Raw genomic sequence first — 72,089 nt, 5'->3', positions numbered from 1 at the left:
CTTCCATCCCCACACAGCCACTGATCAGCTTTATGTCACTCTATACTAGTTTGTACTTCTAGCATTTTATATAAATACAGCTATACATTATATATACTCATTTCTGTCTGAATTATTTCACTCTGTATAGTAATTTGGAGAATAATCCATGTCAAAGCATGAATCGGGGGTGGGGGGATGATTTGGGAGAATGGCATTAAAACATGTATAATATCATATAAGAAACGAATCGCCAGTCCAGGTTCGATGCAGGATACAGGAAGCTTGGGGCTGGTGCACTGGGGTGACCCAGAGGGATGCTATAGGGAGGGAGGTGGGAGTGGGGTTCAAGATAGGGAACAGGTGTGCACCCGTGGCAGATGCATGTTGATGTGTGGCAAAACCAGTACAATACTGTAAAGTAAAAAAAATAATAATAATAAAAATTTAAAAATATATATTTTAGTCTTTTTTCTTTGTGATAGAGTAGCATTTCACTGTGGAGAAGGCAATGGCACCCCACTCCAGTACTCTTGCCTGGAAAATCCCATGGACGGAGGAGCCTGGTAGGCTGCAGCCCATGAGGTCGCTAAGAGTCGGACACGACTGAGGGACTTCACTTTCACTTTTCACATTCATGCATTGGAGAAGGAAATGACAACCCACTCCATTATTCTTGCCTGGAGAAGCCCAGGGACAGGGAGCCTGGTGGGCTGCCGTCTATGGGGTCGCACAGAGTCGGACATGACTGAAGTGACCGCAGCAGCAGCAGCAGCAGCAGCAGCAGCATTTCACTATGTGAATTGAGCACAATTTGTTTATTCACCTCACCTGTTGACTGAAGTTTGGTTTGAACCATCCCTTTCTAGATGCAGGTCACAACTTAAGTACTTGAGCAAGATAGCCAGTCTCATGAATTCACAGAAGGGGGCTTGGCCACCCTCCAGGAGGTGGATTGGGCCTTGCTGAGAAGTGTAGAAATCTACTTTCATCCCCTCCTCCCCCTAGTCTTGGCTCAAGGTCTCCTTTCTAAGAATTGCCTCACCTCTACTCCCTTAGATGTGGCTTGCCTGGTTCTAATGATCCATGACCATCTGATTCTTGCTCTATTTTGTATTAATGAAAATTTTATCTATAAATGTATGTTATACAATCATGTTTATTAGTTATAATTTAATATAATAAAACATTTGTTATATTGTGAAAAGTGAAAATGTTAGTCAGTCAGTTGTGTCTGACTCTACACCACCCCAAGGACTATAACCTACCAGGCTCCTCTGTCCATGCAATTCTCCAGGCAAGAATACAGGAGTGGGTAGCCATTTCCATCTCCAGGGGATATTCCTGACCCAGGGATTGAACCTGGGTCTCCTGCATTGATAGTAGATTCTTTACCATCTGAGCCACCATATTGTATATTATAGTATATAGAAATGTATACTATATATAGTTATCCATTATATATTACTTCTTATTTGAGGCAGAAGCAGAAGAGGGTGACAGAAGATGAGATGGTTGGATGGCATCACCAATTCATTGGACATGAACTTGGGTAAACTCTGGGAAACAATGAGGGACAGAGAATCCTGGCATGCCTCAGTCCCTGGGGTCATGAAGAGTCGGGCATGATTTGGCAATTGAACAGCAACAATTCCAAAAAGTTTTTTAAAATTTTATAGGATTTCAATTATAGTTTTAATTTTCACAAGAGTTATATTTCCAAAAATAAATTATCTTGCAACTGCAAAAACATAACCCCATTGTCTTCTTGGACCTAGTGTACTGATGAGAAGCTTGGTCCCAGTATGGTGTTCATTACATTTTCATAGACTAGTTCTCCCTGGCCTTTGTTCCTAGGAACTTTTAAGAACTTCTCTTTATATTTGTTTATATTTAGCGCCTCTATTTTTTGTTTTGTTTTGTCTCTTTGTAGTTGGTAGGTATTTACATTTGGAGTTTAGATTCTTTAGCCCAGAGAAAACTTTCTCTAGGATCATTTTTATTATTTTCTTGTGCTCATTCTTCAACTGCTTTTTTCTGGGATTAAGAATTTCTCCCAGGTCCTATGGAAAGAATTTCTCTTACCCATCTGAGAAACTTTCACTGTGTTTAATGTGGGTTGTATTTTCTGTACCTAGGGTTTTCCATCTGTTTGACCCTATCTCATTTTGATCTTTCAGAGATACACTTTAGGGCATCTAACTGGGATTTCAGAAGTAAGTAAATTATCGGCTCACTTATCTTGACAGGGCTAATCTTCAGATGGTATGTACCAATTCAACCATTCCATTGTGAAAATGATGAAATGCTTAACTACTGTTGGTAAATATCTGTTGACCTGAGCCTCCTACACTTCTCAAGCCTTGACATGATCCAACAATGAAAGATCAATGGAAAGCAAAGGTGGGCACCTCCACAGATTAACTATCTCTCAAAAGAGCATCCTTTCTGACCAGTCATTGCTCATGTCTTAGCAGATGGATTTTTTCACGTTTCAAATTGTCAGCCCTAAATACTGACCCAGAAATCAAATGGTCACTTTTTGAAGAGCACTTCATCAACAGTAAATTTACTTCTGATGATGAAAACTTAAATAGGGGAAAATTAAGAATGTACTCAGAACTACTGAGTGATTGTTTAAATAATTATTATTTACTTTCTAAGAAATAAATGAGATTTCTGAAAACGTATAATGAGATGATGGGAAGAAGTTTTCAAATTATTCAGGAAAAGCATGAAAGAACAGAACTCTAGTCATTAACTTCATCCTTCCTTCTAGTCTGATTAGGAAGTCTGGCCCATCGAATATGTCACTAGATTTGGGACAGTCTGAACTTGCTGAATCTCAAACATAAAACAGCTTTACCATTTATCTCCTAGAGCAGGCAAATCTACTCTATTGATTCTCCCTTCCCCACATGTTAAGAACATTCTGGGAAGGTATTACAATTTTCCATTCAATTTCCAAAATTTATAAAGTCATGATAAGGTCTTTATAATTCACAGTAAAGCTTTAAAATCACATCCAGTTAAGTAATCTTATCTTTCCTACCCCAGTCAGTGCCATCCAGGCTTAGGCCTCTTCCTTTCACTCCCAGTTTCTGCTTGGAGCCCCAACCACCCTCCAGGATGGAACAAGAATAAAAAGAGTATTAATAAAGAGATGAAAGCTGTGTTCTCATGCCTTGTAGTGTCATGGTATTAATGACCTATGTCTTGATTGTGGCAGAAGCCCAACTGTAGGCTCAGTGATGAGGTATACATGTAACTTCTTTTGGGGGAATCCACCCACGGTTCAGTTCCCTAATGTGGGGTGAACCACTCCCCCCCACCCCCCAGCTGACCTCTCTTGACTTCTCCTTAGAATCTCTCCAGGCAGACTTTTCTTCTGGGGTCCTTTGTTCAGGAAACTACTCCAGTGAAGAAGGTACTGGCAAGATGATTCAATCTTAATTGCCTCTTTAAATCTGCTTCTTCAATTGCTTGCTGACCTGCTCTGTGTTTGTGTTAAGCAGTGCGTGCATGCTAAGTCACCTCAGTCATGTCATACTCTTTGCGACCCTGTAGACTGTAGCCCACTAGTCTCATCTGTCCGTGGGATTCTCCAGGCAAGAATATTGGAGTGGGTTGCCATGCCCTCCTCCAAGGGTTTTTTTCCCACCCAGGGATTGAACCTGAGTCTTTTAAATCTCCTGCATTGGCAGGTGGGTTCTTTACCACTAGCACCATCTGGAAAGCCATGTTAAGCAGAGGAAAGTAGAAATGGAGAGAGATGGCTGGGAGGAGAAAAGGGCCAGTGGGGAGAGAAGGCCATACTGTTAATGATTCAAGTGCCAGAGATGCATCAGTTTCATGAGGTCTGGAGGCCAGTGGAAGCCAGTCTGGTTTGGCCCTTCCTCAGCCCTCCCACTTCAGGGTGTGTCAGGCAACTGTGACACATCCCGCAGGACTTGAGGAGGATGCTGAAAAAGGCCAAACCAGCACTGATCACAAGGACGAGGGACCTGGGGTGGGAATGCCTCCTGTGGGGATGCCTGCAGCCCCCAGATATGCGATGCAGGAGTGAGATGCTGTTAGAAGGCTCATACGCAGAGGTTGTGACCACTAAATGAAGGTTGCTGCTGCTGCTGCTACTAAGTCGCCTCAGTCGTGTCCAACTCTGTGCAACCCCATAGACGGAAGCCCACCAGGCTCCGCCGTCCTTGGGATTCTCCAGGCAAGAACACTGGAGTGGGTTGCCATTTCCTTCTCCAATGCATGAAAGCGAAAAGTGAAAGGAAAGTTGCTCAGTCGTGCCCGACTCTTAGCGACCCCATGGACTACAGCCCACCAGGCTCCTCCATCCATGGGATTTTCCAGGCAAGAGTACTGGAGTGGGGTGCCATTGCCTTCTCTGAAATGAAGGTTACAAGGAACCTAATTGGGCACAGAATGATTGTGCTCTTTTTCTTCTACTCTCTTCTTCTCTCTATGGGATAGAGCGGAAAAGGAGGGCGGGATAAGGAATAAATGATCAGACATGCTGTTTCCCTAAAATCCAGAGTTTTAAACTTAGGCTTGGCTAGTTTGGGTTCTGTGAGAATGCAGATACTCGATTTGATAGAGATTATGGTTTTAAATTAGTGTAGATCAAAATGGAAATTTAACACTCAGAGTGACTGGACAGCTCTGGGGTCTGCCTGAAATCTCATGAAGGGATAAAAAGGAAGATATGTTAGAGCACACTGGACTGTGACGGGAGAGAATGTAATTTTGTACTGTTTCTCACCCCCAAAATTTCTATAAGCAGTTATACACATTCCTAAGAAATACTTGTTAAATACAAATGGACTGTATGGTGAATCTAGGTAAGAACTGATTTAGTTAGGCACCAACTTGAAGAATTGCTTAGACTGTAAATTAGACATATTGATCAAAGTGGCCAATGCCAAGGGCTATTTATTTATAGTTTAACACTCTGACCCTGCTTTATGTTTGGTTACCTCGTGACTAATCCAAAGAGACAAGAGTACAAAATATGTCTCTCCCCTTCTCATTAGCAAGCTTCTGAGTTTGGGCACTGGAAAGACCACAGAGCATCATCAACGCATCTTTCTCCCACTTTCATCATAACTGAGGAATACCTCACATTCTTAGCCATTGGGGAATTTATTAAACAGACTTTAATTTGAGGAATGTCTTAGAGAAGTTCAAAGCCTGTAAACAAATGTCCAATGTAGATATGAGACTGAAAACTGTAGATGATGCAAGACAACCAAAGTTTGACTCCAAATGCTGCCTAGTGTTCTCTAACCCCTTGAGAAACGTGACTGCTGCCTAATCTTGATCTTTATCTGATGCAAATGCATTTACTTAAGATGGTCTTATGAAGGCCTTAGGAAGAGCCTTCAATTTATTTATTTTTCTAATATAAATTTATTTATTTTAATTGGAGGTTAATTAATTTACACCATTGTATTGGTTTTGCCATATATCAACATGAATCTGCCATGGGTATACACGTGTTCCCCATCCTGAACCCCCCTCCCACCTCCCTCCCCATACCATCCCTCTAGGTCATCCCAGTGCACCAGCCCCAAGCATCCTGTATCATGCATGGAACCTGGACTGGCAATTCGTTTCATATATGATATTATACATGTTTCAATGCCATTCTCCCAAATCATCCCACTCTCTCCCTCTCCCACAGAGTCCAAAAGACTGTTCTGTACATCTGTGTCTCTTTTGCTGTCTCACATACAGGGTTATCATTACCATCTTTCTAAATTCCATATATATGCATTAGTATACTATATTGGTGTTTTTCTTTCTGGATTACTTCACTCTGTATAATAGGCTCCAGTTTCATCCACCTCATTAGAACTGATTCAAATGCATTCTTTTTAATGGCTGAGTAATACTCAATTGTGTATATGTACCACAGTCTCTTATCCATTCGTCTGCTGATAGACATCTAGGTTGCTTAGAGCCTCCAATTTACATCTCATCTCAACATGACATGAGTTCTCTTCAGGGACTAAGCTAAAAGAACCTAGATTCCTGTAATATACTTCAGTTCAGTCGCTTAGTCATGTCCAACTCTTTGCGACCCCTTCAACCGCAGCATGCCAGGCCTCCCTGTCCATCACCAACTCCCAGAGTCCACCCAAACCCATGTCCATTGTATCGGTGATGCCATCCAACCATCTCATCCTCTGTCGTCCCCTTCTCCTCCTGCCCCCAATCCCTCCCAGCATCAGGGTCTTTTCAAATGAGTCAACTCTTTGCATGAGGTGGCCAAAGTATTGGAGTTTCAGCTTCAACATCAGTCCTTCCAATGAACACCCAGGACTGATCTCCTTTAGGATGGACTGGTTGGATCTCCTTGCAGTCCAAGGGACTCTCAAAAGTCTTCTCCAACACCACAGTTCAAAAGCATCAATTCTTCTGCACTCAGCTTTCTTTATAGTCCAACTCTCACATCCATATATGACTACTGGAAAAACCATAGCCTTAACTAGACAGACCTTTGTGGCAAAGTAAAGTCTGCTTTTTAATATGCTGTCTAGGTTGGTCATAACTTTCCTTCTAAGGAGCATGCGTCTTTTAATTCCATGGCTGCAATCACCATCCGCAGTGATTTTGGAGTCCAGAAAAATAAAGTCAGCCACTGTTTCCCCATCTATTTGCCATGAAGTGATGGGACCGGATGCCATGATCTTAGTTTTCTGAATGTTGAGCTTTAAGCCAGCTTTTTCACTCTCTTCTTTCACTTTCATCAAGAGGCTTCAGAGTTGTAGCAAAAAAAAAAAAAAAATGCAGAAAAATGCAGGACAATTCTTCCTTTTTATAGTAGATATTTCACATTGCTTCTTCTATGCAGCTGGTTTCTTGGACTTCTCCTTCCCTTGGAGCATGTCAAGTTTATTACCACTCATTGTTACTTCACTGAGTGTAATGTTTGGAATTGACCAGTGTTTCCCTGGTTTATCTGAGGGGCATAATAAAAGACTTACCTGCTGAAAACACCACCTTTTCTATTAAAAATACTAACGTTAGGAAACTGGTTCCTGGAAACTTGGGCTTCAGAAATTAAAAAATTGACAAAAATTAGGGGAACCAATAGATAATCAACCAATTTTAACTTACCAAATAAAGACAAATAGCAATAATAACTGTGGGAACAATGTTCATGCCCTTTCCCATAATTTTATATAAGTGTTTTAATACCAAAATTTAGGAACAACATAATCTAAGAAGAAACAACAGTCTTGTAAATTGAATAAATTTTCCATTATGAAACACATGCCTCATTGTTCTCTTTTTTTTTTTCATTTTTTCCTTCTGACCAATGAAAAGTTTGCCGTAGTTCAGCACTGATTCCCAGACTGGCCTTTCAACATAACTGAATTAAGATTAAAAGACAGTATTACAAAGAGTAAATACCGAGATATAACTTTACAAACATATTTCCTTCTGTGCAGGTTCTCTGTAACTTTTAGGAACCTGGTCTTCACCTGAGGACTCTGCTGTCTGGTGTCAGAGCAAATGAAGTGGCATCCTCTGTATTCCTCATGGTGGTGGAGCATTCGCCCTCCATCACCCCAGTCCCCCCAAGGTCATTACACCGTACCAGTCTTGCCTCTCTCCAATACTGTCAACACATCCTTCTTTCTATTTTTGCTCCTTAATTTTAATACTCAGCACTCTGTCATTCTCTCTAGTTCTACTCTCAGTATTTATTATATTTTAAACATAAACACTTGCTATATTAAGTACTAAACCATGTGCTTTAGAAGTGTTTACCTCAATAGTCATCACAGTAAGCCTCCAATGAAGCTAGTATTATTATCCCCATTTCACAGCTGAGAATACTAAGGCCTAGGAGGTTACAAAGTTGGGGAGAGTCTGGAGACAGTCTTAGGCAGACTGAGTGGACTCTGTGTTCTGTCCATATGCTAAAGCTGCCTCCATACAATCCTTTCCTTTCAGGATATCACCAGCACCCTACCTCAGTTGTGACCTAGGACTTGTAATCTACAAGCTACAATCTTATCTGAAACCCTTGGGACTTCTGGAAATTGGAATTTCTTTTTAATTGAAAAAGGCACATCTGTTAAAAATTTTGAATGTGGAAATGGCAGCCTACTCCAGTGTTCTTGCCTGGAGAATCCCAGGGATGGGGGAGCCTGGTGGGCTGCCGTCTATGGGTTCGCACAGAATATGACTGAAGCAACTTAGCAGCAGCAGCAGCAGCAGTGAAGTATGTGAAGCATTTGTCATCAACACTATTATCTCTGCACCAAAGCATGAACCTTCAGAAGGGCTGGTCAGAAGTAAACATTAGAAATAACTTCATGTCAGTGTTTGTCACCAAATTAATCAGACACTAACTTCCAATATTTTTGCTTTTGGAATTTCAGGATGTGGACTTGTGCCAAAACCTGAAATCTCTCCAATTTGGGTATATGATCCGTGACACCTGCCTTTCAGTCTCACTAGCTCTAGAAAGCCAGCTACTAGTCACTTTACCTCTCACTTCCTCTCACTTTACTTTCATCATTTGCTTCCTCACCCACCTTAAATATCAGCAACCATCATTCTAATCATTCCTTAAAAGTTGAAGTTGGAAGAAAAGATTCTGCACTTGTTTTATTTTGTTAATGATTATCTATCAAGTATTTTACCATACTATGTTATTGGTTATTATATAGTAACTCAGCTCCAACTATAAGTTGAGTCCTTTTCCCACCTTATCTAACTCATACAGCTCTATATGGAGGTAATATTATTCCCATATTAAGGGTGAAAAATCTGCAGCTGGAAGAGGTTATGGAAGTTGTCCAACGTCACAAAGCCAGGATTTGTCCTCAGCACTTTCTGATTCAAACTCCTGTGCAATGATTCTCTAGAGACTCTGCCTTCCTGTATTAGAAGATGAGATCTCTCCCATCTTATACCCAACACATCTACTATTACTGTTTATCACTTTTCAAGAATTGACATATAGCGTAGAAGCGAAACACAAATAGAAGTTAGAAGAATGACTCTTGGTAGAGTCCACAGCTTTTGAATACAGCTTCTGATTAATGTTAAATAGGAAGAGTTGTAGGATCTTAAAGTACTGCTACAAAAAAAAAATGTTTTAAGCACTTTAACAACATGGAGATATAACTGCTAAAATATTTACATCACTTTAAAATATGATCTCTTAACTTTTCCCATGCAGCTACTATTTAATTTCATTCAGTAAGAAGATAGTATATCAGAGATTCATACTGAAAAGACAGTCACCTAAAATGAAAGAAATAAACACATAAACCCAAACCCAAATGCATTGATAAGAATAGAGAAGTGTACGGTAATATCAATTTTTATATATTTATTTCATCACAAATATTGAAACTATAGAGATAAATTATAAATTAGATCCCCTGTACACACACACTGTCCATTATATATAAAGTTAAACCTTGTACAAGCATATAGAGGTATATATAAAATATATATGGGGGGCATATTGCATATGCTGTTTTATAATCTGGGTTACACTTTTCTGGTTTTGTTTTGAGTCAAAAAATAAATTGTAGTTGCCTTTTTATGTGAACTGATACAGAACTTATTGGTGCTTTTTATTGGCTTTGTAACATTCTATTGCATAGATGGACCATATTTACTTAATTTATCCCACACTGATCTACATTTTTCTCCAGTTAGTAATTGAGAGGTATACAATAAATATCCTTATCATGTTTGGTTACTTGCCTGACTCTTTTCTTAGGATTACTTGCCAGGAACAGAATTATAGAGTCAAGTGACATACAAAATTTGAAATTTTACATAAATATCTTAATCCTTCTCACAAAGAAAATACTAAATTATATTTCCCTTAAATGTATATAAGCATGCTCAGTTCTCATGAGAGTGCTCATTTCCCACACTCTAATTATTAATAGATATTACTGAGTCATATAAAGTTTGCCATTTTCCAATCTGAAACTCTGTTACATTTTTTAGCATTATTTGATTATTTGCACACTTGACCTTTTAGTGTATTCCTTAGACACATCTCTGTAAAATTGCATATTTATTTGTTTAGTGGGATGTTTGTCTCTCTCTCTCTGTCTGTTTTGTAAAAGGCTTTTACATTTTTTTTTTAACTTCCCAGGCCAGAAATTGATCCCCTACATTGGAAGCATGGAGTCTTAACCACCGGACCACCAGAGAAATCCAAGCTTCTACATTTTCAAGTTACTAACACTTTCTTCATCATGTGTGCACCAATGGCTTCTAAGTTTGTCTTTTTTTCTTTGTCATGGCTCTATTTTTTTTTTTTTTTTTGAAGTTTAAAAATGTAGGGCACATTTTCTGTTCTGAGTCCACCAATCCAAACTATAAAAACTATGCTATCTTCTAGCCTTCTAACATCTGGAAGAAAACAGTTTTGGTTTTGTGAAATACATGAGGCAAAATATTTAAGACTTTTCCAATAAATTTTATACCATATCAACATTCTAAATTATCCATTTTTCCTAATAACATAAGTGACAGTGTCATTTTTATCACGGACAATGTACAAACTTGAAAGAGTTTATAGGAAAGAAATGACCGGAAATTGCCCTCTGTCAACACTGGAAGTTAAAACAAAAAACCTCACGGAATAAGAAAACTATTACATAAAATGATAACTACTATTACGGTAATTTCACCATTTGTTCATAGTTTTTCCCACAGTTACAAAATATGCTACTAAATGTAAAATATGAGCGTCGCATTGAGTTTGAGATGGCTGATGTGCGGGGCTAGAGGCCTTTAGGACGTCCAGAAATACCAGAGTTCAAGGAAAAAGCTGCTCACAGTGAAAGTAAACTGAGTCCAGAGAAAGACAAGGAATACATGGCGTTAACAGGGAACATGGAACAAGGAAACGTTTGAAAGCGAAGAAAAGGTAAGCTTGTTAGAAAAGGCAGGACAGGTAATCAAGGCCTGAAGAGAGAAATAATCAACTGACAGAACAGGGTGGTACTCAGATTTTAGGAAACTAGAAAATATGACCACTGTGTCAACCATTAGTTAAGAAATATATTTCTCTCAGATGCTCAAGGATGTTCACATCAGCAAGAAGGTAAAGTATAAAGGTGATGCTACTGAAACTGTGGTACCGTTTCTCTTCCCCAGTTTAATAAGCCACTTTCAAGCACTGCATTTCATGTCACAGTTATTGGCAAACTCCCAATATATCACCAAATTAATTTCAAATTTTTCAAATTATCAATATGAAATTTATGATTATTTTGATATTAATTTTTATGTTTGATGAACTCTTCTTTAATATTGGCCAATTTGATAAGTTACATTGCAAAAAAAAAAAACCCACAATAGCCCAGTGAAAGTCATCATAGAGAAGTTTTTGACAAGTTGGAGGTGAGTGAAAGTCTTTGTAAGGAAAAGAGGAAAAGAAATCAAGAAAAAGACATTTTCAGGTTACAAAGGGAAGAGTCAATGGAATAAAAAGAAAACAGAAAGAGGAATGTGTAAACTACATTCCACCTTTCACCTCTTGCTTGCAGGCATTCATTACTCACTCACCTTCAGTGTCAGCACCATCCTACTCAGGCCTTAGAAGTGAAGTTATAAACTGGAAGGAAAGATCCTGTACTTGTTTTATTGTTTTTGCTAGTGGTTATTATATCTATAACTGTAATATGCTATACTAACCTATACTATTCTACATTATTGGGGTACAGAGTGAGCTCCACTTTAGACAACAAATAGGGATTTAACATTTATGAGTCAAATAAATATTTTGGAGAAGCAACAGGAAGTGAATATCCTAGAAAGACTGAAACATATTGACTTATCCAATTAAATTGGGAAAGCAATTTGTTTTCTCTTCAGTAACAGTCTTATTTGAGTTTTAAAAATTCATTTCATTTGAAAAATGTAAAGATATCTTATACTTCCTCAATCCAATGGCTTACATTTATTCAGAGGACAAATTCATGCTTGCTGAACTATTCTTAAAAACCCGACCACTCACAATGACTTTTATGGCTTTCCTAAACCAAGGGTAAAATAAAGCATAGATCAAGGGGTTCATGGCTGAGTTGTAATAAGCACACCAACAGAAAATCTCATAAATATAGGCCGGGGTTATGAAGCCCATAAAGGCATCAATTAATGAGTCAATACTGTATGGTAACCACGAGATCATGAATGCTATGACAGTGATACCCAGGGTTTTAGCTGCTTTTCTCTCTCTCTTGGATACTCTGGATTTGTAACTGTCTGAGGATGACTCTGCTTTGCTACCAGTATTTTCAATCTTTTTAGCCTGTTGTCTGGCCACAAGAAAAATATTACTATAGAGAATGATCATGACAAGGGTAGGTATAAAGAAGGACAGAAAATCTATCAGTACCCAGTTTTGATTTACAACTGTCTGACAGCCTCCTGCACAGTTGAGGGCATGAGACAATTCCTCTAGCCCATTCTCATTGGCACCCGTGTAGAACACAGCACCACTGTAAGTAAGGGGCAGGATCCAGGAGGTGCTGATGCATATGCATGATACAGACACCGTGAACTTGGTGGGATAGACCAGAGGGTCAGTAACAGCAATGTACCTGTCGATGGAGATGAAGCACAAGTGGAAGAGAGAAGAGTAACAAAATGCTGTGTCAAAGCATGTGTGAAAAGTGCAGAAAGTTCGCCCAAAGTACCAGCAGCTCTCCACGGACCTGACCATGCTGAAGGGCATCACAGTCACTCCCACTAGAAAGTCTGCACAGGCCAGAGAGGCAATGAGACAATTGGTTGGTGAGTGCAGCTGCTTGAAATGAAGGATGGCAGTCATCACCAGGAGGTTTCCAAACACAGCCAGGACAGCCCCAAAGCCATACACCATGTACAGAATCACACGGGATGCGGGTGAGTAGGGGGTCTTCACACAAGATCCATTCAGGTGCTCATAGCAGAGCTGCACAGCTGCAGTGGGGGACGAGTTGCTCATGATCTGCCCTTTACATTCAGAGAATTCTGTCCTCGATTTCCACAGACTCTCAATGCTTCTGAGGGAAAAACGTACAGTAGGATGCCTGAGGAAATTATCACATATTAGTACTATTGTTTTTCAATTTTCCTTTTTTTTTTTTTTTTTACTATAAATCTCAATTGTGTTCAATAGCAAAATAAAATACAAAAAATTACATTGGCCAAGATTGCTAGGAGTTAGTTTTGACTAATGCTTAGTTTCCTTGATTTGGTAAAGTCTTAAATATTTTTAGGTGTTTACCTCCAGAGTTCCTCTTTTCAACAGGGTGTGATATGAGAACTAATTGTAGACAGAAAGCACGATCTCCTGTTAGGTTTATCTGCATTACTGCCTAAAGCACACAGTCCTTGCAGATAAATGAATGCCATCTATAGGAAAATCCCTAGATGGAATCCCTGTAGAGCAACGTGTGAAATTGGAAGATTGTTTTCAAGAGTGATTATTAAGACAGTTATTCTACAAAATGACTCCTCGCATTAAGTTAGGTTACTCATTACATTTCTACAAAAAAAAAAAAAAAAGCCAAAGACTTTTTTTTCTTCTTAGACTTGAAAATTTCCCCTAATCTCACTTCTGTTGTGGACATTTTCTTGCATTTTTATTGTGAAGTAAGCCAGAAATAAAAACACCAATATAGTATACTAAGGCATATATGTGGAATTTAGAAAGATGGTAATAATAACCCTGTGTATGAGACGGCAAAAGAGACACTGATGTATAGAACAGTCTTATGGACTTTGCGGGAGAGGGAGAGGGTGGGGAGATTTGGGATAATGGCATTGAAACATGTATAATATCATGTATGAAACGAGTTGCCAGTCCAGGTTCGATGCACGATACTGGATGCTTGGGGCTAGTGCACTGGGATGACCCAGAGGGATGGTATGGGGAGGGAGTAGGGAGGAGGGTTCAGGATGGGGAATACATGTATACCTGTGGCAGATTCTTTTCGATATTTGGCAAAACTAATACAATATTTTAAAGTTTAAAAATAAAATAAAATTAAAAAAAAAAAAACAAAGATAAAAGAGGGTATGAGCAGTGACAGTGAATACCTGGCTTTTTTCTCCGGTTAAGAATCAGCTTTGCATCTTCACTGGACACCAACAAACAGAAAAAGGAACACACACTGTGAGCAACTTGCAATGAATGCACTGAAAGCTCCATTCGTTGTATTTAGACACACCTTGCTTTCTGAGCTTCTGTTACAGTTAGCGCTGGCAGAGAGATCATTGTCTTCTTAGGGTATTGTCACTGGAAGCAGACTGCAATGTCTCTCCATCCATGTGAGAAATGGGTGTAAACCCCCCAAGTCCTGCTTCTGTGAGATACTCACAAACAGAAGACTTCCCATTCCCCTCTGCAGTGGGTTCCATGCTATCCTGCCCCAACCTTTGCAAAAGATATGTCCTTGTTCTAACCCCCCAAATCAGATCTTCTTTGGAAAAGAGGCCTTCACGAATTTAATAAAGAAATCACCCTGTACTACAAAGAAGGGCATTAAATCTAAGAGCAGTGTCCTTCTAAGGGACAGAACTTGAGAAACAGGGAGAAGAGAGAAGATGGCTCTGTGAAAATGGAGGCAGAGAATGGAATGGTGCCACCAGAAACCAAGGAATGCTTGGAGGATCAGAAGCTGGAAGAGGTAGAGAATGACTCTCCCCAGAGCCATGGGAGGGGAGCATGGCCTGTCAATGCCTTGATTTCAGACTTTTGGTTGCAGGACTGTGAGAGAATACATTTCTGGAGAGAATAGTGCCGGCAAGATTGTGGTTGTTTGTTATGGCAGCCTGGGAAACTAAGAGACTCTCCTGGATGATTTTCATTAGATGGTTGGCAAGGAAGGAATTATAGCAAAGTATCAAAGGATGAAAATCAACACACTTCATTCAAAAAGCTGGATTTCATAGCTTTGAAGGCAAGTTGCAAACAATGAGAGTGTCTGTTGTCAGCCAATCAGCAGTCATAACCTGATACTGTAGGTATAATTATGTTCATTTTAAACAAAATATTTTTAGAGGAGTTTTAGGTTCAAAACAAAATTGTGTGGAAGGTACAGAAAATTTTAAATCCAGCTTGTACATCTGGAAGTTTTCGATTCATGTACCGTTGAAGCCTAGCTTGAAGGATTTTGAGCTTTACCTTGCTAGCATGTGAAATGAGAGAATTAGTGTATATGCACCACATCTTCCTTATCCATTCATTTATAGATAGACAGTAATGTTGCTTCCATGTCCTGGCATTGGAAGCATGGAGTATTAACCACTGGACCACCAGGGTCTCCTTTCATTCTCCTCACTGTGCTGAGTGTCAGAACCACCACCCACGAAAAAGTCAGCCAAGGTCAGAGAGGTGATGAGGAACTGAGCTGGAGAGGATAGCTGTTTGGAATGAGGCCAGTGAGTAGAGCTGCTGGTACTTTGGAGAGCTTTATTATCAACTGATTATTTCGAAGAGATCTTTTGTTATTCTGCCAACTGTCATTGAGTTTGATTTCTACTCTTTATGCCATTTCTGAAAAAGTGATGAGCTACAATACATGAGTTTGGTATAAGCTATAGGGGGAGCCTACCTTCTAAGCTGGGAAGACAATGTCCCTGGAGAATGATTGTACAGAGGTTTGAATCAGAAAGTACCAAGGGTAAATCCTGGATATGTAATTGGACAGCTTACCTGAACTCTCCTGGAATCAGATTGCTCAGCTCTGATTTGGGAGTAGTAATACCCACCATAAAGAGCTGTCTGAAAAGAAGTAAGGTAGGAAAAGACTTAACTTATGCTTAAGTCCAATTAATTACTATATTACATTACCAATAATATAGAATAATACAGGTTAGTATAGGATAGTAGAGTTATAGATATAATAACCATTAGTAAAAATAATAAAACAAGTACAGGATCTTTCCTTCCAGTTTATAACTTCACTTCTAAGGACTGAGTAGAATGACGGTGCTGACACTGAAGGTGGGTAAGTGATGAATGCAGTTGGCTTCCTAGAGCAAGTGAGCTGGAAAGACTGGTGTCAGTGATTAGATACCCAAATTGGAGGGATTTCAAGTACAGGTCCATATTCTAAAATTCTAAAATCTATAACATTGAAGTTTGTTTCTAATTAATTTGTTGACAAACACTTGCATGAGGCTATTTCTAGTGTTAATTTCTTATCAGTCTATCTGAATATTCATGCAGATACATTAATATTGTTTTGACTATCTGAGTATTGATGTGGAAATAATGCACTGATGACAAGTGCTTCACACTCTCCATGGGTATATTCCAAATATTTAAGGGATAGGCCTTTTAAATGAAAAAGTAAAAGAGTCTGATTTCTATAAGTCCTAGGGGTTTCAGATAAAAGATTGTATCTAGTAAATTACAAGTCCTAAGTAAGGACAGAGGCAGGGTGGAGGTGATATTCTAGAAGGAGAGAATTTCTAGAAACTGTGAGGCAGATTAGTGCATGGTCAAGAGCACAGACTCTGGATCCAGTTGTCCTAGGATTGAATTCAGGCTTTCCCCAACTTCATAACTGGCCCAGGCCTCAGTATTTTCAGCTGTGAAATGGGGACGATAATTTTACCTTCAACAAAGAGTTAGTACGATGATTATTAGGGTTAGTATTGCTAAAGCACATGATTCAGTATTTAACAGAGCAAGTGTTCACAACTTTAAATGTTTTATATACATATATGTTTATGTATAAATATATGTATTATACTTGTGGAGAGAATGATGAAGTGCTCAGAATTAACATTAAGAAGCAAAAAGGAAGAAGGGCCCTGTGCCCATGTTGACAATATTGGAGAGAGGCAAGACTGGTATAATCTGATGACCTTTAGGGGTTTCTGGGAGGTTGGAGGGTGACTGCTCCACCACCATGAGAAAGAATGCAAAGGATGCCCCCTCATTGCTCTGCTGTGAAAGAGTAGAGACCTCAGATGAAGAACAGGTTCCTAAAACATGCACAGAACTGACACAGAAGAAACATGTTTGTAAAGTTAAATCTCAATATTTATTCTTTGTAATGTCTTTCAATCTTAATTCAGTTATGCTGAAATGCCAGTCTGGGGATCAGTGCCAGTGTGGGGGTCAGAGAATGAGAACAATAAGATGCGTGTCTCATATTGTTTGTTCAATTTACAGAACTGCCCTTTATTCTTAAATAATCTATTTCTTATATATTGATATTAAAACATACTTTTCTTCTGTGCTGCTACTACGGCTAAGTCACCTCAGTCGTCTCTGACTCTGTGCAACCCCATAGATGGCAGCCCACTAGGCTCCGCTGTCCCTGGGATTCTCCAGGCAAGAATAATGGAGAGGGTTGCCGTTTCCTTCTCCAATGCATGAAAGTGAAAAGTGGAAGTGAAGTCGTTCAGTCGTGTCCAACTCCTAGCGACCCCATGGACTGCAGCCTACCAGGCTCCTCCATTCATGGGACTTTCCAGGCAAGAGTACTGGAGTGGGGTGCCATTGCCTTCTCCTTTCTCCTGTGAAATTCAGCCAAAACATAAAGCTGTCCCTGCTACTGTTGCTGCTGCTGTCTATGATGTCCTGAGTTGGCAAAGTTTATGTTTGGCAACTATCTGGTGGTTCCTTGAATTTTTTTTTTTTTTTTACAAACTTTCTTATTTCTGAAACCCAAGTGTCTAAGAACTACCATCCTGAGACATTAGTCTTTTTAATAACAAAGGTTGTATTTTTGCATAGAATAACCCTAAAAATAAACCAGGGCAGCTTCTAGTCAGTTCCAAACTTCTGAGACAGTGAAATCTCTTCCAATAAAAGCAGATATCGGAAAAATCAACTACATATATTAAAAATAAAATAAAATGCAAAAAAAATAAAATAAAAAGCAATATCTAACATCGACTATGAAAAGAGTTGTGCTGAGTCTTTCTATATTGTTTTTGCTACTCATCAAAACTTATTAGAGGAATCTATGCTATTTGCTACTCTAGTGTTTGACTCTCTCTTATATTACACATATAGTGGAAGTTCCATCTTAGAGGTATTCATATGAAGAGCTGGTTATCTTCCTCTGAGCAGCACACACTGCAGAAAGCAGTGTAACAGACAAATGAACAAAATGGTTCCTGAGAAGGCAGGGGCTATGTAGATATACATTTACAACCTCTATTGTTCTCGCTTTTCATTCATGAAAAAATGAAGACACACGTTACCAGGTACTGCTGGGACTTCCCTAGTTGTCCAGTGGCTAAGACTCTCCATTCCCAATTCAGGGAGCCTGCTTTCAGTTCCTAGTTGGGGAATTAGATCCCACATGCTGCAACTAAGACCCGGTACAGTCAAATAAAATAAAATAAAAAATAAAATTATAAGGTACTGTTAATATATGAGCTATTAAAGGAGCACATGATTTGCAAATATAATCATTCCTTATCATAATAATATATGATATCCATGAAAAAATTGTATGCAATTTGCAAATTCATAACACTCAGGTGCCTTGAAATGTTTTGAAAGTAGAAGTCTTGCTGTGGAGAAGCAGCTCAAAGGAACCAAATAGTTATTAATAGAAACAACAAGATTGTTTGTATTTGCTTGCCGTGCAGACCAATCCTGCTATAGAAATTAAGATGTAATTTATCTAAATGATCCTCCCTTCACCCTTAGAGGGGGAAACCTTATACAGTAAAATATATAATGAAGAGGTCTAGGTTGAAATGATATGTCACAGGAAATCAATTATTCCCACCAGTGTCCCCATATCTCCAAAGAATTTTGTTTAATCTTTCCTTTATGATGACAGAATTTTTCCTTTGACATAATTAGTACAAAGCGTCTTTTCATATTGCTCCCAGAAACTTGATGGCAGTGGCTGGGCCACAACAGGGGAGAAAATTTACTTACTGGTTATTTCACTTAATTTCTGACTTCCTGGATGTGAATACTGGCTGTGTGTGTGTGTGTGTGTGTGAACACTCAGCCACATCTCACTCTTTGTGGTCCCATGGAATGCAGGCTGGCAGGTTCCTCTGTTCATGAAATTTTCCAGAATACCTGACTGGGTGTCAGTCCTTACTCCAGGGGAGCTTCCTAACCCAGGGATCGAACCTGCATCTCTCGTGTCTCCTGCACTGGCAGGCAGATTATTACCACTAGCACCACCTGGAAAGCCAGAATACTGGCTCTATTGTTTAACGGATACGCCACCTTGGGCATGAGACTCACTTCTTTATGCCCCAGGTTCCTCGTTTATGATGTAAAGTAATAATAATATAGTAACAGTATTCCCTTGCACATGGAGTTGTTGTGAAGACTGAGTGGGGGAGGTAAGGCGGTCCCAAGTGCTGAATGAAAGATCCATAATTCAGACAGCACTCTTAGGGGTAGATGGTTTTTATCGTTGTACCCTGCCAGTTCCAAAGCTCACATGTTACACACCAGTAACACTCAATAAGTGTTCGCTGACACAAAGGCCAATAGACTAGCCCACATACAGCCAGAGTAAATTAAGAAGAGAAATGAGGGCAAGTGCTTGTTGTTTTCTTAATAAGAAAGTTCTAAAATATTTATAATTATAGACAGAATTGAATGTTGACCTAGGAAAGGAAGTGGTAAAACTAAATGTTTTGTCTAATATATGTGCAAGTCTACTAAAACAAAAGGAAGACAAGTATAAATGCATTAAACTGGATGTTAGAGTGCTTATTTGAATCCAGAAGCTTTACGACATTCAGCAGACTTTTAAACTTTGATTTTAGCTTTTTCATTTTTAAAACGAGGAAGAATGATTTCTCTATATCTTGTGGCACAGGATTAGAGAAAGTTACTGCACTGAAGAAGGCAAAGTGGTTGTCTGAGGAGGTTTCACAAATAGCTGATGAAAGAAGAGGAGTGAAGAGCAAAGGAGGAAAGGAAGGATATACCCAACTGAATGAAGAGCTCCAGGAATATCAAAGAGAGATTAGAAGGCCTTTTAAAATGAACAATGCAAAGAAATAGAGGAAAACAACAGACTGGGAAAGACTAGAGATCTCTTCAAGAAAACAGGAGATATCGAGGGAACATTTCATACAAGGATGGGCACGATAACGGACAGAAATGGTAAGGACCTAACAGAAGCAGAAGATATTAAAAAGAGGTGGCAAGAATACACAGAATAACTATATATAAAAGATCTTAATGACTCGGATTAACCATGATGGTGTGGTCACTCACCTAGAGCCAGGGATCCTGGAGTGAGAAGTCAACTGGGCCTTAGGAAGCATTACAAGGAACAAAGCTAGTGGAGGTGATGGAATTCCAGCTGAGCTATTTCAAATCCTTAAATATGATGCTGTGAATGTGCTGCACTCAATACGCCAACAAATTTGGAAAACTCAGCAGTGGCCACAGGACTGGAAAAGGTCAGTTTTCAATCCAATTCCAAAAAAGGGCAATGCCAGAGAATGTTCAAACTACCATACAATTGTGTTCATTTAACATATTAATAAGGTTATGCTCAAAACACTTTAAGCGCGGCTTCAACAGTGAACCGAGAACTTCTGGATGTACAAACTGGACTTAGAAAAGGCAGAAGAACCAGAGAGCAAATTGCCAAAATTCACTGGATCACAGAGAAAGCAAAGAAATTCAAGAAAAGTATCTACTTTTCCTTCATTGATTTCAAAAAAGCCTTTGACTGTATAGTTCAACAAACTGTGGGAAATTATTAAAGAGATGGGAATATCATACCACCTTACCTGTCTCCTGAAAAATCTGTGTGCAGGACAAGAAGCAACAGTTAGAACCGGACATGGAACAAAGGACTGGTTCAAAATTGGGAAAGCAGAAAGACAAGCCTGTATATTGTTACTCTGCTTATTTAACTTACATTCAGAGTATGTCTGAATGTACTGACATGTGTACATCTGGCATGTTAAATGCCAGAAGTGATGAACTGCAAACTGGAATCAAGATTTCTGAAAAAATGTCAATAACCTCAGACATGCAGGTGATACCATTCTAATGGCAGAAAGTAAAGAGGAACTACAGAGCCTCTGGATGAGGGTGAAAGAGAAGAGTGAAAAGCTGGCTTACAAGTCAACATTCAGAAAACTAAAATCATGGCATCTGGTTCCATCACTTCATGGCAAATAGAACAGGAAAAAAGCCGAAGCAGTGACAGATTTTATTTCTGGGGGGGCTCCCAAATCATTGCTGACAGTAACTACAGCCATGAAATTAGAAGATGCTTGCTCCTTGGAAGGAAAGCCATGATAAACCTAGACAGCATAATAAAAAGCAAAGACATCATTTTGCTGACAGAGGTTCGTAGAGTCAAAGCTATGGTTTTCCGGTAGTCATGTATGGATGTGACAGTTGGACCATAAAGAAGGTTGAGCACCAAAGAACTGATGCTTTCCAACTGTGGTGCCAGAGAAGACTCTTGAGAGTTCCTTGGACAGCAAGGAGATTAAACCAGTCAATCCTAAAGGAGATCAACCCTGAATATTCATTGGGAGGACTGATGTTAAAGCTGAAGCACCAATACTCCGGTCACTTGACGTGAAGTGAAAGTCGCTCAGTCGTGTCCAACTCTTTGCAACCCCATGGACTATAGAGTCGAGGAATTCTCTAGGCCAGAACACTGGAGTGGGTAGCCTTTCCCTTCTCCAGGGGATCTTCCCAATTCAGGGATCGAACCCAGGTCTCCTGCACTGCAGGAGGATTCTTATCCAGCTGAGCCACACCTGATGGGAAGAGCCAATTCACTGGAAAAAATCCTTATGCTAAGAGAGATTAAGGGTAGGAGGAGAGAGGGGTGACAGAGACAGAGGATGAGATGGTTAGTTAACATCATGGACTCAATGAACATGAATTTGAGCAAACTCTGGAAGATAGTGAAGGACAGGGAAGCTTGGTATGCTGCAGTCCATGGGGTTGCAACAAGTCAAACATGACTTAGTGACTGAGCAACAACAACGATTGCATTTTTGAAAGCAGTAAATCAAAATAAATTGATGATTTTCACTGTCAGAACTGAAGAGTTAAGGGTAAACTAATGCTAAGCAGTCTAGGGTGCCTTTAAATCATTTGTTTCATCTTTAACCATCAAGTAAAGATGAGAGAGTTTCTCATAAGTACATTAAATCATAGATAATACACGATCTCAGGAAAGGTTTACCAATTTAAACCATTTCTTTAATAATAGTCAGAAATGATGTCCCTAATATATGATTGATTTACATTAAATAAAAAATTAGAGAAATAAACAAGAAATATATTCATCCCTGTCCCAATGATATGATTCTCTGATTTCTCAAACTTGATATCTGATTGCTACAAAATAAAATTAGAATAGAATCAAGAAATTTATTTAAAAAATTATTAAAATTACAGAAATACAGCATTCTCTAGTCTTAGTACCCAAAACAAGTCTCCATTTCTGAAAAGTTGACTGGCTTCTATACAATGTGAATTGCTTAACTTGTTCAGTTTCAAATTTGTGGGTTATATAAAATGCATTTATCAGCCTCTGTCTGTCATCTTTTTATATCCTTCATTTCAGTTCTGTATTTTTTGGAACATATTTGTAATTTGGGCTTTCATGTATATCACTGAAAATCCTTATAAATAATCTTTGGAACAATGCAAAAGTGAACAAAACAGAAGGCTAATTTAACATAAAGTGCAATAAAAAATGACAATGTTAAAAACTCGTGCATGCTATAAACATGTTAACTGGTAAAATTTATAAAGTCAGCCAAAATTTTATGAGCAGACAATCACCAGGAAGTACCCCACTCAACAAATGAATGCTATTTATAACATCAATTACCTTTCCCATAGCAAATAATTCGACAGATATTATAGTCAATATATTTATCTCTGGGTTGATTTTATCCGACTCCGACATTATGTTTCTGGACTCACAAATCTGAACACTTGACAGGGCAGAGTCACTACTTTGCCCTCCCTGAGCCAGAATACTTTTAAGTATTGTAATAGTAATTAAATAAATATTTCACAGGAAAAAAGAGAAGCTATAACCAAGGATTAAACTATTATAAAGTAATAAAGGGAGGATTTAGAATAACAAAACATTGCAGTTTCTATCTTTTACATTTTCTCAAGAATGCTACAAGGAAGGGATTAATAACTAGAGATGTACAGTGAAGATCAGAGACAAGTAGCAACCCAAGATCAATGTTAAAATGCCACATTTCTGGCTCCAAGGTCATGCTGTTTCCATAACAACCAGGTTTTTATGTTATATTGACCAAAGAATGATGAAACTGAATTTAAGTCTTCAGGTCATATTGGAAGCCTAATTTATTCTTTTACTTTACAAGATCTTGCATGTATATGATTACATTTTCTACCCAATGGAGTGTTCACGGTGAATCTATATTCAATTCCTCCATCTAAAATATGGACTTAGCCAGAAAATAAATTTACTGTAGAGGAATTCGCTCTCAAGACTTTGCCAGTGACAATGAGTTTGATGGCTTTTCGAAACCAAGGATAAAAGAAAGCATAAATCAAGGGGTTCATAGCTGAGTTATAATAAGCAATCCAAACCAGTATTTCATAAACATATGTGGGAGTGATGAAACCTAGGAAGGCATCAGTGATGGCATCCAGGAAGTAAGGCAGCCAGGAGACCAGAAATGCTAGCACTGCCACGCCCAGTGTTCTTGCTGCCTTTTTCTCCTTCTTGGCCACTCTGTCTTGGAAGCTGTCTGAGCATCTCCCAGTCTTGTTGTTCAGACTCTCAATTTTTCTAGCCTGCTGTTTAGCAATGAGGAAAATCTTGGAGTAAAGAACTATCATCACAAGGTTGCAGATGAAAAATAATAGAAAATTCACCAATACCCAACTCTGATTCACTGCAATTTGACAGCCTCCCACACAGGTGAGCGCACTTACTAGACCCTCCAGTCTAGTTGCATTTGCTCCTGTGCCAAGAAGGGAAAAAGAATAAATAATCGAAAAGAGCCAGGAGAAGGCAATACACATACCAGAAACAGACTCAGTGAACCTGGTTGGATAGACCAGGGGGTCAGTGATCGCAATGTACCTGTCCAGAGAGATAAAGCACAAGTGGTAGATGGAAGCATAACAGAATGACCCATCAAAACAAGTGTGAAATTTACAGTAACTTTCCCCAAAGTACCAGCAGCTCTCCACGGACCTCACTGTGCTGAAGGGCATCACAGTCACTCCCACCAAGAAGTCAGCACAGGCCAGAGAAGCAATCAAGAAGTTGGTAGGAGAATGCAGCTGCTTGAAGTGGAGAATGGAAATCATCACCAGGAGATTTCCAAATACAGCCAGCACAGCTCCAAAGATGAACACTGTGTACAGGATGAGGCGGGGGCCTGGTGAGTTGTGGGTTTTCACACAGGATCCGTTCAGGTGCTCGTAGCAGAGCTGCACAGCTGCAGCAGAAGGAGATGCACTGCTCATGATTCTCTGGTTTGCTGGAAACCTGTCACCCTCTGTGGCCCAGGATGTCATTCCAGTTTTCAAAATGTCCTTAAAGAAAAGATAAATACAATGTCAGCACTTGCCAGTGTATTCTGTCTTTAATTCCTTGTAAGTGCAAATCTTCACTTGTATGTTTAGAAAGTGATTCATATCCTCATCTTGTAAAATGATCACTTCCAAATGAATAAGCAGGTAATTTTCAACATTACATAAAATGCTGTTGATTTAAATTTTTAAAAAATCTTACCTAGTTTTTCATATTAAAGGAGAGGTTATCTTCAAGAAGCTTTTACAGGATACATGTTCAAATGCCACATTTTATTAGCATTATTTTCCTAATTTATCAAAGCAAAGATAATGACCCAAAAACTCCCTCCCCTCAGGAATGTAACTAAACAATTTCAATCTCCAAAGCCCTTAAAATTGAATCCCCATAAGTTCAAGGTGCTTAGAAAGAAAATTAAATAACAGTTATGTTTATGCTAAAGTAAGTTTATGCCCTACAAATTTCCTGATGACACTTTAGCTTTTCATGGAACAGAATAGTGCCTATTCTTTAAAATCTTTGAGTGGAATTTGAAAGTCATATTATTTGCTATTATTAAATACTACCTTTTCACTTTTTTTAAAACCTTTTATCGGAGAAGGCAATGGCACTCTCCTCCATTACTCTTGCTTGGAAAATCCCATGGATGGAGGAGCCTGGTAGGCTGCAGTCCATGGGGTCGCTAAGAGTCAGACACAACTGAGCGACTTCACTTTCACTTTTTCATTTTCATGCATTGGAGAAGGAAATGGCAACCCACTCCAGTGTTCTTGCCTGGAGAATCCCAGGGGCAGGAGAGCCTGGTGGGCTGACGTCTATGGGGTCACACAGAGTCGGACACGACTGAAGTGACTTAGCAGCAGCAGTAGCAGAACCTTTTATGTATATGATTTCTGTGTTGAATGTCACTAGAACTCTTTCAAATAAACTCTTTATCCCTACCAGTGTTGATTTGTGTTAAAAAAATTAAATGTGTGGGCTCAGTTGCTCAGTCACGCAGTCGTGTCTGACTCTTTGTGACCACATGGGTTATAGCCCACCAAGCTCCTCTGTCTCGCCTTTTCCAGGCCAGAACACTGGAGTGGGTTGCCATTTCCTTCACCAGGGGATCTTTCCAATCCAGGGATCTAATATGTGTGTTTTATGTCTCCTGTATTGGCAGTTGGATTCTTTACCACACCACACACTGAAAAGCTCAAAGAAGTTAAAGAATCATATGTTAAATACTTGAATGCTTCAGGTTTGCTTTTAAAAATTCTGACCTGGGAAAGTGGGGTAGCAGAATAGAAGGTGTTTGCCTCAGGGAACAACAAAGGAAGTGTAAGTACAAATAAAACATCGTTTCTGCTCCTGTTGTTGTTGGAGTTGTAGTGGGAGCAGCGTGGAAGATACTTATAAAATAAAATGAAAGGACTTTTGGAATGTGGATATTCCTATGTTATACGCTGAATTATACCACTGACAAATTTCCTTTTTCTCTCAGCATTCTAGAACAGATCTCACCTTAGTTTTTCAAAAAGTGTTTTTTGCAGCTTCCCTGATGGTTCTGTGATAAAGAATTTGCCTACCAGTGCAGGAGACACAGGTTCGATCCCTGATCGGGGAAGATCCCATAGGCCATGGAGCTACTGAGTCCCTGCACCACAACTACTGAGCCTGTGCTCTAGAGCCCGGGAGCCGCAACCACTGAGGCCATGTGCTGCAGCTACTGCGGCTCACGCACCACGTGCTCACAGCAAGAGAAGCCGCGGTGATGAGAAGGCTGTGCCCTGCAGCTAGAGAACAGCCCCTGCTGGCTGCAACTGGAGAAAAGCCTGCGCAGCAACGAAGACCCAGCACAGCCAAAAACTGAACAAATAAAATTATTTTCTTTTTAAAGTGTTTTCTGAGGAATGACTTCTATTTTAAAAAATCAGCTTTTTCATATTGAGGCATAAAATAAATTTGAAAAGTTTACATTTTTAGCACGCACGAATTGATGATATGATAAATGTATCCACCCTTATACTCACCACCACAACCAAGGTAGAAAGCAACACCCTGGCAATTCTTCTCAGGCCCTTTTATAGTTAATCTCACCCCACATTTCCTAGGGAAAACGCTGATCTCCATTCTAGAGATTAATTTTCAAGGGCCCAAAATCTTTTATGAAGAGTCACAAAGTTTGTCCTCTTTGATGTCTGGCTTATTTCACTCAGGTCAATGTCTGTGAGTTTGATCCATGTCTGAGTACATTTTAAGCTCATTCCTTATTGTTGCTAAATGTAGTTCCATTGTCTGAATATACCACAATTATTTTATCTGTATTTTGTTGTTGTCCAGTTGTTCAGTCATGTCTGATCAGTTAATAAATATTCAGACTGTTCAGCTTGGGGTTGTCATATTGGGAAGTGTAGGTTTAACTCTGCAAGAAAGTATACACTGTCTTCTAAAGTAACTGGACCATTTTATACTCCCACCAGCAAGCTATGAGTGTTCCAGTTTGCTCCAAATCTTTCTTTCCTCCTGGTGGATTGTCTATCGACTTAAAAGATTTTGGAATAAATCAAAGCTTATCCACTATACTTTATCTTACTTCTCTAACTCCACGTGAGAGGCCAACCTGTGAACAAGTAATGACAACTCAATGTGGTGATGGCTCGGATACACAGAGTGCAGTGGAGGTCACCACAATGAAGCAAGGGAACCGTATCCACAGGCAAAGTTACCAAGCAGCTAACTATAAAGATAGGTTGAGAGGGTCAAGAAGATATTTAAGGTAAAAACAGAGACGGGTTTCCCAGGGCAAGAGGGCAGTGTGTTTTGAGGCTCCGAGATGGGGGTTGGACGCATTCGCAGGGCTCAGAGCGGCTGTAGCGCAGGCGCAGTGTGGGGAGCGGCATGAGCTCAAGGAGACCTGCGCACAACCTGACCCCACCCCCCTCATTTTGCCAAGTTGCTTGGATTTCTACAGAAGTCAGTGGGTAGGAGGGGAGAGGACATGCAATACCCGTGGTAACAGATACAAATCTTCGCTTCACCTGCTCAGGGATGCTAGATAGGATTTATTTTTCTGCAATACTCTTAAATCTACTTAGAGTCTCACACCTCACCAGGTACAAGAGAAATACCTCAGTAAATATAGGGATTGTGACCTTTATCCCCACAGTGTCATCCATCTTCGGAGAGCTAGGTCTCACATTAGTATCTGTGGGTGTTCTTTGAGGTCTGTCTTCTGAGGAATGCATTTTCCTACCCTAATAGGCAGACTTATAATCTTTCCTGGTGGCTCTGTCCATGGAATTTTCCAGGCAAGAGTACTGGAGTGGGTTGCCATTTCCTTCTCCAGGGGATCTTCCTGACCCAGGGATCGAACCCGGGTCTCCTGCATTGCAGGCAGACACTTTACCAAAGAATTCGCCTGCCAATGCAAGGGATACGGGTTGATCCCTGGGTCAGGAAGATTCCTTGAAGAAGGAAATGGTAACCCACGCCAGTATTCTTGCCTGGGAAATCCCAGGTACTCTAGCCCGCCATGCTCCTCTGTCCACGGGGTCACAAAAGAAAAGACAAGACTTAGTGACTAACAACAAGGGCAGACCGGGCAACATTCCCCTTCTAGATGGGAAATGCTCCTTCCAGCCTCGCTGGGAGGTGAAGTCTCTTCTCAGAATATGTGCGTCTACTCAACACATCTACTGTTTATCACTTTTCAAGAAATGACCTGAAGAGTAGAAATAAAGCACAAGTGGAACTTTGAACCATGACTTTTGGTAGCTTCCATCGCTCCTAAAGACAGCACGCAATTAATATAGACAAGAAGAGTTGGAGCATGTTAAAGATATGCTGAAAGAAAACCATAAAAATACTTAAAAATATTAACATATAATTCCTTAGATACTTTATCTGTATAAGGTGCAGTTTCTAAAATATATTACTGTACCTGTTGGAGAAGGCAATGGCACCCCACTCCAGTACTCTTGCCTGGAAAATCCCATGGGCGGAGGAGCCTGGTAGGCTGCAGTACATGGGGTCGCTAAGAGTCAGACACGACTGAGCGACTTCACTTTCACTTTTCACTTTCATGCATTGGAAAAGGAAATGGCAACCCACTCCAGTGTTCTTGCCTGGAGAATCCCAGGGACGGGGGAGCCTGGTGGGCTGCCATCTATGGGGTCACACAGAGTCGGACAAGACAGAAGTGACTTAGCAGCAATGTACCTGTGTCATAGTTTCATTAGATAAGACAAAAATATACCAAAGATATATTCTCAAAAGATATTCATCCCACGCCAAATAAAACAAGCAAGCACACAGATAAAGCTAATGATGCTTAGATAAAAATAAAGGTGGTATTATTAATATCAATTTTAACCTATGTATTTCAATCACAAACATTAAAATGGTAAAGCTAAATTACAAAGTAAGTCCCCCTCCCCAAACACAGACACAGTCTGTTATACATAAAATTACATTTTGTAAAAGTGTAATATGGGGACCTAGTCCATATATGGTTTTATAATCTAGGTCAGATTTTTTTGCTTCTGTTTTCTTTTGATTTTAGTGAAAAAAATATATTGTGGTTGTCTTACCTTGTTAACTGTTACAAGGCATTTGTTCTTTTAAATGGTTTTATAATGTTCCATTTCAAAAGTAGAACATAATTGATTTAATTTACACCATATCAATCCTAGTTTATTTCCATCTATAATTGAGAGATATACAATGAATGTCCTTGTCATGTTTCCTTCCTTGCCTGACTCTATCTTCTTAGGCTTGCTTGGCAGAAATGGAACTACAGAGTCAAGTGATATGTGATTTGAAATTTTATATAAATGTCTTCATTTTCCTCTAAGACAAGAGATATTAAATTGTGTTTTTCCTATATGAACATGCCCAACTCTCAGCAGTGTGCTCAACTTCTCAGAATCTAATTAATCTGATATTAATGATCCTTTATATATAGGATATATATATATAATGATCCTTATATAAAGTGTATTAGTTTTGCCAAATATCTAACTTTTAAAATTATTTGTACATTGGACATTTTAATGTATTTCTGAGCCATACCTCTGTAAAATTTCCTATTTATTTGTTTAGTGGGACATTTGTCTCTGTCTTTCTATTGTGTAAATTGCTTTTACATTTTAAAATCTACTAATTCTTCATCATACATGCTACTGATAGTTTTTCTAAGTTTGTATGTTTTTCCTTAACATGGCTTTCTCTTTCTTTGAAGTTTAAAAATTAACTGCATCGATACTGGATGCTTGGGGCTGGTGCACTGGGATGACCCAGAGGGATGGTATGGGGAGGGAGGAGGGAGGAGGGTTCAGGATGGGGAACACATGTATACCTGTGGTGGATTCATTTCGATATTTGACAAAACCAATACAATATTGTAAAGTTTAAAAATAAAATAAAATTTTTTAAAAATTAAGTGCCTGAATCCATATGGATTTTCTGTCATGATTCCACCAACAAAGTTAAAAAAATATATATGTTTTCTTCTGGTTTTTTAACATCGGGAAGAAATCAATTTTGATTTTGTGAAATACATGAAGCAAGATCCTTAAGAATTTTTCAAAAAAATTTTATACAGCAACATTTCTAAATTACACATTTTTCCAATAACATAGATAATAGTGGTATTTTTTTTTATCATAAACAGTGTATAAGTTCCAAATAGTACCTATAGAAGGAAAAATAACTGACAATTGCTCTCCATCATGAGCTGGAAGGTAAAACAACAAACTTCATGAAATGAGAAAACGGTTACATAAAGGGATGCAACTATGATAGAAACTGGGCTTCCATTTGGCTAACAGTTATTCCTACATTTACAAAATATCTCCTGAAAAAATAAAACATGAATCTCATCCTGAGTCTGAAATGGCTGATGGATACGTCTCAGAGACCTTTAGGAGCTCTAGAAGACTGGACCCCAAGAATCAATTTGCTCAAAATAAATGCAAACGGAGTCCACAGAACAACCTGACATTAACAGGGAACAGAGAAGGAAGAAACGTGAAAATGAAAAAAAGTTAGGTGGTAGGAAAGGTAAAACAGCAACAGGCTTGAAAGAAGAAAATAACACCTGACAGAGCAGGCTGGTGTAAAGATTTGAGGAAACTAGAAATTAGGGCCACTGTGTGGACCACTACTAGATAACAGGGTTCTATCAAATGCTCAAAGGATGCTCACTTTTCAAAATACGTAAACGTATAAAAGCGAAGCTGCCAAAGTCGAGGTGCCATGTCTCCTCCTCAACTGAATGATCTTTGTCAAGTCTATATTTCATGCAATAATCACTACAGAAATTTCCAATATATCACCAAATCAACTTAAAATTTTTCAAATCATCAATATGAAACTTAGGCTTTAGAAGTTAGTTTTATAATTCATAAACTGTCTTTTAATATTGCCAGTTTAATAAGTTCTATTGCTCTCCAAAACCAATGGTAAATGAAGCATAAATCGAATGATTTAGGGCAATTTGCAATAACTGAACCAACAAAGTATCTCATAAGCATATGAAGTGTGATAAAACTTAAAGAAGAATCAATCAATGAATCAGATACATCGAGTAATCATGAGACCAAAAGTGCTACATTGTGAAGCCCAGGGTTTTAACTGCTTTTCTCTGTCTCTTAGCCACTCTGATCTTGCGAGTCCCTGGTAACAAATTTATTTTCTAGTAATATTTCCCATCTTTTTAGTCTGCTTTCTAACCATAAGAACAATATTTCTGTACAGTAGCATCTTAACAAAGCCAGGTGTGAAAAATAATAGAAATCCTATCAATATCCAAAACTGATTTAAACAGGTTGAAAATCACTTATTACGCAGAGAGCACTTACTAATCCCTCCATCCCATCATCTCTGACATCTGTGTACAGCTTGGCACCACTGTAGGCCAGGGGCAGGATGGAGAAGATGCTGAAGCCAATTCCTGACACAGACACCATGCAGACTTAAACATAATACTTTTAACTGCATCCCAAAAAAATTCCCTGGGAAAATAATCAAAGCAAGAAAAGCAGAAAACTGGAGAAACTTAATCACAGAGAAATTTTTGATAAATTGGGAAAGAGTAGATCAGTTTGTAAGGAAAAAAAGAAAGGAAATAAAAGGCAACAGACATGTTTACAGGTTACAAAGGGAAGAGTCAATGGAATAAGAGAGAAAAGGTGGGGAATGACTGCAGGGAATAGGAAATGGTGCGTTGTACAGCAGTTAACAATAATGGGCTTAACATTTATTAGTCAAATAAATATTTTTGGAGAAGCAAAAGGGAAATGCACATCCTAACAGACTGAGACATTGATTTATCCAATTAAACCGGAAAAGCCATTTGTTTTCTCTGCACTAACAGTCTTACTTGATTTTTTAAAAATTCATTCATTTGTAAAATGTGAAGATACCTTCAACTTCCTCAACCCAATGGCTTACATTTATTCAGAGAATAAATTCATGCTTGCAGAACCATTCTTGAAAACCCCACCACTCACAATGACTTTGATGGCTTTCCTAAACCAAGGGTAAAATAAAGCATAGATCAAGGGGTTCATGGCTGAGTTATAATAAGTACACCAACAGCAAATCTCATAAATATAGGCCGGGGTTATGAAGCCCATAAAGGCATCAATTAATGAGTCAATACTGTATGGTAACCATGAAATCATAAATGCTATGACCGTGATACCCAGGGTTTTAGCTGCTTTCCTCTCTCTCTTGGCTACTCTGGATTTATAACTGTCTGATGATGACTCTCTTTTACTACTGGTATTTTCAATCTTTTTAGCCTGTTGTCTGGCCACTAGGAAAATATTACAATAGAGAATTAGCATAACAAAGGTAGGTATAAAGAAGGATAGAAAATGTACCAACACCCAGTTTTGATTTATAACTATCTGACAGCCTCCTGCACAGTTGAGGACACTAGACAATTCCTCTAGCCCTTTCTCATTGGCACCTGTGTAGAACACGGCACCACTGTAAGTAATGGGTAGGATCCAGGAGATGCTGATGCATATGCATGACACAGACACTGTGAACTTGGTGGGATAGACCAGAGGGTCAGTAACAGCAATGTACCTGTCGATGGAGATGAAGCACAGGTGGAAGAGAGAGGAGTAACAAAATGCCACATCACAGCATGTGTGCAAAGCACAGAAACTTTGCCCAAAGTACCAGCAGCTCTCCAGAGACCTGACCATGCTGAAGGGCATCACAGTCACTCCTAGTAGAAAGTCCGTACAGGCCAGAGAGGCGATGAGAAAATTGGTTGGTGAGTGCAGCTGCTTGAAATGAAGGATGGCAGTCATCACCAGGAGGTTTCCAAACACAGCCAGGACACCCCCAAAGCCATACACCATGTACAGAGTCACGCGGGATGCGGGTGAGTAGGGGGTTTTCACACAAGATCCCTTCAGGTGCTCATAGCAGAGCTGCACAGCTGCAGTGGGGGATGAGTTACTGCTCATGATCTGTCCTTTACATTCAGAGAATTCTGTCCTTCTTGATTTCCATGGACTTTCAATGCTTTTGGAGGAAATCATACATACAGTAGGATGCTTGAGGAAATTATCAGACATTAGTACTATTGTAAATATTAAATAAGTTCAGTAACAGAATAAAATGCAAAAAATTTACATTGGACAAAGTCACTGGGAATGAATTTCAACTAACTAAAGCTTAGATCCTTGAATTTGATGAAATTCCCTTTTGGTCCTAAATACCTTTAAAAAATTTTTACCTTCAGAGTTCCTGTTTGCAACAGGCACTGATACGGGAAGTAATTATAGCATCAACTCCTGTTAGGTTTATCTGCCTTACCGCCTAAAGCATACAGCCCTTCCAGATATACAAATGTCATCAATAGGAAAATCCCTAGCTGGAATCCCTGTAGTGCAAGGTGTGAACTTGGAAGTTCATTTTCAGTAGTGAGTGTTAAGAAAGCTACAGCACAAACAACTGTTTTAATTAGGTCATTGTGTTTCTTTTTTTTTTTTTTCATACTTTTTTTTTTAACTTTACAATATTGTATTGGTTTTGCCATATATCAACATGAATCCGCCACAGGTATACATGTGTTCCCCATCCTGAACCCTCCTCCCTCATCCCTCCCCATACCATCCCTCTGGGTCGTCCCAGTGCACCAGCCCCAAGCATCCAGCATCATGCATCAAACCTGGACTGGCGACTCGTTTCATATATGATACTATACATGTTTCAATGCCATTCTCCCAAATCATCCCACCCTCTCCCTCTCCCACAGAGTCCAAAAGACTGTTCTATACATCTGTGTCTCTTTTGCTGTCTCACATACAGGGTTATTGTTACCATCTTTCTAAATTCCATATATATGCGTTAGTATACTGTATTGGTGTTTTTCTTTCTGGCTTACTTCACTCTGTATAATAGGCTCCAGTTTCATCCACCTCATTAGAACTGATTCAAATGTATTCTTTTTAATGGCTGAGTACTACTCCATTGTGTATATGTACCACAGCTTTCTTTATCCATTCATCTGCTGATGGACATCTAGGTTGCTTCCATGTCCTGGCTATTATAAACAGTGCTGCAATGAACATTGTGGTACATGTGTCTCTTTCAATTCTGGTTTTCTCAGTGTGTATGCCCAGCAGTGGGATTGCTGGGTCATAAGGCAGTTCTATTTCCATTTTTTTAAGGAATCTCCACACTGTTCTCCATAGTGGCTGTACTAGTTTGCATTCCCACCAACAGTGTAAGAGGGTTCCCTTTTCTCCACATCCTCTCCAGCATTTTGCTTATAGACTTTTGGATCACAGCCATTCTGACTGGCGTGAAATGGTACCTCATAGTGGTTTTGATTTGCATTTCTCTGATAATGAGTGATGTTGAGCATCTTTTCATGTGTTTGTTAGCCATCTGTATGTCTTCTTTGGAGAAATGTCTATTTAGTTCTTAGGCCCATTTTTTGATTGGGTCATTTATTTTTCTGGAATTGAGCTGTAGAGGTTGCTTGTATATTTTGGGGATTAGTTGTTTGTCAATTGCTTCATTTGCTATTATTTTCTGCCATTCTGAAGGCTGTCTTTTCACCTTGCTAATAGTTTCCTTTGTTGTGCAGAAGCTTTTAACTTTAATTAGGTTCCATTTGTTTATTTTTGCTTTTATTTCCAATATTCTGGGAGGCGGGTCATAGAGGGTCCTGCTATGATGTATGTCGGAGAGTGTTTTGCCTATGTTCTCCTCTAGGAGTTTTATAGTTTCTGGTCTTATGTTTAGATCTTTAATCCATTTTTAGTTTATTTTTGTGTATGGTGTTAGAAAGTGTTCTAGTTTCATTCTTTCACAAGTGGTTGACCAGTTTTCCCAGCACCACTTGTTAAAGAGATTGTCTTTAATTCATTGTATATTCTTGCCTCCTTTGTCAAAGATAAGGTGTCCATAGGTGCATGGATTTATCTCTGGGCTTTCTATTTTGTTCCATTGATCTATATTTCTGTCTTTGTGCCAGTACCATACTGTCTTGATGACTGTGGCTTTGTAGTAGAGCCTGAAATCAGGCAGGTTGATTCCTCCAGTTCCATTCTTCTTTCTCAAGATTGCTTTGGCTATTCGAGGTTTTTTGTACTTCCATACAAATTGTGAAATTATTTGTTCTGGCTCTGTGAAGAATACCGTTGGTAGCTTGATAGGGATTGCATTGAATCTATAAATTGCTTTGGGTAGTATACTCATTTTCACTATATTGATTCTTCCAATCCATGAACATGGTATATTTCTCTGTCTATTAGTGTCCTCTTTGATTTCTTTCACCAGTGTTTTATAGTTTTCTATATATAGGTCTTTAGTTTCTTTAGGTAGATATATTCCTAAGTATTTTATTCTTTTCATTGCAATGGTGAATGGAATTGTTTCCTTAATTTCTCTTTCTATTTTCTCATAATTAGTGTATAGGAATGCAAGGGATTTCTGTGTGTTGATTTTATATCCTGCAACTTTACTATAGTCATTGATTAGCTCTAGTAATTTTCTGTGGAGTCTTTAGGGTTTTCTATGTAGAGGATCATGTCATCTGCAAACAGTGAGAGTTTTACTTCTTCTTTTCCAATTTGGATTCCTTTTATTTCTTTTTCTGCTCTGATTGCCGTGGCCAAAACTTCCAAAACTATATTGAATAGTAATGGTGAAAGTAGACACCCTTGTCTTGTTCCTGACTTTAGGGGAAATGCTTTCAATTTTTCACCATTGAGGATAATATTTGCTGTGGGTTTGTCATATATAGCTTTTATTATGTTGAGGTATGTTCCTTCTATTCCTGCTTTCTGGAGAGTTTTTATCATAAATGGATGTTGAATTTTGTCAAGGGCTTTCTCTGCATCTATTGAGATAATCATATGATTTTTATTTTTCAATTTGTTAATGTGGTGTATTACATTGATTGATTTATGGATATTGAAGAATCCTTGCATCCCTGGGATAAAGCCCACTTGGTCATGGTGTATGATCTTTTTAATGCGTTATTGGATTCTGATTGCTAGAATTTTGTTAAGGATTTTTGCATCTATGTTCATCAGTGATATTGGCCTGTAGTTTTCTTTTTTTGTGGCATCTTTGTCAGGTTTTGGTATTAGGGTGATGGTGGCCTCATAGAATGAGTTTGGAAGTTTACCTTCCTCTGCAATTTTCTGGAAGAGTTTGAGTAGGATCGGTGTTAGCTCTACTCTAAATTTTTGGTAGAATTCAGCTGTGAAGCCGTCTGGACCTGGGTTTTTGTTTGCTGGAAGATTTCTGATTACAGTTTCAATTTCCGTGCTTGTGATGGGTCTGTTAAGATTTTCTATTTCTTCCTGGTCCAGTTTTGGAAAGTTGTACTTTTCTAAGAATTTGTCCATTTCTTCCACGTTGTCCATTTTATTGGCATATAATTGCTGATAGTAGTCTCTTATGATCCTTTGTATTTCTGTGTTGTCTGTTGTGATCTCTCCATTTTCATTTCTAATTTTATTGATTTGATTTTTCTACCCTTTGTTTCTTGATGAGTCTGGCTAATGGTTTGTCAATTTTATTTATCCTTTCAAAGAACCAGCTTTTGGCTTTGTTGATTTTTGCCATGGTTTCTTTTGTTTCTTTTGCATTTACTTCTGCCCTAATTTTCACCCCCAAACAATGAATTTCACCTTTTTCTCAAGAGCACACGGAACCTTCTCCAGGATAGATCACATCCTGGGCCATTAATCTAGCCTTGGTAAATTCAAAAAAATTGAAATCATTCCAAGCATCTTTTCTGACCACAATGCAGTAAGATTAGATCTCAATTACAGGAGAAAAACTGTTAAAAATTCCAACATATGGAGGCTGAACAACACGCTGCTGAATAACCAACAAATCACAGAAGAAATCAGAAAAGAAATCAAAATTTGCATTGAAACGAATGAAAATGAAAACACAACAACCCAAAACCTGTGGGACACTGTAAAAGCAGTCCTAAGGGGAAAGTTCATAGCAATACAGGCATACCTCAAGAAACAAGAAAAAGTCAAATAAATAACCTAACTGTAAGCCTAAAGCAACTAGAAAACAAAGAAATAAAGAACCCCAGCGTTAGTAGACAGAAAGAAATCATTATGTTTCTTGAGCTCAAGAGTTTTTTTCTTCCAACATTTGGACATTTCCCCTAATTTTAGTCCTGCTGTGACCGCTTTATTGGATTTTTGTTACAGAGGTATCATAAAGTACAGGCACTGCGAGTCAATACTTAGCCTTTCTCTCCCAGTAAGAATTATTTTTTGCCTGTGCACTGGCTACTAACATACAGAAAAGGTAGCATACAGTGTGAGCAACTTGAGATGGATGAATTACATTTCAGGAAAACATTAAAAGAAAAAAAACATGGTATTTAGACATGTCCACTTTTCTGAACTACTACAACTGTCAGTGCTCTTAGAGAAAAGATGTGTTCTCTTCTCAAGACATCATCGGAAGTGGATCTGTAATGTCTCCTCATCCACATGAGAAGTCCACCCATGAACCCTCCGAATGATTCACATTCGTTTATGAATCCAAGTGATTTCTGTCCCTTGTGCTAAAAAATGTCGACCAACGAATAATGAACAGAAGATGGAAACATAGCAATACATTTCTTGGTAATTTCCCACCCTTGGAATGTCAGGACAGAGCAGAGCAAAAGAAAGTATTATCCAGCCTTATTCAAGCAGGATTCCAGACTCAATCATATGATACTTTTTTTTGCCTAGAATCATGGTTCTAAGTAAGGCAGATCCACTGATATATTGGGTTCAGACAGTAAACAATCCATCTGCAATGAGGGAGACCTGGGTTCAATCCCAGGGTTGGGAAGATCCCCTGGAGAAGGAAACAGCTACCCACTGCAGTATTCTGGCCTGGAGAATTCCATGGACAGAGGAGCCACTGATTTTGAAGATATATCTGGACTGTAGTGCCACTGTAGGGACACTAATTCTGAAGATATATCTGGACTTGTTCTTTTGAATTGTGCCATAGGAATTATTATTAATTCATCTGGCTATCTGACTCCTAATCACACACACACACAAAATATTCTTAATGATCTCTTAGATTCTTCCTAATGTATTCTGAGAGTTTGATTTTGTAAAATAATCAGTTACTTAAATCGACAAAGATTTAGGCTAGGCTTTCTCATGGAGAAGGCAATGGAAACTCAGTCTAGTACTCTCAACTGGAAAATCCCATGGATGGAGGAGCCTGGTGGGCTGCCATCTATGGGATCGCACAAAGTTAGCCACGACTGAAGCGACTTAGCAGCAGCAGCAGGCTTTCTCAGCTTCAGCACTATTGACATTTGAGTTCTGGTAAGTTTTGATGTGGGATCTGTCCTGTACATCGAAGGACATCTAGCAGCATCCCTGTTACTAGATGCCAGTAAAATCCCCTTAACTGTGAAAGCCAAAAATATCTCCAGACACTGAGAAGTGTCCTCTGAGGGGCAAATGTATCAGAGAGGGAATGAGTGAAATGAGCACAGTCGTGTCTGACTCTTGGCAACACCATGGACACCTCTGTCCATGCCAGGCTCCTCTGTCCATGGAATTCTCCAGGCCAGAATACTGCAGTGGGTAGCCATTTCCTTCTCAGGGGATCTTCCCAACCCTGGGATTGAACCCAGTTCTTCCTCATTGCAGATGGATTCTTTACTGTCTGAACCCAATATATCAGTGGATCTGCCTTACTTAGAACCATGATTCTAGGCAAAAAAGAAGTATCATATGATCACAAGTATTACAAGTAACACTTGTCATTTGGGGTCCAGAAATAACTTTATCTCTCTCAATTATTTTAAATTTATTCAATAATTAATTCTTTAATCCAAGGCATATTTACTGAGTGCCAAGAGCTGGGTACAAAGAAATCAACAAAACAAATATGACCCCTTTCTTTATGATACTTTCAGTCTTAAAAGGAGGATAAACCTTCAACAAGTAAGCAGATAAATGGATGTATGAATAAAAATTGTGAGAAGTATTACAAAGGTGAAAGACAGTATTGTGTGAGAGAGTAGTGACCACCTAGACAGGCAGGTGGAGACAGTAAAGTTCCTACCAACAGAGTAAACCAAAAATGCTGCTGCAATATTATAGACTTTTAATGTAATATATGGGCTTCCTTGGTGGCTCAGTGGAAAAGAATCTGCCTGCTAATGCAGGAGATGTGGGTTCTATCTCTGGGATAGGAAGATCCCCTGGAGAAAGAATTGGCAACCCCCTCCAGTGTTCTTACCTGAGAAATCCCTTAGACAGAGGAGCCTGGTGGGCTATAGTGCATGCGGTTGTAAAAGTATCAGACATGACTTACAACTAAAAACAACAACAGCAAGTAGAATATATACTCAGAGAAAGAAAAGAGGAAATGAGTGAAACTATAGTTGGAGATTTCAGACCCTTTTTTTAGCATAGAGAAACTTAATGAGAGATATTACACCAAAACTATAGAAAGAGGCAAAGAGGGAGAGAGAGAAGTCTGGCTGTGGTCAGAAGCAGGATGGGGTGGGAGACCTGAAGCTTCTTCTGTGTAAAACCTGGACAGACCCCTAGATCTCCATAAAGTGAGGAGCTAGATTCCTCCCAAAGTAAAGTGCACTTTTCTTTTATGAAATTATTGCAAAGTATATATGATTGTCCTTGCTGCTGTTGTGGCTTTTTGCAATGTCCTTGGTTGGCAGGGTTAACACTCAGAAATTATCTGTGGGTTCCTTGAATTTTTCACCATCTTTATTATTTCTGAACCCCATGTTTCTAAGAACCACTATCCTGATACATTAGTCTTTTTAATAGTAAAAGTGGTATTTTATAAAGTTACAGACACAGAAAACAACTTATAATACCAGGGTATAAGTGGTGGAGGGATAAACTGAGACTGACATACACACAATTTCTATATATAAAATGGACTTCCCAGATGGCTCCATGGTAAAGAATCTGCCTGCCAATGTGACTGAACAACAAAACAGGCAGAGAGTATGTTATGCTTAAATTTTCTTCTCCTGCCTCGAAGCATAAACTGCATTCCATCAGTAGCTTGCAAAACAAGATTATATAGGAAAATTACTATATTGAAACCACAGGAATCAAAATAAATTCATTACCCTGTGTTAGAACTGAAAATTATGTATAAACTGATACCATGCAGGCTAGGGTGCCTTTAATTATCTGTAAAATCAGATAGAAATAGTATGTTCAGTCACTAAGTCGTGTCTGACCCTTTGTGACCCCATGGAGCCTGCCAGGGTCCTCTGTCCATGGTATTTCCTAGGCAAGAATACTGGAGTGGGTTGCCATCTCCTTCTCCAGAAACAGTATAATTAGGAATAATACACTATTTCTAGAAATGTTTACCAGTTCAAAGTATTTGTGTAATGGTAGTCAGAAATAATGTGCTAAGAGGTATTGTTGATTTACATCAAGCTAGAAATTTTTAAAATAGAGCAAGAATACTTTGATGTATATTCTCTCCTGCCCCAAAGATATCACAATCTGATTTTAAAATCTTGATATTTAATTGACACACAGAACCCTCCAGTCTTAGTATCAAGAATAATTCTCTGAAGTAATTGGCTTGATTTATCCACTGTTAATTGCAGAACTAATTCATTTCTTTTTTTTTTTTTTTTTTGCCTTAGAACTGAGTTTGTGGGACATAAGAAAATGCCTTTCACAGCCTCTGTCTTGGCTTCATTCTATGCCCTTCACTTCAGTTTTCTTTCTTCTTTTGAGCACACTTTTAAGCTATGCTTTCAAGTGTATCCTCAAAATCCACTGTAAATTACTTTTAGAACACTGTACAACTAAATGAATATGGAATACATTAATCTGAAAATAAAGTAACATAATGAATGACAGTCTTAAAACCCTGCTTTAAACATCTGCTAACTGGCTCTAAACTCTAATATAATTTTATGAGCAGACTTACTAATAAGGAAGAAGCTCACTGAATAAATAAATGCTATGATGCAAATTATCTTTCCCATTGTGCACAACTGAGTTGATATTATAGTTAACAGAGTGATCACTTGATTTGTATTCCCTGATCTGAAACCACAATGCGGGAGTCACAAATCTCAACACCTGACAGTGCAGACACACTGCTCTGCCCTCCCCGAGCGAGGAGGCGCCCCACCACTGAGTGGTTCTATTTACATTTTAACAGAAAAAATATACAAAGGAAGAAACAGAAGATTTAGGCAGAGATTGAACTAATACAAGGTAATTGAAAGAAGGATTTATATTAACAAATATATATTAGGTCCTTCACTTGTATTCTCCTAAATTTGGTCATGACTACTACAACGGAGAGGTTATTCTCCAGAGAAATACCATGAATTTCAGAAAGAGCCAAGCTACTCAAGATCACCTAAGATCACCCAAGTGTTCAACAGCAGAATGAAAATTGCCATCCAGGCATTTCTGGCTCCAAAGCTATGCTGTCCCCATTACAAATAGGTTTTGATGTTACATTTATCAGAGAATTATGAGCTTGAATTTAAGCATCTGGGTCAGGGTTGAACTACAATTTAGTTATTTTACATTACAAAAATTGCACTTTTACAATCAACTTTTTTCTCCTCATTTTCTGTCTAATGTGAGTCTATTTTCAGTTCTCCCAAACTAAGACCAGAACCTACTCAGAAAACAAATTTATTGTTGAGGAATTCTCTCTCAAGACTTTGCCTGTAATGATGAGTTTGATGGCTTTTCGAAACCAAGGATAAAAGAAAGCATAAATCAAGGGGTTCATAGCTGAGTTATAATAAGCAATCCAAACCAGTATTTCATAAACATATGTGGGAGTGATGAAACCTAGGAAGGCATCAATGATGGAATCCAGGAAGTAAGGCAGCCAGGAGACCAGAAACGCTAGCACTGCCACGCCCAGTGTTCTCGCTGCCTTTCTCTCCCTCTTGGCCACTCTGTCTTGGTAGCTTTCTGAACATCGCCCAGGCTTATTGCTCAGATTCTCAATTTTTCTCGCCTGCTGTTTAGCAATGAGGAAAATCTTGGAGTAAAGAACTATCATCACAAGGGTGGGGATGAAAAATAATAGAAAATTCACCAATACCCAACTCTGATTCACTGCAATTTGACAGCCTCCCACACAGGTGAGAGCACTTACTAGATCCTCCAGTCCAGCTGCATTTGCTCCTGTACCAAGAAGGGAAAAAGTATAAATAATGGGAAAGAGCCAAGAGAAGACAATACACATGCCAGAAACAGACACAGTGAACCTGATTGGATAGACCAGGGGGTCAGTGACGGCAATGTACCTGTCCAGAGAGATAAAGCACAAGTGGTAGATGGAAGCGTAACAGAATGAGCCTTCAAAACAAGAGTGGAGTTGACAGTAACGCTGCCCAAAGTACCAGCAGCTCTCCACGGACCTCACTGTGCTGAAGGGCATCACAGTCACTCCCACCAAGAAGTCAGCACAGGCCAGAGAAGCAATCAAGAAGTTGGTAGGAGAATGCAGCTGCTTGCAGTGGAGAATAGAAATCATCACCAGGAGATTTCCAAATACAGCCAGCACAGCTCCAAAGATGAACACTGTGTACAGGATGAGGCGGGGGCCTGGTGAGTAGGGGGTTTTCACACAGGATCCGTTCAGGTGCTCGTAGCAGAGCTGCACAGCTGCAGCAGAAGGAGACGCACTGCTCATGATTCTCTGATTTGATACCTGGAAACCTGTCACCCTCTGTGGTCCGGGATGTCATTCCAGTTTTCAAAGTCCTTAAAAAAAGAAGATAAATACAATATGTTAGTAATTGTCAGCATATTCTGTCTCCATTTCTTTGTAAGTGCCAATCTTTTTCTTTTTTAAAAAATTATTTATTTGCTATATTGCATCTTAGTTGCATCACGTGGGATCTTCTGTTGCATGGCAGGGACTCTCTAGTTGCGGCTTGTGGACTCAGTACTTGCAGTGTGTGGGTTTAGTTGCCCTGCAGCATGTGGGATCTTAGTTCTCCCACCAGGGATCAAACCCATATTGCCTGCGTTGCAAGACAGGTGTTTAACCACTGGACCACTACGGAAGTCCCCAAATCCTTACTTTCCTGTTTAGAAAGTGATTCATGTCTTGTAAAATAATTCACTTACAAATGCATTAACAGTTAACTTAAATCATTAAATTATTTAAATTAAAAAAAAATGTATTCCTTTGCATTACCTGGTACTTCATGTCTGAGAAGTGCTGGTCTTCAAGAAGCTGTTATATGATGCTTGTTCAAATGCTACATTTTATAGGAGCCTTTTCCTAATTTATCAGAGCAAGGATAATGCCCCAACCACTCTATCCCCTCAGGAAAGGAGCCAAATGATTCCAATACCCAAAACACTTAAGACTGTATCCCCATAGTGGAAGGTGTAGAAAGAAAGGAAATTTTAAATCATGATTGTGTTTATGCTAAAAGTAATTTTATGCCCTACTAATTTTCTGATGACATTTGACCTTCTCATGAAATAGAAATGGGAATAGTCTCCTTAAACACTTGCTCAAGGTTTGAAAGCCGTATTGTTTATTCTTACTAATTATGGGTGACTCAATTTTCATTTTGTAAGGACCACTGGTTGTTGATTCCCATTTGTCACTAGAAGTCTTTCAAAGAAGTACTTAAGCTCTTACAGTTCGAGTTTGGGTAAAGAGATTAAATACAGAATGATATTAAAATCTAGACTGTTTCAGGTTTAGTTTTAATAATTCTGATTTGGAAAACTGAACGTGGAGAATCCAAAACGTTTCCTCATAGAAATACATGAAGGAAGAGTAAGTACATGGTAAAAGCAGTTCCTGCTAAGGTTTTTATTTTGGAGAGGGAGGAATTTTGTTGTTTCTAAATGGGAACTGTTGGGGATATATTAAAGAAAATAATATGAAAAATGTATTTTGGGAATGTGAATATTCCTATATTATACTATGAATTTTACCATTGACAAATTCTCCTCTTAGAGCTCTAGAACAGAACTCAACTTAGACTTGAAAAAAATTTTTTCTGATGAGTGACTTCTGGTCATTTTACAAAATCAGCTTTCTAAATCTGAGGTGTAGTTTATATTTGAAATTTTCACACTTTTAAAATGAACAGGTTGTGGAATTATGGTAACTGTCTCCATCCATGTAACCACCCCTGCAATCAAGGTATAGAATAGACTGTTTTCAACACCTCAGTTCAGTGTCTGTGCAATATTCATCCATTTATTTGGTATATAAGGAATGCATTCCCAGTTATTTGCTAAGGAGCGATCTATTGTAGGAACATACCACAATTGTTTTATTCATATATATTTTGATATTCATTTGGACTCTTGTTCACATTAGGGCTGTTATTAGGTGTTTCTAAGAATACTCATATATAATTATCTGCTTTGACATGTGTTTCATTTCTTTTGGGTAAACTTCTGGCCCTATCACAATGGTGTGATCACTGACCTAGAACCAGACATCCTGGAATATGAAGTCAAGTGGGCCTTAGGAAGCATCACTATGAACAAAGCTAGTGGAGGTGATGGAATTCCAGTTGAGCTATTGCAAATCCTGAAAGATGATGCTGTGAAAGTGCTGCACTCAATATGCTAGCAAACTTGGAAAACTCAGCAGTGACAGGACTGCAAAAGGTCAGTTTTCATTCCAATCACAAAGAAAGGCAATGCCAAAGAATGCTCAAACTACCACACAATTGCACTCATCTCACACACTAGTAAAGTAATGCTCAAAATTCTCCAAGCCAGGCTTCAGCAATGTGTGAACCGTGAATTCCTAATGTTCAAGCTGCTTTTAGAAAAGGCAGAGGAACCAGAGATCAAATTGCCAACATCCGCTGGATCATGGAAAAAGCAAGAGAGTTCCAGAAAAACATCTATTTCTACTTTATTGACTATGCCAAAGCCTTTGACTGTGTGGATCACAATAAACTGTGGAAAATTCTGAAACAGATGGGAATACCAGAACACCTGACCTGCCTCTTGAGAAACCTGTATGCAGGTCAGGAAAACAGTTAGAGCTGGACATGGAACAACAGACTGGTTCCAAATAGGAAAAGGAATTTGTCAAGGCTGCATATTGTCACCCTGCTTATTTAACCTATATGCAGAGTACATCATGAGAAACACTGGGCTGGAAGAAACACAAGCTGGAATCAAGATTGCCGGGAGAAATATCAATAACCTCAGATATTCAGATGACACCACCCTTATGGCAGAAGGTGAAGAGAAACTCAAAAGCCTCTTGATGAAAGTGAAAGTGGAGAGTGAAAAAGTTGGCTTAAAGCTCAACATTCAGAAAATGAAGATCATGGCATCCGGTCCCATCACTTCATGGGAAATAGATGGGGAAACAGTGGAAACAGTGTCAGACTTTATTTTGCGGGGCTCCAAAATCACTGCAGATGGTGACTGCAGCCATGAAATTAAAAGACGCTTACTCCTTGGAAGGAATGTTATGACCAACCTAGATAGCACATTCAAAAGCAGAGACATGACTTTGCCAACAAAGGTCCAGCTAGTCAAGACTATGGTTTTTCCTGTGGTCATGTATGGATGTGAGAGTTGGACTGTGAAGCAGGCTGAGCCCGAAGAATTGATGCTTTTGAACTGTGGTGTTGGAGAAGACTCTTGAGAGTCCCTTGGACTGAAAGGAGGTCCAACCAGTCCATTCTAAAGGAGATCAGCCCTGGGATTTCTTTGGAAGGAATGATGCTAAAGCTGAAACTCCAGTACTTTGGCCACCTCATGCGAAGAGTTGACTCAGTGGAAAAGACTCTGGTGCTGGGAGGGATTGGGGGCAGGAGGAGAAGGGGACCACAGAGGATGAGATGGCTGGATGGCATCACTGACTCGATGGATGTGAGTCTCAGTGAACTCCAGGATTTGGTGATGGACAGGGAGGCCTGGCATGCTGCGATTCATGGGGTCGCAAAGAGTCAGACACGATTTAGTGACTGAACTGAACTGAACTGAACTGAATGGAAAATATATGTTTAACTGTACAAGAAAATACAAACTATCTTCTAAAGTAATTGTAGCATTTTATGCTCCCACCAGCAATTTATGAGTGTTCTAAATGCTTCAAATCTTCTTCAACACTTGCTAGTGACATGTTTTTAAAATTAACCATTCTAGATGGTGTATAGTCACATCTCATGCTTTTAATTTAATGAATGGTGGTATTGAGAACCTGTTCATGTTATTATTGGCAATTAATGTATCCACTTTTGGTGACATGTCCATTAAAAATTTTGTCCATTTTTACTTGAGTTCTAAATTTTCTTATTATTGAGTTTACTGGGTACAAGTTCCTTTGGCATATATCTTCTGAATATTTGACTGAATATTTGATTTTAGTTTCCTGAATATTTTCTTGAGAGTGTCTTTTGAAGAATAGAAGGTTTTATTTTTAATGAAGTCCAACTTACTATTTTTTTAATGGCTAGTGTTTTGTTTTTTTTTCTTGTCTAAGAGAATTGTCCAATGCAGTCACAACTATTTTCTTCTATGCTTCTTCTAGAATTTTTATATTTTTTGCTGCTAGTGTTTTATGACTCACATCATATTAATTTTAAATATGTTATAAGGAGGAGTCTGAGGTTTATTAGGAGAATGAGTAGTAGTATAAGGATATTCAGTAATTCCAGCAGAATTTCTTGAAATGACTATCTTTCTCCAGTGAACGATATTTGTTCATGTCAAAAATCAATCAACCAAGAGGGAGGGTATGGGGAGGGAGGAGGGAGGAGGGTTCAGGATGGGGAACATAGTTATACCTGTGGTGGATTCATTTTGATATTTGGCAAAACTAATACAATTATGTAAAGTTTAAAAATAAAATAAAATTAGAAAAAAAATAAAAAAATAAAAATAAAATAAAATTTTAAAAAATTAAACTATTGGAAAAAAAAATAAAAATCAACTTTGAAGAAAAAAAAAATCAATCAACCATATGTGTGTGGATTTATTTCCGGGTTCTCTTCTGTTCTGTTGATCTCTATTTCTATATTTAGGTCAATACCCTTTTGTCTTAACTGAAACTTTACCTTAAGTCTTAAAACCAAGTTGTATAAACCTTTTACTTTTTTGTCTTTTCCAAAATTGTTTTGGCCATCTTATGTCTTTATTTTTTATAAAATTTTTAAAACCACCTTGTCAAAAAAGCAAACAAAACAAAACCCAGCAGTGTTCACTGTTATAAAATTGAGTCTTTAAAACAATTATGAAGAGGGGCACTGGAATATTTGATTGGGACAGTAAATTTTCTCATTTCCCCATTTGATTACATCATGTATGGTTTTCTGGCTTGTTGGAAAAGACCCTGATGCTGGAAAAGATTGAGGGCAGGAGGAGAGGGGGTGACAGAGGATGATATGGTTGGATGGCATCACTGACTCCATGGGTCATGGGTATGAACAAACTCCAGGAGATGGTGAAGGACAGGGAAGCCTGGTGTGCTATAGTCCATGGGATTGCAAAGAGTTGGACGTGACTTAGTGACTGAACAACAACAAACACAATAATTATTTATGAATTTAGATGCTTTTCAAATAGCTGCAAAGCCTCTAAATTTTAAATTGCTATAGTTTCCTAACATTGAAGGATTGTACATTTAAATAATATTGAGCCTACCTGGCCAAATGCATATTTTGTCTTTCCATGGTTAAGAAGCCCAAAGAGGAAAAAAAAAAAAAGTATTATTTTAGCAAAATTAAAAAAAAAAAAAGAAACAATAGAGAAACAAAATATAATGAGAAACAAGTATCAAGAGAATAGAATCAAAAAAAAAAAGAGAGAGAGAGAGAATAGAATCAAATCAAATACGGAACAACATTTATCCAAACTAGTACCCACTCCAGTATTCTTGCTTGGAAAATCCCATGGACCAAGGAGCCTGGTGGGCTACAGTCCATGGGGTCGCAAAGAGTCGGACACGACTGAGCGACTTCACTTCACTTCACTTCACTTCAGTATCTGTAGACACCTGTAATCGAGTGCCTACAGAAGAAAGGGCTCTGGGTGGCCAAAGGTTCTTGCTGCATTAAACATTTTGGTAAAAATAAGCAGTGTCTTGTGTTGATTAGTTTCTTTTAACTGCTCTGAAGAACTTGAGGGGGGAAATGAGCTTAAAGACTTTAAAGTGCCAGCTTAATGTTCATATAAGAGACTCGAAATCTTTGATAAAAGCTCTGAAAGAACTCTGAATATCCTAGAGTCACAGAACTGAGTTTCTGAAAACCAAACTCCAAGCTGAAATCTGTAGGGCCCTGAATTACAAGGCAAACAGAATTCTCAAACTTCTAGAGCCTCTTTTACTAAAAGTCTGGCACTGATTAGCAAGGAAAGGGATTCTTGAAACTAGGATGGTGACATAAAGGCAGGTCCTAATGAAACTGGTTACCTCCAACCTCTAATACTGTCAAGTCTTCTCTGGCAGAAGCAGCAGCCCTTCCCCGACTGGCTGACACTTTCAGTCTTCCTTTCTCTGAAGGAGCTGCGGTGTCCTCCTCCAAGGTAGCTGCTGTAACAACGCACCTGGACCCTCCCCGGGGCATCCCCTCACACCTGTCCTTATCTCCTCACCTATCATCAGGACCCAGTCCTAGCAGGACCCAAAGGGAACAGTACAAAGTGAGACTCATGAAGACATGCATCTCCAAACTAAAGCATGTAGGATTCTGCCCATCTATATGGACAGAAACCCAAGGAATATATATGAGAATGGATCTCAAGTGTGTGATATCAGTGTGGAAGTTGAGTAAAGCAGGATCAGGCTTAATGTATTAATAAAGGCCCACCATGCAGCACATAATCTTTAGTGAAGGAAGAGTTGAAGAATCTTAAAGACATGCTCATGCTCAGTCATGTCCAATTATTTGCAATCTCATGGACCGTAGCCTGCCAGGCTCCTCTGTCCATAGGATTTTCCAGACAAGAATACTGGAGGGGGTTGCCATTTCCTTCTGTGGGGGATCTTCCCAACCCAGGGATGAAAGTCACGTCTCCTGAGTCTCCTGCTTTGGCAGGTGGATTCTTTACCACTGATCCACCTTGGAAGCTTTAAAGACATGCTGCAAAACAATATTAAACTACTTTACTACAGAAAGATATAATAATTCCTGAGATATTTTCATCACTTTAAGATGTAGTCCCCAAAATATTGGGCTTCCCAGGTGGCTCAGTGATAAAGAATCTACCTGCCAAGGAGGGGGCGTGAGTTCGATCCCTGGTTCAGCAAGATCCCCTAGAGAAGGAAATGGCAATCTGCTCCAGTATTCTTGCCTGGAAAATTCCACTGATAGAGGAGTCACTCAGGCTACAGTCCATGGGGTCGCAAAAGAGATGGACACAACTTAGAGACTAAACAACAACCCTAAAATATACCAACACTGTTACAGTTTATTTTCATTAGGTAAGAAAAATATATGCTAGAAATATACACACAAAATGTATTTTCATTAAATTAAAAGAAGCAAACATCTTTTGAGATCGACACGTACACATTGCTCTATTTTAAAAGGATAACCAATAAGAACATACTGCATAGTGCAAGGAACTCTGCTCAATGTTATATGGCAGCCTGGATGGGCGGGAACTTCAGGGGTGAATGAATACATGTATGTGTATGACTAAGTCACTTTGCTGTGAACCTGAAACTGTCACACATTTGTTAATTGGCTTTACTCCAATATTAAAAAAAAAAAAGTTAAAAAGAAAACAGTGGACAAACTTTGGATAGTGTTTATAGAAAAAAATTGCCCTGTCATAACTGGAAGGTAAAATAACACACTTGATGGAATGAGAAAAATAATCATAAAAAGACAATCACTGTTGAGGAAATAGCACCACCTGTTCATGGCTATTCCCACATTTACAGAAATCCCCAAATTATATAAGTCCAGCCCTGAGTCCAAAATGGCTGATGTATATGACTCAGGGACCTCTTAAGGTCTCTGACTTGACTCAAGGACCAAAAGACCTTTCTCCAAGATACAAGCCTCTGAAAATGAGAACGAAGTTAACTGAGTTCAGTAAAAAAGACAGGGAATACAAGACTTTCATGGGACATAGAACTAAGAAACTTTTGAAAGTGAAGGAAACATCAGCCTGAAAGAGAGGCCCAGAAAAGGAAAATCATTAACAACAAAGCAAGGAAGCATGCAGATTTGAGGAAACTAGAAAATACCAACTTGTGTCAAGCATTTTTATTGAATATATTTCTGTCAAATGATTAAAAATGTTCACTCATCAAAAAAGTAAGAGCATGAAGGTGATGCTGCTGAAATTGAGATATCGTTTCTCCTCCCCAGCTGAATGGAACACTTTTATGCAATGTATCACATGCCACAGTTACTGAGAAATACTAAATAAATCATTAAATTCCTCAGTTTCAAAATTAGCTCTCTTTAGAAAATAAGTTTATGGTTGATGAGCTGTCTGTTAACACTTGGACTGTTACGATAACTTTTATTGCTTTCGTAAAACAAGAGTAAAATAAAGCATAAATCAAAGGATTTAGAGCAGAATTAAAATAACCAACCCAGCAAAATAGCTCATAAACATATGAAGGTGTTATAAACCCCCCCAAAAAAATCAATACATGAATCAATCATATACGGTAACCATGAGATCAAAAATGCTATCACCAAAAATGCTATACTTAGAGTTTTAGCAGCTTTTCTCTCTCTCTTAGTCACTCCGGTTTTGTATATGCTTGATAATCCTGATAATCCTATGCATATGCCTGATAATCCTGATAATCCTATGCTAAAGCCTTTGACTGTGTGGATCACAATAAACTGTGGAAAATTCTGAAAGAGATAGGAATACCAGACCACCTGACTTGCCTCTTGAGAAATCTGTATGCAGATCAAGAAGCAACATCATGGAATAACAGACTGGTTCCAAATAGGAAAAGGAGTACGTCAAGGCTGTATATTGTCACCCTGCTTATTTAACTTATACGCAGAGTACATCATGAGAAACGCTGGACTGGAAGAAGCACAAGTTGGAATCAAGATTGCCGGGAGAAATATAAATAACCTCAGATATGCAGATGATACCACCCTTATGGCAGAAAGTGAAGAGGAACTAAAAAGCCTCTTGATGAAAGTGAAAGAGGAGAGTGAAAACGTTGGCTTAAAGCTCTACATTCAGAAAATGAAGATCATGGCATCTGGTCCCATCACTTCATGTGAAATAGATGGGGAAACAGTGAAAACAGTGTCAGACTGTATTTTGGGGGACTCCAAAATCACTGCAGATGGTGACTGCAGCCTTGAAATTAAAAGACGCTTACTCCTTGGTAGAAAAGTTATGACCAACCTAGATAGCACATTCAAAAGCAGAGACATGACTTTGCCAACAAAGGTCTGTCTAGTCAAGGCTATGGTTTTTCCTGTGGTCATGTGTGGATGTGAGAGTTGGACTGTGAAGAAGGCTGAGCGCCAAAGAATCGATGCTTTTGAACTGTGGTGTTGGAGAAGACTCTTGAGAGTCACTTGGAATGCAAGGAGATCCAATCAGTCCATTCTAAAGGAGATCAGCCCTGGGATTTCTTTGGAAGGAATGGTGCTAAAGCTGAAACTCCAATACTTTGGCCACCTCATGCGAAGAGTTGACTCATTGGATAAGACTCTGATGCTGGGGGGCATTGGGGGCAGGAGGAGAAGGGGATGACAGAGGATGAGATGGCTGGATGGCATCACTGACTCGATGGACATGAGTCTCAGTGAACTCCAGGATTTGGTGATGGACAGGGAGGCCTGGCATGCTGCGATTCATGGGGTCGCAAAGAGTCGGACACAACTGAGCGACTGAACTGAACTGATAATCCTTCTACTTTGCTAGGAATATGTTCAATCTTTATAGCCTGTTGTCTAGCCACAAGAAACATTACTACACAGATTTATCATAATAAAAGTAGGTACAAAAAAGTAATAGAAAGGTTATCAAAATCCAAAATTGATTTATAACAAGCTGTCAACTTCCAGTGCAGCTGAGGGCATTTACTAATTCCTTTATCCCGTTCTCGTGAACACCTCTGAAGAACACAGCTCCGCTGTACACAAGGGGCAGAATCCAGGAGATGCTGATGCATACTCCTGACACAGACACCGTGAACTTGGTGGGATAGACCAGGGGGTCAGTAACAGCAATGTACCTGTCGAAGGAGATGAAGCACAAGTGGAAGAGAGAAGAGTAACAAAATGCCACATCACAGGAACTGTGAAGGGCACAAAGTCTGGCTCCAAAGTACTAACAGCTCTCCACGGACCTGACCATGCTGAAGGGCATCACTGTCACTCCCACCAGAAAGTCTGCGCAGGCCAGAGAAACGATCAAGAAATTGGCTAGAGAATGCAGCTCCTTGAAGTGAAGAACTGAAGTCTGAAGTCATCACCAAGAAGTTTCCAAAGATATCCAATAAAGACTCGAAGCCAAACACTGTGTACAGAATCACCCAAGATGCAGGCAAGTAAGGAGATTTAATACAAGATCTGTTCACGTTCTCATAGCAGAGCTGCTTGGTTTCAGGTTGGGAAAGATTGCTGTCCATGGTTCTGCAGTTGGATGCTTGCTGTGTTTCTGCTTTTCAGAAAACTGGTCTTCAATTCTGAAAATTAAAAAAAATAAAATAAAACTGCATACTTGAGTACTACTTTTAAAAACTGTCTCATATTTTGTCCTTTCCCCATTTTGTTATAAAGAGAAACTAAAAGAATTTTTAAAACTCAGAAATACATTATCTGTTTACATAATATTTCTATAACATATATAATATAATATGTTATAATTATATATATTTATAGATAATATATAATCTATGATATAAATATAGAAATACATATATTTCTTTATATTTTCATAATATCTAAATTTCCTAGATAGTTAACGCTAAGCAAAGCTACTATGATTTTTCATCAGTCCAGAAAACACAATGCCTAATAATTGAAGAAATTTAATTTAATTACTTGGTCCTTTATACCTGTGAATTTCCTCCTTACAAAGGATATGTGTGCATGCTTAGTTGCTCAGTCACTCAATTGTCTCAACTCTTAATGACTCCATGTCCTGTACGCGCTGCTCCTCTGACCATGGCATTTTTCAGGCAAAAATACTGGAGTGAGTTGCAATTTCCTACTCCAGGGGATCTTCCCGACCTTGGGAATGAACTCATGTCTCCATCTCCAGCATTGGCGGGCAGATTCTTCACCACTGAGCCACCTGGGAAGCCCCCTTATAAAGGATAATCACATGCAACAATTGCACATTTAGAAAGTCACATCTTGATAGACTTCCACCTTCACATCTGAGAAGTTAACACCCAGGATGCTTTAAGAAGCCAGCCAATAAACTTGGCCCATGATAAATTCCTTACAAGCAACCCCGGTAGTGTAAGGTATGACTCATGAAAGGAAACTTACTTTAGGTCATTATAATTAAAAAGTTCTACAGAACATATTTCTCTGAGCCCTGTTACCTTATCAAAATCCTTACAATTTTCACAACAGAGAAATTTCTTTTAATTCAACTGTTCTGAAATAGCCTTATTCTGATTTTGACAATAATGTTATCTATTCACTATTTACAAGACTGGCTGCATAATTTGCAGGGTGGGGCAAAATAAAAATGTGGAGATCTTTATTCAAAAATATGAAAAATAGTGCCCTCAAAGTATCAAGCTTTCCCCCTTCTCTGCAGTTTCTCTCGACCTGCCAAGATGTTTGCTTTTTGCTATGGAATGCCTCTCTCTCGGACATGGAGATACTTGCAGGGCAAGTGCAGGTCTCAAAGGTGCCTGGAGACCTGCCATGTGACTCAGTGATCCAACCACTACCAGGCTCCCCCTCCCACCAACCGCTGAAATAATAGTCCAGGCTCAGGTTGGAGTGAGGAAGCTGAGCCAGGTATCTGCCCTTCTCCTGGGCCTGCCACCTCAACCAAAGGCAGATAGACAACCCCCTGAGATGGCAGCCTCCACATCAGGAACCACACAGTACGTGAACTGGTGAAGGAGGGGCTTGGACTCCCTGAATCTCTTAAGTAACATGCTGTGCCCTACCAGCCTGAGATGGGATGACACTTGCCGTGCTTGCCCTGAGACTGCTCAGTGCACACCTGACCACAACCTTCCCTGCATCATATCCAGTCCTCATATAGGATGGAGGGGGGAGTGGCAGTGCTAGTAAGTCTGGGTGAGGAAGAAGAGGCTGAACTGGGCCCAAAGAGCCAGGGGTTGGGGATCAAGTGGATGAGAATCCCTCCCATGAAAACAATTATTCAATTAATCATCTACCAAATTCTTCAGGGGAGTACTATCATTTCTTTTCTTTCAATTCTCAAATATAACTTGATTTCTTCCCACTCTTATTTAGTAACCTTGCCTCCCCCTTTTTTGATAATATAACATACAGAATTTAAAGACTGAGAGGGTGGAGAGGTTTGGGGTGCATAATGGAAGCAAGAATCAAGGATGGTTCCAGGCTTTTAGCTTGCCAACAAGAAAGATGCAATAGGAGAAAGAGTACACTAGGGAGAAAGATGATGGGTTAAGTTGGGAGTGGTCAGAGGGACATAAAACTGAGGTTCTTTAGTGAGTGGTTTAGTCTGTAAATTTTTAGCTCAGAAAAGAAACTGCCTGATATGATCACATGAAATTCTTCAGCATCCTCGTGTTTTGAGAAGTAAATGTGATTGCCTGCTATACACCTGTCATAAAGCCTAGGATATATATCTGATACTCAATAAACATTTGTTGACCAGTTTAGAAGGTATATAGTGAAAATAGAAGGACCTGGATGTGCACCAACTTCAAAGTTATGCCTACAAACAAATACAGATGAGAAAAGATGAAAAAGTGGTCCCACAGACTCCCATGGGATGAAAGTGGTTCGTGAAGGAGAGAATACCAGGAGTGTCAAAGGTTAGTGACAGGTCAGGTTAAATAAAAACTGAGAATTGTTTGTTGTCATTAAAAACTGGATCACTGCTGAACATGATTCTACCTCTTCTGGTGGAATATTAGAGATAGACTCCAAATTGCAGTGGATTGAGAATTAATGGGAATGAGTAGGGAAGACAAAGACACCATGAGCAACGGCTGATATTTTCATGTTAATTATAAAGAAGAAAAGAGACATGAATTTCTATTGGGAAACATAGGTTCAGAGAATGCCATGTTGCTATTTAGATTCTGTTTTGATTTGATTCATGTTTATTTTGTTTGGGGATGCTAAAGTAGCTAATGAGGAATACGAGACCAAAGACTGAGCTCTGATCAGAAAAGTTTTACTGCCAAGCCGGGACGCAAACAAGCACAGATCTAGGCCCTGGGAGACTAGAGTCAAGGGAGCAGAAATAGAGTTTTCTGAAAGCCAAGGGGCCATGAACTACCAATAATTAAGAAAGCAAAGTTTCTGAGTGCTGCTGATAGGGTAATGGAACATGGGTTCACATTTCCTGGTTGGAAATGTCTACAAACCTACAAGGAGTGCTTGACTCAGGATTTGGGCCTTGTACTAGATTCCTATTGTTGCTATAAGAAATCACCACAAATTTAGTGGTTTACAACAACACAAGTTTATTATCTTATAGTTTCAGAGGTTAGAAATTTAATGGGTCTCATTGGACTAAAATCAGGCATTGACAGTGCTGTCATCCAACTGGAAGCTCTACAGGAGAATCTGTCTCTTGTCTTTCCTGACTTCTAGAGGTCAATTGAGGAGCTTCCATGGTGGCTCAGATGGGAAAGAATCTGCCTGCAATGCAGGAAGCCTGGGTTCAATCCCTGGGTCAAGAAGATCCGCTGGAGAAGGGGACGGCAACCCACCCTAGTATACTTGCCTTTAGAATTCCATGGACAGAGGAGGCTGGTGAGCTACATACAGTCCAGTCCATGGGGTCAAAAGAGTTGGACACGACTAACCGGTGTGGCTTCTAGAGGTCACCTGCATTCCTTAGCTTGTAATCCCTTTCTCCAAACAGGATGCTGCTGCTGCTGCTGCTAAGTCACTTCAGTCATGTCTGACTCTGTGCGACCCCATAGACAGCAGCACACCAGGCTCCCCCATCCCTGGGATTCTCCAGGCAAGGACACTGGAGTGGGTTGCCATTTCCTTCTCCAATGCATGAAAGTGAAAAGTGAAAGAGAAGTCGCTCAGTCATGTATGACTCTTTGCGACCTTATGGACTGCAGCCAACCAGGCTCCTCCATCCATGGGATTTTCCAGGCAAGAGGACTCAAGCGGGGTGCCATTGCCTTCTGTACCAAACAGGATAGCATCTTCAAATCTCTGACTCTGACTCTTTCCACATCTCCCTTTTTCATTTGTAATGACCCTAGTTATTCCATTGAGCTCACCTGGATAGTCAAAAATAATCTTGCCATCTCAAAATCCTTAACCACATCAACAAAGTCCACTTAGCCACATAAGGGCCTTGTCCAGTTCACTTCAGAGATTAAGCTATCACTTTGCAACAGCAAATAAGTGATGAAGTCAAGTCAAGTGGAGGCAACTGCAAAAGCCAACATCCACAGGTCTGAGGATTAGTATTAATACATTAAAAATCCCTTGATGGAATCCCTGTAGTGCAAGGTGTGAACTTGGAAGGTTATTTTCAACAGTGATTACTAAGAGAGTTATTCTACAAAACAATCTTCACATTAAGTTAGATTATCATTATGTTTATTTGGCCAAAGACTTTTTTTCTTCTTAGACTTGAGCTTTTTCTCTAGTCACAGTCCTGCTGTGGCCACATTACTGGATTTTTTGTTACAAAGATATGACAGGTTACAAGCAGTGAGAATCAATCCTTGGCTTTTTTTTTTTCTCCAGTTAAGAAACATTTTTGTATCTGAACTGGATACCAACAAACAGAAAATGAAACACACATTGTGAGCAACTTGAAAAGGATGAATTACATTACAGGAAAGCATTAAAAATGCCATGGTATTTAGACACACCCTCCTTTCTGAGCTTCTACAACTATCAGTGCTGGTAGAGAAAAGATCATTCTCTTCTCAGGATGTTGTCACTGGGAGAAGATCGCAGTGTCTCTGCATCCATGTGAGAAATGGGTGTAAATCCTCTGAATATGGCTGCTGTGAGATTCTCACAGACAGAAGACTTCACATTCCCATCTGTAGTGGGCTCAATGCTGTACCCCACCCCCACAAAGAATATGCCCATGTTCTAACCCCCAGAGCCAGATCGTCTTTGGAAAAGCTGCCTTCATGAGTCTAATAAGATGAGATCGTCCTGTACTACATGAATGGGCACTAAATCCAAGAGCAGTATCCTTAGACAAAAGCTGAGAAAGAGAAGAGAGAAGATGGCCTTGTGAATATGGAGACAGAGATTGGAATGATGCTGCTACAAGCCAAGGAATGCTGGAGTCATCAGAAGCTGGAATAGAATGACTCTACCCAGACCCTTGGGAGGGGAGCATGGCCCTGTCAGTGCTCTGTCAAGACCTCTAAAATCAGAGGTTTGGATTTCAGACCTCTAGTCTACAGGACTATGAGAGAATACATTTCTGGAGAGAACAAAGACAGCAAGATTGTGGTCATTTCTTACAGCAGTCCTAGAAAAGAAAACACTCTCCTGGGTACTTTCCATTTCAGTGGTAGAATGGTTGGTGAAGAAGAAATTTCAGCAAAAAATCAAGGAATGAAAATCAACACAATCGTTCAAAGAAAACAGATTTCAGAACTTTGAAAGCAAATTGTAAATAATGTGAGCTTCTACCGTCAGCCATTTAGCAGTCATCAACCTTATATTGTAGGTATAATTTAACTCATTTTAAAAATAAAGTACATTTTAGAGGAGTTCTAGGTTCAAACCATGGGGCTTCCCTGGTAGCTCAGCTGGTAAAGAACCTGCCTGCAATGCAGGAGACCATGATTCTATCCCTGGGTCAGAAAGATCTCTTGGAGAAGGGATAGGCTTACTCCAGTATTCTTGGGCTTTCCCTGGTGGCTCAGATGGTAAAGAATCTGCCTGCAACGCAGGAGACCTGAGTTTGATCCCTGGGTTGGGAAGATCCCCTGGAGAATGGAATGGCTACTCACGCCAGTATTCTTTTTTGGAAAATTCCAGGGACAGAGAGCCTGGCAGGCTACAGTCCATGGGGTTGCAAAGAGTCTGACACGACTGAGAGAATTTCCCTTTCACTTCAGTTTCAGGTTCAAAACAAAATTGTGCAGAAGGTACAGAAATTTCCCCTGTGCAGCCTACCCCCATGGAAGCACGTCCTCCCCCACTTCAATATCCAGCCAAGTTTGAAACTAGACAAGTTAATTTCAGTGACAGAGACGAAAGAGGAATTCAGGTTCAGTCCAAACCCCGTGCTCGTTTCATTCTCCTCACTATGCTGAATGTCAGAACCACCTCCACCAATAAGTCAACTAAGGCCAGGGAGGTGATGAGGAACTTAGTTAGAGTGGACAACTGTTTGAAATGAGACCAGTGAGTACAGCTCCTTATACGTGGAGAGCTTTACTATCAATTGCATTATTATTTGAAGAGAACTTCTGTAATTTTTCTCTCATTGTGTTTGATTTCTATTCTTTTTGTCATTTCTAAAAAGTAAGAGCTACAATACATGTGTTTGGTATAAGCTATATGGGGAAACCATCTTCTAAACTAAGAAGACAGTGTCCCTAGAGAATGACTGTAGAGGGCTTTGAATCAGAAAGTGCCTGGATATGCGATCTTGGAAAACTTTCCTGAACTCTCCTGGCATCAGATTGCTCAGCTCTGACTTGGGAGTAATAATACCCACCATAAAGAGTTGTGTGACTAGAGGTAAGGTAGGAAAGTATTCAACTTATGCTTAACTGAATTACTATGTTATGTTACCAATAACATAGAATAGTACAGGTTAGTATAGTATACAAGAGTTAGAAATATAATAAGCATTAACAAAAATAATAAAACAAGTGCGGGATCTTTACTGCCAATTTACAACTTCGCTTCTAAGGACTGAGTAGAATGATGGCACCCCACTCCAGTACTCTTGCCTGGAAAATCCCATGGATGGAGGCGTCTGATGGGCTGCAGTCCATGGGGTCGCCAAGAGTCAGACACGACTGAGTGACTTCACTTTCACTTTTCACTTTTCTGCATTGGAGAAGGAAATGGCAACCCACTCCAGTGTTCTTGCCTGGGAGAATACCAGGGATGGGGGAGCCTGGTGGGCTGCCATCTATGAGGTCGCACAGAGTCGGACACGACTGAAGTGACTTAGCAGCAGCAGTAGCAGCTGACATTTAAGGTGGATGAGAAGAATAGTAATGAATTCCAGCAAGCAAGAGGTGAAAGGTGACTTGCATTTGGCATTCTAGAGCAAGTGAGCCTGAAAGGCTGGTGTTGGTGATGATATACCTAAACTGGAGGGATTTCAGGTTTTAGTACAAGTCCACATTCTAAAAATTCAAAAATCAATAACATTCTAAGTTTATGTCTAATTAATTTGGTGACAAACACTGACATAAGGCGATTTCTAATGTTTATTTTTAATCAGTCTATCTGAATATTCATGCAGATATATCAATATTGTGTTGAATATCTGATTATTGGTGCAGAAATAATAACGTGTTGATGACAAATGCTTCACACACTTCATTGGTTTATTCCAAACATTTAATGGATGTGCCTTTTAAATGAAAAAGAAAAAAATTTGATAACTAGAAGTCCTGGGAGTTTTAGATAAAAGATTGTAGCTGGTAAATGACAAGTCCTAAGTAAAGACAGAGGCAGATTGCAGGTGATATCCTAGAAGGAGAGAATTTCTAGAAACTGTTAAAGGCAGATTAGCATTGTCAAGAGCATGGACTCTGGGGTCTTCCAGTGATTGTTCAGTGTGAGGAATTTGCCTGCCAGTGCAGGGGACGCAGTTTCGATCCCTGATCCAGGAAGATCCCACAAGCCTAGGAGCCACTGAGCCCATGTGCCACACTATCGAGCCTGTGCTCTAGACCGTGGGAACTACAACTACTGAGCTCCTGCCATGCAACTACTGAGGCTCCCGAATCTAAAGCCCATGTTCCTTAAAACAGAAGACACCGCAATGAGAAGCACTGGAACCGCAGGAGAGCAGCCCCACTTGCTACAACTAGAGACAAGCCCACACAGCAGGGAAGACCCAGCAGAGCCTAAAATAAATATAAATTATGCTTTTAAAAAGGCATGGACTCTGGATCCAGTTGCCTAGGGTTGAATCCAGGCTCTCCCCAACTTTGTAACTGACCGAGGACTTGGTTTTTCAGCTGTGAAATGGGGATAATAATATTCCCTTCAACAGAAGGTTATTATGACAACTGTTGGGGTTACTAATTCTAAAGCACATGATATAGTACTTAACTAGCACGTGTTTACACTTAAAATGTTTAAGATCTATATATATTGAGAGTAGTTCTGGAGAGAATGACAGAGTGCTGGGTATTAACATTAAGATGCAAGAAGGAAGAAGGACCCTGTGCCAGTTGACGGTATTAGAGAGAGGCAAGACTGGTACAATCTGATGACCTTGAGGGTTTGAGGGAAGATGGAGTGTGAGTGCTCCACCACCACGAGGAACATGGAAGATGCCCCAGTGGAAGGAGAAGTCCAGGAAACCAGATGCATAGAAGAAGCAATGTGAAATATCTACTATAAAAAGGGAAGAATTGTCTTGCATTTATCTGCCTCTTTTTTTTTTTTTTTGCTACAACTCTGAACCCTCTTGATGAAAGTGAAAGAAGAAAGTGAAAAAGTTGGCTTAAAGCTCAACATTCAGAAAACTAAGATCATGGCATCCGGTCCCATCACTTCATGGCAAATAGATGGGGAAACAGTGGCTGACTTTACTTTTCTGGGCTCCAAAATCACTGCATATGGTGATTGCAGCCATGAAATTAAAAGACGCTTGCTCCTTGGAAGGAAAGTTATGACCAACCTAGACAGCATATTAAAAAAGCAGACATTACTTTGCCAACAAAGGTCTGTCTAGTTAAGGCTATGGTTTTTCCAGTAGTCATATATGGATGTGAGAGTTGGACTATAATGAAAGCTGAGTGCAGAAGAATTGATGCTTTTGAACTGTGGTGTTGGAGAAGACTCTTGAGAGTCCCTTGGACTGCAAGGAGATCCAACCAGTCCATCCTAAAGGAGATCAGTCTTGGGTGTTCATTGGAAGGACTGATGTTGAAGCTGAAACTCCAATACTTTTGCCACCTCATGCAAAGAGTTGACTCATTTGAATAGACCCTGACGCTGGGAGGGATTGGGGCCAGGAGGAAAAGGGGACGACAGAGGATGAGATGGTTGGATGGCATCACCGATACAATGGACATGGGTTTGGGTGGACTCCGGGAGTTGGTGATGGACAGGGAGGCCTGGCGTGCTGCGGTTCATGGGGTCGCAAAGAGTCGGACATGACTAAGCGACTGAACTGAAGTATATTACAGGAATCTAGGTTCTTTTAGGTTAGTCCCTAAAGAGTACTCATGTCATGTTGAGATGAGATGTAAATTGGAGGCTCTAAGCAACCTAGATGTCCATCAGCAGACGAATGGATAAGAGACTGTGGTACATATACACAATGAAGTATTACTCAGCCATTAAAAAGAATGCATTTGAATCAGTTCTAATGAGGTGGATGAAACTGGAGCCTATTATACAGAGTGAAGTAATCCAGAAAGAAAAACACCAATATAGTATACTAACGCATATATATGGAATTTAGAAATATGGTAACGATAACCCTGTATGTGAGACAGCAAAAGAGACACAGAGTCTTTTGGACTCTGTGGGAGAGGGAGAGACTGGGATGATTTGGGAGAATGGCATTGAAAAACATGTATAATATCATATATGAAACGAATTGCCAGTCCAGGTTCCATGCATGATACAGGATGCTTGGGGCTGGTGCACTGGGATGACCTAGAGGGATGGTATGGGGAGGGAGGTGGGAGGGGGGTTCAGGATGGGGAACATGTGTACACCCATGGCAGATTCATGTTGATATATGGCAAAACCAATACAATAGTGTAAAGTAATTAACCTCCAATTAAAATAAATAAATTTATATTAAAAATAAATAAATAAATTGGAGGCTTTTCCTGAGGCCTTCATAAGACCATCTTAAGTAAATGCATTTGCATCAGATAAAGATCAAGATTAGGCAGCAGTCACATTTCTCAAAGGTTTAGAGAACACTAGGCAGCATTTGGAGTCAAACTTTGGTTGTCTTGCATCATCTACAGTTTTCAGTCTCATATCTACATTGGACATTTGTTTACAGGCTTTGAACTTCTCTAAGACATTCCTCAAATTAAAGTCTGTTTAATAAATTCCCCAATGGCTAAGAATGTGAGGTATTCCTCAGTTATGATGAAAGTGGGAGAAAGATGCGTTAATGATGCTCTGTGGTTTTTCCAGTGCCCAAACTCAGAAGCTTGCTAATGAGAAGGGGAGAGACATATTTTGTACTCTTGTCTCTTTGGATTAGAGTCAAGAGGTAACCAAACATAAAGCAGGGTCAGAGTGTTAAACTATAAATAAATAGCCCTTGGCATTGGCCACTTTGATCAATATGTCTAATTTACAGTCTAAGCAATTCTTCAAGTTGGTGCCTAACTGAATCCGTTCTTACCTAGATTCACCATACAGTCCATTTGTATTTAACAAGTATTTCTTAGGAATGTGTATAACTGCTTATAGAATATTTTGGGGTTGAGAAACAGTACAAAATTACATTCTCTCCCATCACAGCCCAGTGTGCTCTAACATATCTTCCTTTTTATCCCTTCATGAGATTTCAGGCAGACCCCAGAGCTGTCCAGTCACTCTGAGTGTTAAAAATTTCCATTTTGATCTACACTAATTTAAAACCATAATCTCTATCAAATCGAGTATCTGCATTCTCACAGAACCCAGACTAGCCAAGCCTAAGTTTAAAACTCTGGATTTTAGGGAAACAGCATGTCTGGTCATTTATTCCTTATCCCGCCCTCCTTTTCTGCTCTATCCCATAGAGAGAAGAAGAGAGTAGAAGAAAAAGAGCACAATCATTCTGTGCCCAATTTGGTTCCTTGTAATCTTCATTTTGGAGAAGGCAATGACACCCCACTCCAGTACTCTTGCCTGGAAAATCCCATGGATGGAGGAGCCTGGTAGGCTGTAGTCCATGGGGTCGCTAAGAGTCGGGCACGACTGAGCAACTTTCCTTTCACTTTTCGCTTTCATGCATTGGAGAAGGAAATGGCAACCCACTCCAGTGTTCTTGCCTGGAGAATCCCAAGGACGGGGGAGCCTGGTGGGCTTCCGTCTATGGAATCGCACAGAGTCGCACACGACTGAGGCGACTTAGCAGCAGCAGCAGCAGCAACCTTCATTTAGTGGTCACAACCTCTGCGTATGAGCCTTCTAACAGCATCTCACTCCTGCATCGCATATCTGGGGGCTGCAGGCATCCCCACAGGAGGCATTTCCACCCCAGGTCCCTCGTCCTTGTGATCAGTGCTGGTTTGGCCTTTCTCAGCATCCTCCTCAAGTCCTGTGGGAAGTGTCACAGTTGCCTGACACACCCTAAAGTGGGAGGGCTGAGGAAGGGCCAAACCAAACTGGCTTCCACTGGTCTCCAGACCTCATGAAACTGATGCATCTCTGGCACTTGAATCATTAACAGTATGGCCTTCTCTCCCCACTGGCCCTTTTCTCCTCCCAGCCATCTCTCTCCATTTCTACTTTCCTCTGCTTAACATGGCTTTCCAGATGGTGCTAGTGGTAAAGAACCCACCTGCCAATGCAGGAGATGTAAGAGACTCAGGTTCAATCCCTGGGTGGGAAAGAATCCTTGGAGGAGGGCATGGCAACCCACTCCAATATTCCTGCCTGGAGAATCCCATTGACAGATGAGACTGGTGGGCTACAGTACAGGGTCGCAAAGAGTATGACATGACTGAGGTGACTTAGCATGCACGCACTGCTTAACACAAACACAGAGCAGGTCAGCAAGCAATTGAAGAAGCAGATTTAAAGAGGCAATTAAGATTGAATCATCTTGCCAGTACCTTCTTCACTGGAGTAGTTTCCTGAACAAAGGACCCCAGAAGAAAAGTCTGCCTGGAGAGATTCTAAGAAGTCAAGAGAGGTCAGCTGGAAGGGTGGGGGGGGGCGGTTCACCCCACATTAGGGAACTGAACAGTGGGTGGATTCCCCCAAAAGAAGTTACATGTATACCTCATCACTGAGCCTACAGTTGGGCTTCTGCCACAATCAAGACATAGGTCATTAATACCATGACACTACAAGGCATGAGAACACAGCTTTCATCTCTTTATTAATACTCTTTTTATTCTTGTTCCATCCTGGAGGGTGTTTGGGGCTCCAAGCAGAAACTGGGAGTGAAAGAAAGAGGCCTAAGCCTGGATGGCACTGACTGGGGTAGGAAAGATAAGATTACTTAACTGGATGTGATTTTAAAGCTTTACTCTGAATTATAAAGACCTTATCATGACTTCATAAATTTTGGAAATTGAATGGAAAATAGTAATACCTTCCCAGAATGTTCTTAACATGTGGGGAAGGGAGAATCAGTAGAGTAGATTTGCCTGCTCTAGGAGATAAATGGTAAAGCTGTTTTATGTTTGAGATGCACCAAGTTCAGACTGTCCCAAATCTAGTGACATATTCGATGGGCCAGACTTCCTAATCAGACTAGAAGGAAGGATGAAGCTAATGACTAGAGTTCTGTTCTTTTATGCTTTTCCTGAATAATTTGAAAACTTCTTCACATCATCTCAATATACATTTTCAGAAATCTCATTTATTTCTTAGAAAGTGAATGATAATTATTTAAACAATCACTCAGTAGTTCTGAGTACATTCTTAATTTTCCCCTATTTAAGTTTTCATCATCAGAAGTAAATTTACTGTTGATGAAGTACTCTTCGAAAAGTGACCATTTGATTTCTGGGTCAGTATTTAGGGCTGACATTTCAAAACGTGAAAAAATCCATCTGCTAAGACATGAGCAATGACTGGTCAGAAAGGATGCTCTTTTGAGAGACAGTTAATCTGTGGAGATGCCCACCTTTGCTTTCCATTGATCTTTCCTTGTTGGATCATGTCAAGGCTTGAGAGGTGTAGGAGGCTCAGGTCAACAGATGTTTACCAACCAGCAGTTAAGCATTTCATCATTTTCACAATGGAATGGTTGAATTGGTACATAGCATCTGAAGATTAGCCCTGTCAAGATAAGTGAGCCGATAATTTACTTCCGATATCCCAGTAAGATGCCCTAAAGTATATCTCTGAAAGATAAAAATGAGATAGGGTCAAACAGATGGAAAACCCTAGGTACAGAAAGTACAACTCACATTAAACACAGTGAAAGTTTCTCAGATGGGTAAGAGAAATATTCTTTCCATATGACCTGGGAGAAATTCTTAATCCCAGAAAAAAGCAGTTGAAGAATAAGCACAAGAAAATAATAAAAATGATCCTAGAGAAAGTTTCCTCTGAGCTAAAGAATCTAAACTCCCAATGTAAATGCCTACCAACTACAAAGAGACAAAACAAAACAAAAAATAGAGGTGCTAAATATAAACAAATATAAAGAGAAGTTCTTAAAAGTTCCTAGGAACAAAGGCCAGGGAGAACTAGTCTATGAAAATGGAATGAACACCATACTGGGACCAAGCTTCTCATCAGTGCACTAGGTCCAAGAAGACAATGGAGTTATGTTTTTGCAGTTGCAAGATAATTTATTTTTGGAAATATAACTCTTATGAAAATTAAAACTATAATTGAAATCCTATAAAATTTAAAAAAACTTTTTGGAATTGTTGCTGTTCAATTGCCAAGTCTTGCCCGACTCTTCATGACCCCAGGGACTAGAGCACGCCAGACTTCTCTGTCCCTCATTGTTTCCCAGAGTTTGCCCAAGTTCATGTCCAATGAATTGGTGATGCCATCCAACCATCTCATCTTCTGTCACCCTCTTCTCTTTCTGCCTCAAATAAGAAGTAATATATAATCGATAATTATATATAGTATACATTTCTATATACTATAAAATACAATATGGTAGCTCAGATGGGAAAGAATCTACCATCAATGCAGGAGACCCAGGTTCAATCCCTCGGTCAGGAATATCCCCTGGAGATGGAAATGGCTACCCACTCCTGTATTCTTGCCTGGAATTGCATGGGCAGAGGAGCCTGGTGGGTTACAGTCCTTGGGGTTGCGTAGAGTCAGACACAACTGACTAACATTTTCACTTTTCACAATATAACAAATGTTTTATTATATTAAGTTATAATTAATAAACATGATTGTATAACATACATTTATAAATAAAATTTGCATTAATATAAAATTGAGCAAGAAACAGATGGTCATGGATCATTAGAACCAGGCAAGCCACATCTAAGGGAGGAGAGGTGAGGCAATTCTTAGAAAGGAGACCTTGTGCCAAGACTAGGGGGAGGAGAGGATGAAAGTAGATTTCTACACTTCTCAGCAAGGCCCAATCCAGCCAGACACCTCCTGGAGGGTGGCCAAGCCCCCTTCTGTGAATTCATGAGACTTGCTATCTTGCTCAAGTACTAAGTACTTGTGACCTGCATCTAGAAAGAGATGGTTCAAACCAAACTTCAGTCAATAGGTGAGATGAATAAACAAATTGTGCTCAATTCACACAGTGAAATGCTGCTGCTACTGCTGCTAAGTTGCTGCAGTCGTGTCCAACTCTGTGCGACCCCAGAGACGGCAGCCCACCAGTTTCCCCCATCTCTGGGATTCTCCAGGCAAGAATACTGGAGTGGGTTGCCATCTCCTTCTCCAATGCATGAATGTGAAAAGGGAAAGTGAAATCGCTCAGTCGTGTCCGACTCTTAGCGACCCCATGGACTGCAGCCTACCAGGCTTCTCCGTCCATGGGATTTTCCAGGCAAGAGTACTGGAGTGGTGTGCCATTGCCTTCTCCACAGTGAAGTGGTAGTCCATCACAAAGAAAAAAGACTAAAATATATATTTTTTAATTTTTTTATTATTATTATTATTTTTTTACTTTAAAATATTGTATTGGTTTTGCCATACATCAACATGCATCCGCCATGGGTGTACACCTGTTCCCCAACCTGAACCCCACTCCTACCTCCCTCCCCATACCATCCCTCTGGGTCACCCCAGAGCACCAGCCCCAAGCTTCCTGTATCCTGCATCAAACCTGGACTGGCAATTCGTTTCTTATATGATATTATACATGTTTTAACGCCATTCTCCCAAATCATCACCCCCCCGCCTCGATTCATGCTTTGACATGGATTATTCTCCAAATTACTATACAGAGTGAAATAATTCAGACAGAAATGAGTATGTATAACTTATAGCTGTATTTATATAAAATGCTAGAAGTACAAACTAGTATAGAGTGACATAAAGCTGATCAGTGGCTGTGTGGGGATGGAAGAGGGTTGAGTGCATAGGGATGAGCAGGAAGGACATTACAAAGAACATGAAGAAACTTTGAGGAGATAGGTATGTTCAGTCTTGATTTTGGTGATGATTTTACAGGTATCTACAAATGTCAAAACTTATCAAATCGTATAGTTTAAATATGTTCAATTTATATGTCCATTATGAAAAATATTTAATTATGAGCTTCTCTGTTAAAAAAAATTTAAATATGGGGAGTTCCCTGGTGGTCCAGTGGTTAGGATTCAATGCTTTCACTTCCATGGCTTGGGTTCAAAACCGGATGGGCTAACTGAGATTCTGTAAGCCATGTAGTGCAGCCAAGAAAAATTTTAAATTACTTAATTAATTATTTTAAAGGGATGGTTCAGAATAGACCATCTCAAAGTCACCTTCAGTTTTATTATTTTGTACATTTATCACAGCAGACTAACAATTGAATGGCCAAGAAACTGTGACCAGCTTGCTTTTCTTGGTGTGCGAATTTTTCTGTCTCTGATTTCATCTCCAAATGTCTGACAGAGAGGGATGGTCTTTCCAGAGGTACATCCCAATAACCACAAAATAAGTGTGAAGTGTCTGTAATTTGCATATCACAATAACCACTATGATGCATAAAGAATTATTTCTTTTATATACTCAGGCACATAAATGAGAAGAAGCTTGTGCTTTTAGAAAGAAAGATATTAAATATTCACCAAAATACAATGATATGTTGATCTGGGGAAGAAAGGAGCAAAATTAAATCATTTGTTAAATATATGTGAAAAGGGACTTAAAAAACAGGAAGACAAGTGTAAAAGTACTAAACTAGACGTTAGAAGTGCTTATTTGAATCCAGAAGCTTAGATATGAATCCAAAATCTGCTAAGATATTCAGCAGATTTTGTAAGCACTTTGTAGCTTTTTCTATTTTAAAATGGTCAGTATGATTTCTCTATAGCTTGTGGCACAGGAATAGAGAAACTTACTACATTGAAAGCACTAAATCAAAATAAATTGATGATTTTCAGCATTGGAAGAGTTGTGTATAAACTAATACTAAGCAGTCTAGGGTGCCTTTCGGAGAAGGCGATGGCACCGCACTCCAGTATTTTTGCCTGGAAAATCCCATGGATGGAGGAACCTGGTAGGGTGCAGTCCATGGGGTCACTAAGAGTCAGACATGACTGAGCAATTTCACTTTCACTTTTCACTTTCCTGCACTGGAGAAGGAAATGGCAACCCACTCCAGTGTTCTTGCCTGGAGAATCCCAGGGACGGGGAAGCCTGGTGGGCTGCCGTCTATGGGGTTGCATAAAGTCGGACACGACTGAAGCGACTTAGCAGTAAGGTGCCTTTAAATTATCTGTATTTATACAAAGTGAATAGCTTAGCTTACCCAATGTGAGTTGCTTAAATTACTTCAGTTTCAAATCTGTGGGTCACACAATGTGTTTACCAGCCTGTCTATCATCATTTATCTCCTTCATTTCACTTTTCTATTCTTTTGGGTGTTTTTTAATTTGGACATTTCATGTAAATCATTGAAAGCCCTTATAAATAATTTTGGTACATTTAATTACTATACTTTAATTAAATAAATGTTTAAAAAATAATATTTTTGGTACAATGCAAAAGTGAACAAATATAAAATTAATTTAAGATAGAGTACAGTAATGAGTGACAGTCTTAAAACCCATGTTCTAAAGATATGTTAACTGGTAAAATTTCTGAACAAAAATGAAATTGTAGTAGAATTAATCAGTACAAAGAAGCTTACTGAATGATCAAATACTATTAATGACACCAATCACCTTTCCCATAGTAAAGACTTAAATGGATGTTATAGTCACTCTTTCTCTCTGGGTTGATCTTACCCGACTCTGAGATCATATTTCTGGACCCCAAATCTGAACACCTGACAGTAAGGAGTCACAACTTTGCCCTCCCTGAGCCAGGATGTCTCTGAGTATTCCCCAGCTGCATGTGCATTTTAATAGAGAAATATTACAATCACAAAAATATAAAGAGAAGTAATAACCAAGGCTGAACTATTATAAAGCAATACAAGGGGGGATTTAGAATAATAAAAACATAGTAGTTTTTTTTTTTTTCTACACATTCTTTTCAGCTTCTCTGATAGCTCAGTTGATAAAGAATCTCCAATGCAGGAGACCCTCGTTAGATTCCTGGGTAGGGAAGATCCACTGGAGAAGGGATAGGCTACCCATTCCAGTATACTTGGGCTTCCCTCGTGGCTCAGTTGGTAAAGAATCCACCTGCAATGCAGGAGACCTGGGTTCAATCCCTAAGTTGGGAAGATCCTCTGGAGAAGGGAAAGGCTACCCACTCTAGTATTTTGACCTGGAGAGTTCCATGGACTGTATAGTCCATGGGGTGGCAAAGAGTCAGACACGACCGAACGACTTTCACTTTCTTTATACATTCTTTTAAATTTTCTCAAGAATGCTACAAAGGAGAGGTTATTAACTAGAGACATAAAGAGACGTTCAGAGATGGAAGCAGCCCAAGATTGGTGTTAAATTGCCATGTTTCTGGCTCCAAGGTCATGCTGTTTCCATTACATACAGGGATTTATGTTATAGTTACCAAAGAATGATGAAGCTGAATTTAAGTGTTTGGGTCAAATTTGAAGCATAATTTATTTTACATTAGAAGACCTTAAACACACATGACTAAATTTTCTACCCAGAGTGTGTTCACTGTGAATCTACTGTCAATTCCTCCATCTAAAATGTAGACTTACCCAGAAAATACATTTACTGTTAAGGAATTCTCTCTCAAGAATTTGCCAGTGACAATGAGTTTGATGGCTTTTCGAAACCAAGGATAAAAGAACGCATAAATCAAGGGGTTCATAGCTGAGTTATAATAAGCAATCCAAACCAATATTTCATAAACATATGTGGGAGTGATGAAACCTAGGAAGGCATCAATGATGGAATCCAGGAAGTAAGGCAGCCAGGAGATCAGAAACGCTAGCACTGCAATGCCCAGCGTTTTTGCAGCCTTTCTCTCCCTCTTGGCCACTCTGTCTTGGTAGCTGTATGAGCATCGCCCAGTCTTATTGCTCAGATTCTCAATTTTTCTAGCCTGTTGTTTAGCGATGAGGAAAATCTTGGAGTAAAGAATTATCATCACAAGGGTGGGAATGAAGAATAAAGTGAAATTCACTAATACCCAACTTTGATTCACTGCAAATTGACAGCCTCCCACACAGGTGAGAGCACTTACTAGATCCTCCAGTCCAGCTGCATTCGCTCCTGAGCCAAGAAGGGAAAAAGAATAAATAATCGAAAAGAGCCAGGAGAAGGCAACACACATGCCAGAAACAGACATAGTGAACCTGGTTGGATAGACCAGGGGGTCAGTGATAGCAATGTACCTGTCCAGAGAGATAAAGCACAAGTGGTAGATGGAAGCGTAACAGAATGACCCATCAAAACAAGTGTGAAATTTACAGTAACTCTCCCCAAAGTACCAGCAGCTCTCCACGGACCTCACTGTGCTGAAGGGCATCACAGTCACTCCTATCAAGAAGTCTGCACAGGCCAGGGAGGCAATCAAGCAATTGGTTGGAGAATGCAGCTGATTGAAGTGAAGAATGGAAATCATTACCAAGAGGTTTCCAAATATAGCCAGCACAGTTCCAAAGCTGAACACTGTGTACAGGATGAGGCGGGGACCTGGTGAGTAGGGGGTTTTCACACAGGATCCATTCAGGTGCTCGTAGCAGAGCTGCACAGCTGCAACAGTGGATGAGCTGCTGTTCATGGTGCTGCTGTAGATAGCACGTAAACATCCAGAGAAGGTCCTCCCTTTTTCAATCAAATAAAATAGAACAAAGATCTTTGAACCGGTTATTTCTGTTATAATTACCAAACATTATCGTGTGACCTGTCATGTATTTATGTTAGTTTTAATCTCTGAACATATTAAATAACTGTATATTGAATTTGAATTTATTTTAATTTTAGAATATAAAGTATTATTTTTATACTTAAAATGTACTCTGAAACAATATTCTAAATTGAATAATAATTTAACTTCAAATAAATCTGTTGCAAATTTTCTTTTCCCACAAAAGATGTCTTACCTTACAATATAACAACAATCTTTTATTACCTGGCTGATGTTTGGGTGGGTATTCTTCTTTGTCAAAGTTAGCACGGTGCGTGTTATTCATTCATTGTTATTCATTCATTACCTTTTATGGAAGCCCATATAATGCCAGTGGTAAAACTCCTGCCTGCCAATGCAGGAGATGCAAAAGACGCAGGTTACCTTTTACTACTCACCTCCAAACTATCTAACAAGTTAATGCCAAATCCACCCAGGAAGCACAGCCAAATCCCATATCCAAAATCATCTACAGTGGAGTCCCTATGGTGCAAAGTGTGAAGAAGAAGAAATTCACACTTTTAATCTTCAATTAAAATTTATTATTTGATGTAGAATAGCATGGATACAAAACCCAAGGAAAAAGAATAAACACTCTCACTCATAATGAAGCAGAAAATAAAATAAAATTAACAGCATATAAAGAGATGATACATCTTGATTAGAGTCTATGCCAATAGAAGTTTGCTTTAACAATTGAAAATCTATTACTATAA

General features: G+C 39.4%; 5 protein-coding genes and 1 pseudogene across 5 annotated transcripts; all 6 read right to left on the bottom strand.

Annotated features, from left to right (window-relative positions):
- Nucleotides 1–11,927: 11,927 nt before the first annotated feature.
- Nucleotides 11,928–13,111, bottom strand: LOC133254440 (trace amine-associated receptor 6). Its single transcript, XM_061428690.1, has one exon. The coding sequence runs from the start codon at nucleotides 12,968–12,970 to the stop codon at nucleotides 11,942–11,944; it is 1,029 nt and encodes a 342-aa protein (XP_061284674.1). The 5' UTR covers nucleotides 12,971–13,111; the 3' UTR covers nucleotides 11,928–11,941.
- Nucleotides 13,112–23,398: 10,287 nt separating this feature from the next.
- Nucleotides 23,399–24,463, bottom strand: LOC133254360 (trace amine-associated receptor 7a-like). Its single transcript, XM_061428641.1, has one exon. The coding sequence runs from the start codon at nucleotides 24,428–24,430 to the stop codon at nucleotides 23,399–23,401; it is 1,032 nt and encodes a 343-aa protein (XP_061284625.1). The 5' UTR covers nucleotides 24,431–24,463.
- Nucleotides 24,464–31,718: 7,255 nt separating this feature from the next.
- LOC133254439 (trace amine-associated receptor 6-like) lies at nucleotides 31,719–32,971 on the bottom strand. Its single transcript, XM_061428689.1, has one exon. The coding sequence runs from the start codon at nucleotides 32,963–32,965 to the stop codon at nucleotides 31,934–31,936; it is 1,032 nt and encodes a 343-aa protein (XP_061284673.1). The 5' UTR covers nucleotides 32,966–32,971; the 3' UTR covers nucleotides 31,719–31,933.
- Nucleotides 32,972–41,598: 8,627 nt separating this feature from the next.
- Nucleotides 41,599–42,680, bottom strand: LOC133254438 (trace amine-associated receptor 7a-like). The gene has a single exon (XM_061428688.1). It carries the CDS (start codon nucleotides 42,678–42,680, stop codon nucleotides 41,649–41,651), a length of 1,032 nt encoding a protein of 343 aa, XP_061284672.1. The 3' UTR covers nucleotides 41,599–41,648.
- Nucleotides 42,681–50,399: 7,719 nt separating this feature from the next.
- On the bottom strand, nucleotides 50,400–52,562 carry LOC133254359 (trace amine-associated receptor 8-like; annotated as a pseudogene).
- Nucleotides 52,563–70,215: 17,653 nt separating this feature from the next.
- LOC133254357 (trace amine-associated receptor 7a-like) lies at nucleotides 70,216–71,281 on the bottom strand. The gene has a single exon (XM_061428640.1). It carries the CDS (start codon nucleotides 71,245–71,247, stop codon nucleotides 70,216–70,218), a length of 1,032 nt encoding a protein of 343 aa, XP_061284624.1. The 5' UTR covers nucleotides 71,248–71,281.
- Between the last annotated feature and the right edge of the window lie 808 nt (nucleotides 71,282–72,089).

Source organism: Bos javanicus, chromosome 9 (assembly GCF_032452875.1).
Source record: "Bos javanicus breed banteng chromosome 9, ARS-OSU_banteng_1.0, whole genome shotgun sequence".
NCBI classification, from domain to species: domain Eukaryota; kingdom Metazoa; phylum Chordata; class Mammalia; order Artiodactyla; family Bovidae; genus Bos; species Bos javanicus.
Note: the sequence above shows the minus strand (reverse complement) of the source record. Positions and strands in the feature narration are given on the sequence as shown.

Bases quoted from the DNA above. Each gene is read 5' to 3' on its own strand.
- LOC133254440 (XM_061428690.1), bottom strand. From the start codon at position 12,970: ATGAGCAACTCGTCCCCCACTGCAGCTGTGCAGCTCTGCTATGAGCAC.
- LOC133254360 (XM_061428641.1), bottom strand. From the start codon at position 24,430: ATGAGCAGTGCATCTCCTTCTGCTGCAGCTGTGCAGCTCTGCTACGAG.
- LOC133254439 (XM_061428689.1), bottom strand. From the start codon at position 32,965: ATGAGCAGTAACTCATCCCCCACTGCAGCTGTGCAGCTCTGCTATGAG.
- LOC133254438 (XM_061428688.1), bottom strand. From the start codon at position 42,680: ATGAGCAGTGCGTCTCCTTCTGCTGCAGCTGTGCAGCTCTGCTACGAG.
- LOC133254357 (XM_061428640.1), bottom strand. From the start codon at position 71,247: ATGAACAGCAGCTCATCCACTGTTGCAGCTGTGCAGCTCTGCTACGAG.